General features: G+C 33.7%; 1 protein-coding gene and 1 long non-coding RNA gene across 11 annotated transcripts in view; both read right to left on the reverse strand.

Moving 5' to 3' along the window:
• Nucleotides 1–2,867, reverse strand: part of LOC120089507 (MLO-like protein 6) — a 5,804-nt gene extending 2,937 nt beyond the window's left edge. Inside the window, exons 1-6 of one of the 2 annotated variants that reach the window (XR_005485196.1) lie at nucleotides 2,468–2,867; nucleotides 2,292–2,349; nucleotides 1,950–2,203; nucleotides 1,500–1,616; nucleotides 1,180–1,240; nucleotides 1,005–1,093 (exon numbers count right to left, since the gene is read on the reverse strand). Coding sequence is in view for 1 of the 2 variants with exons in the window: in XM_039047002.1 (XP_038902930.1) it covers nucleotides 1,005–1,093; nucleotides 1,180–1,240; nucleotides 1,500–1,616; nucleotides 1,950–2,203; nucleotides 2,292–2,349; nucleotides 2,468–2,590 (702 nt within the window). In the remaining variant the exon portion in view is untranslated. The remainder of the gene's footprint in view (nucleotides 1–1,004; nucleotides 1,094–1,179; nucleotides 1,241–1,499; nucleotides 1,617–1,949; nucleotides 2,204–2,291; nucleotides 2,350–2,467) is intronic. The other variant, XM_039047002.1, reaches the window with a different exon arrangement.
• A 27,290-nt stretch (nucleotides 2,868–30,157) lies between these two features.
• Nucleotides 30,158–58,815, reverse strand: LOC120088880. 9 transcript variants are annotated; one of them, XR_005485065.1, is made up of 9 exons: nucleotides 58,028–58,815; nucleotides 44,066–44,342; nucleotides 43,193–43,529; nucleotides 42,947–43,062; nucleotides 42,537–42,624; nucleotides 42,200–42,394; nucleotides 41,067–41,127; nucleotides 40,908–40,984; nucleotides 40,292–40,593 (listed from the first exon to the last, which is right to left on the reverse strand). It is a non-coding gene; the product is annotated as an uncharacterized LOC120088880 (long non-coding RNA). The 9 variants fall into 9 exon arrangements; XR_005485060.1 differs by adding an exon at nucleotides 30,158–30,226 and having other exon boundaries at nucleotides 40,464–40,593; nucleotides 42,537–43,529; XR_005485061.1 differs by having other exon boundaries at nucleotides 40,285–40,342; nucleotides 40,464–40,593; nucleotides 42,537–43,529.
• Between the last annotated feature and the right edge of the window lie 13,274 nt (nucleotides 58,816–72,089).

The following is a 72,089-nucleotide window of genomic DNA, read 5'->3' on the forward strand; positions in this document are numbered from 1 at the left end:
GGTATTTTCTTCTAAAATATATTCTCCTAAATTTATTGGAATCTTAGAATGGAAAAATCATGAGACAATAATGATGAGTAGAAGCCATGCATACGCTATCGTTTAAAGAGATTGACCGGCAAGCAAAAAAAATTGGTAAATACCCACTTAAGTCAAATCTCTCAAAATCATCTCTATTTTCACATACATATATATTTTCTTAAACAAATAAAAGCTAAATAGATATAATTCAAAAAGAACATATACTATAGTTGTACTATAAAAAACTCTATCATAATAGGCTCATTTTGATTTCCTATATTTTAAAAATGTTCATTTTTTACTTTTTTTTTTTTGTTTTATTAGATCTTTATACTCTTAAAAAGTAACCATTTTGCCTTTCATTTGCATTTTTAAGATATTAAAATGATTCGCTTTTTGAAAATTTAAAAATTAAAATTAACCTAAGTTAAAAATAAAAAATTAAATGAATTAAAATTGAAAGTATAAAAATTAAAACAAATTAAAAGTAAAACCTTAAATCAACGGTATAAGAAAAAAGTCAAATGAATTAAACGGCCAATCGACATAATAAACACTGCGGACATAGAAATGTGAAAACGTAAAAATCTGTCGTCTAAAAGGCCACAGAGCACATAAAGCTAAAATAAATGATAAATATAATATAAATATCTCAAACACGTTCAACGATGCACGGTTTTCAGTAAAAAAAGAGAGTCAAAAAAAGCCAAATCTGATAAACGTCTTATCACTTAGGCAAAAAAAATTACGAGTACTTAATAATAATTCCCAAAAACTGTGGGTTCTAATTTCCAAAGATATTTCAAAAAAGGAACCACATGCATGTAGCCGCATTTAGTAATTTGGTGGGTGGTGGGCCCCTAATCTAATTTGAGCAAAGTCCAGAAACGTCATAAAGTCTTTCCGGTTAATTAATGCTTCAATTAATTAGTTAATTAATTAACCCCCATATACATAATGTAAATAAAGATGATTTAACTTACAATCCATATGAGAAAAGGGGATTTGGTCCAAAAGCTCAAATGCCTTCTCCCAAATGACGTGTCTCTCGCGAATCGAAATCGTTCTGGATCTGTTGTATTTGAACACAAGAAAAATATTTGATTACATCCTAGATTGTAACTAATTCGAAAATAATAATCATAATATTAAATTTACCATGAGAAAATTGGTACTCTACGGTTCTCGTCTCTTTTTCCCACGACTTCCAACTTCTCATCTATTTTTTCATATAAAAGATGAATTATTTGATGCATATAAAAAATTGATAAAATTATAAAAAAATATTTTCAAGTATAGCAAAATATTACGATATATTTATGATAGATTGTAATAAACATCTATTAGATAATAGATGTTAACTTATTATTGATAGACTGACATTTTGTTATATTTATAAATAAGTTAGTTTATTTTTTTTATTTGAAAACAACCCACAAAAAGGAATAAATTGAAAATTGAAATGAAATTATAAGTACCTTGGCATTGCCCAAAGCTAAAGTTAAGACGCAGTACAAAACATGGAAAACAGCCAACACGAAGATGAATATATGTAGTTGATGAATACCTCCTTCTGATACGAACGGAACTTTACCCTGAATTCACATTTAAATTTACTGTTGTTAAAATTATTCCAAAATTAAAGAAGAGATTAAGGGCTAGAGAAAGATTTTTTTTTTAAAAAAAATTATATTTATTTAAACTCTTTTGCTTAAAAAAAATATTTAAAATGTACTTTCCATGTATAAAAGCTATTTTAAGTACCATAAATAAAATTAATTAAGAAGTTTATCGCTCGTGGATGTAGATAATCTCATTCAATTCAAAATGATTCCGTTTTCATACCGTTTTACAAAGACTCTCCGACGTCGTTTTCATGATCAAATACTTCCCGTAAATCAGCATTAGTTTGAATTAATTATACATACCTTGGCAGCACATTTGTCGGTTCCACCGGCAGCGGCGAGGGAACGGCGGAAAGTGACATTGAGATGCGAGACGGCGAGAAGTTTCCGGCGATTATGGTCGGAATCGACAAGGTCATCTTGTTTTGTTAATTCCTCCTCTCTTTGAGGACTACATGGATGCCACGTGGCAGCGACGTCCGGTGGTATACAAACATTTGTGATTAGGCTTTGTCCCACCGTCAGTAGCAGCGATATGAATCCCAACAGCATCAACTCTGCCATTTCATTACAAAATCTCTATTTTACCCTTTTAAAATTGTTTTAATCTCCTAATAAACTGAAATTTAGAGAATAAATAAATACCTGATTTGATCTTCTCCAGAGCTTCGTAAAGAGCTCGTTTGTGCTTCTTCTTTAGCCACTGAAAATCCCAATAAAATCTAATTTTAAAAGAGTGGAAAAAAACAATAAAAGAAATAATGGGGTTTTTTCGTTTTTTTTTTTTTGTGATGAAACGATGCCGTTTGGGGTTTGGTTACCTTTCCGATGAGATGGAGAATGTGTTCGATGATAATAGAAATCAAAACCAAAACAAAGCACACGGCGGCGACGGCCCAGGTCGGCGTCTCTTCCAAGGACCTTCCGGCGCCACCTCCGGCCATGGGATTTTTTTTTCTCTCGAGAAAGTGAAGGAAAAAAAAAAAAAAAAAAAGGAGATTGTAAATAAATTGTAATAAAATGTTAAAGTTAAGAGAGAGTACGCATTTGAAGGGAAAAAAGGGAGCGGGATATAAAGGAAAAAATAAAATTGGGGGAGGTTGCAAGGGGAAGGCGATGACTTTGACTTTAGAACGCGTGAGAAACAATCAGAGAGAATGAACTATGAACTACGAAGATTCCTCCTTCATACCACACTTCTCATGATATGATTTGTTATTATTCGGAAAAATTAAAATTTTCGTCTTTATTTTCGTTTCATTTTTAGGTTTCAAAATATTGTATTTATATTTCAATTTTGACTTTCGTTTCAATTTAGATTAAGTTTCAAAATGTTACAATTTTTTTTTTATGTCTTAATTCGATTTTAATTTAAGTTTTGTTAAGATTTGATCTTTACATTTCAAGATTTCCACTTTTAACTTCATTTTTTTTAGTAATTTTAATAGTGATAAAAAAAAATAGTGAAACTTAATTCTTATAAATTAATTAATAGACATTAATACTAAAGACTAAAGAGAGAGTGTAGTGAAAAATCGAGATTAAAAATATAATTCTTAAAACATATGAACTAAATAAAACAAAACTCAAATTTGAAGGGTCAGATTGTCAAAATTTGAAATTTGTCCCAAAACGTAATCCATCAATAGTAAAGTAAAAAGTAGGCCACGGTATGTTTGTTATTGTTTACTTATATTTCGTTATTGCAATAAATTGTGGGGCCCACCTTCAAATATGTAATCAAACATGCAATCTAATTGAGGAATAGATGGTGCTCAATTTGATAGTGCTTAAAAATTACGTATGACCACTACCTTTACCGTTATCATTACAAATATTGTTATGATAACAATATGAGAATTATGAATCTGCCACATTTATTGTTATTTTTACCTTTATCGTTATCGTTAAAATCAAGCAATAATGGTAACGATAACAATAACAATACAATGTAATAAATTCATAATTCTAAGTAAGCGTAACCAACAGCAATTCAATTATACTTGACCTATTGCGATCCATCAATGATATCTTATTTTGATTATATCAATTTTTATTAAAGATTGGTAAACGTGGTTTAAATAAAAACCAAATTCAAAATTTAAGGAACTAAAATTATAAAATTTTAATTGAGAAACTATATCCAACAATTATAAGGAACAAAAATGTATGTTGCTCTGTTATTGTTATTATTATTATTGGATTTTTTTTTTCTTCTAATTATTTGTTTTTTGTTTGGTGGTCAGTTTTCAAATTTTGGAACCTTAATTAATCCTAGTCCGAGGTCGAACCAATCCTGTTACTCCATATCTGTACACATCAATTTCTTTTCCAAAATGACGTCTTACGGTTAATTTAATTCCATATTTAAAACCTCGCTCCCATTTTTCAATTAGTAGCTTTGGCCTCTATTTTCTTTGGCCTGCCAAATCGACCCTCTAATCCCAACTTGACAATTATTGAAATATAAATATCGGTACATCTTAACCTATACTCATTTCTATTCTATCTCATTTCATTATCTAACTACAATGAGATAATTAAATATATTTCAGGTAATATATTTATATAGATATTTTTAATTAATATTTTATAATTATTTTATTTTATTGTAAAACTATCAATATTCACTTTAGAGTTGTAATAGAAAACTTTTTATTCATCGTTTGAATAAATAACTTTTGTCCATTGTAGAGTTTCTCCCAATATGCCAAGCTGACCATTGTTCAATTGGCATACGAGCGTACTAAAAATCACGAGATTTGTGATTTGAATTCTTCTATCTCCAATTGTCAACATTTAGAAATGAACTTCTCTTGTTTGACCAAGAATTTGGTTTAATACCTTAACTCGTAACCTCTCACATAACAAATTATTTTATTTTTTTTATTTTACGTGTGTGATTAGAGTGAGATGTAGTGGATCTTCCAATGCACTTAAGTATTGCTCATAATTGAAGAAAAATACTTAAATATATATCGACAATCGAGAGCTATGTTATTAATTTGTATGTTTTTGTTGGATGAATACGTATCTTTCAACTTGCCACCATGTTATATTTTTGATGTATTGAGAGGTGGATGGATGAAAAAGAAAGAGGAAAAAGAAAGATATGTTTTGTTCTTATATGTATTTGAAGAAAAAAGAAATGATCATTCAAGTGTTTTTCTTTTTATTGGTCTAATTTTATTTTGAAAAAAAAAATGTATTTATCAATTTAATGAGTCTTTATTGTCTTTTATTGTTATTATTATTATAATTATAAGAAGAAGCAAATATAATACATCGTTCTAAGAAGAAAAAAAAAAGCTGCCATAAATCCTCTTCCAAGTTGTCTTTAATTAATTATAATCAAATTAGTCAAACATCTTCTACGATAGACATTTCTCTTACTTTCTCTAATATTTATTATCAAGATATTAGTTAACGATTTTCTTTATATATAAAAGATTCGAATCCCCACCATTTGTTTGAATTCTAATATTTCTTTTTGGCAATAAATATATAAGTTTTTATTAATATTTGTGTGTATTTGATCCACGAGATCTATATATGTACGCACACATACAGGCACACGTATACATATACACATGGGTTTAAAGAACCCATTAGCATGTTAAATCACCAATGGACCTAAAAGACCTCTTATGGACCACTTATTTTTATATCATGCTTAATCTCGAGTAAAAATAAATTTAATATCATATCATCTAACATTTTATCAATTTTTAATTTTTTTTTTTTAGTTTTGGAATTTGGCCCAGAATTCAATTATTTTACTTAGTAAAGATGTAAAAGAATCCTAAGAAACTTAGGAAAAATAGGCTTAATTTTCAAAAGCCAAAAACCAAAAAAACAATAGGACTAAACTTTTAAAAGTGTCTAATACATTTTGGAACTTTCAATCTCATGTTTAATAGGATCTTCAAAATTCAAAGTTTTTTAAAAAAATTAATTGATCTATTATTTTTTTTAGTACAATAAGAAGATTTAAACTACAAACCTTTTGATCGCTAACATATCCATATGTCAGCTGAACTATACTCACTTTAACTCTTTTAATTTTATGTCTGATAGAACTTTAAACTTTTAATTTTATGTCTGATAGGCTTATGAATTTTAAAAAATTAAAAATACTAAAAACATCAAAATTTGTAATTTTAAAACTTCATATATCAAATAAATACAACTTGGATGTTGAAATACTTAAAGTGTAATTTTAAGGGGGATTTTCAAAAATAAAAAAATAAGGAAAATTATTTACACAAAATAGTAATATTTTAATCTTCTATAATATAGGCTGATAGAAGTCTACGACTTTTCTCGTTGAAGAAGTATATATTGTACGTTCAGGTGAAAAATGTGATTTTGTAGTTTGAAAAAATGAAGCTTAAGAAAACCTAAGTATACGTAATTTAGAAGACTATATAAATTGACATCGTGTTTGTTATACCTTAAATTGAAGATAAAATTTACCTTGTCTGTTTTAGCTCCCAGCTCAGCTACTTTAACAGAATCTGTGAAGAAACAAAAAAACCATGAGTACTATATTTTCAACAAATCTTCAGTTACTTCAACCAACAAACTACTCATCGTTCTTGCAAAATCTTTCCACGTATTAAAAAAAAATTACTAAACACATATATATACTTCTTCTGTAAGAATGAGACTAAGATAGAACTCATCTGTGTATGTGTAATATTGTGTATTTTCCTCTTGAGATAACTTGATAATGTAAATCTTGGAAACTTGAACAATGGATGTAGGTTGATAAACCAAACCACTATAATTCTGTTTGTCTTCTCCTTTTTTTTTTTTTTTATCTCCTTAGCTGCTTTAAGATTCTTCAATATGCTCGCCTTCATCCACGAAGAACAAAACCCTAAGAACTGATTTCTCTCCTCTCGGTCGCATGCAAGAAACAAGAAGGAAATGAGTTCAGAGCTCTGTGAATGAAAATGTTTTGTTAAAAGTGACTTAATCGTGTGAAACTCTGCCTCTTACACATGGAGATAAAATCAACAGAAAATTAAAGGAATTTTTGTATTCTAAGATCTGGTATCAGAGCATGAGAAACAAGGAGGAAGATGACTACAACAAAGTTTGAAATAGAAAAGCATGGGGACTTTACTTTTTGGGCAAAAAGAATCACTTCCATTCTTGGATCACAAAAGGCCTTAAAGACTTTGGAAGATCCCAAGACACTCCTTGCAACTCTAAGTACAAAAGAAAAAGAGAATATGGAAGAGATTGCTTACGATACACTCATTCTTAATATTACTGACACTGTTCTAAGAAAGGTGATTGATGAAACCACTGCTTTTGACATTTGGAAGAAGCTCAAGGTGCTCTATGATAAAAAGGACATGCCAAATAAGATTTACGTAAGGGAAAAACTTTTCTCATTCAAAATGAATAAAAAAACTCTCAATGAACTAGGATGAGTTCAAGAAGCTTACCGATGCTCTCAACCAATCTAGAGAAAAGCTAGGAACAGAGAATGCGGCTGCCATTCTTATTAGTTCAATCCATGATGCCTACAAGAAGGTGAAGTCATCATTAAAGTATTGTAGAGAAAGCATCACTGTGAATTCGGTCATAACAGCCTTGAAAAGCAAAGAATTAGAATTGAAAGAAGAAAAAAAAGCTACAAATGGGGAAAAATCTCTTTTTCTAAAGGTAAGAATCACTTTAAAAGGAATCATAACAACAAAGGCCAAAAAATGAGTAGAGACAAACCAGTGCTAAAATGGTTTATATGCCACAAGGAAGGGCATTTTAAAAGAAATTATCCCGAGAGGGGTAAATCTTCGAGAAGAGATGAGAATAGAAGATATAGGCTATATGGTAAAGAAGACACCAAACGAAACATAGATTTCAGAATAGATGATTTTAGAAGAGGAAAGGGACATGGAAAAAGCAATGGACATGTTGGTGATGAAACTTTTGAATACACTGAGGTTTTAGCAGTAACCAACCAAAATGCCATGGAAAATGAATATGGGCGGAAGAATGGGTCCTAGACTCAGGGTGTACCTATCACATGACCTTTAAGAAAGATTGGTTTGTTGGAAAAAAAAAATCAGAAGAAGGAGACTCAGTTGGGTAATAATCAAGAATGTGAGATTGTTTGTGTAGGCTCAGTATTGTTGAAACTCCCAAACAACAGGGAGGTACTCCTTAAAGGAGTCAGACATGTCCCTAAACTAAAGAGAAATCTTATCTCTTTAGATATGTTTGATGACATAAGCTGTTCCATTCATGCTGAAAAGGGATGTTTGGAGATAATGAAACAAAACAGAGTTATTCTCACAGGGAAGAAGAAAGAAGGCTTGTATATTATCATAAAAGTGAATAAACCAAAGTATGCCTTGATCTCTGAGTTTGATAAAGAAAATGAGTAAGAATTATGGTATCGAAAACTCTCACATATCAGTGAGATAGGTCCCAATGAGCTGCAAAACCAAGGGTTGATTCAAGCCAGAGGAGTTAAAAGGCTTGGCTTCTATGAACATTGTGCTTATGGAAAGTCAGAACGACTAAAGTTCTCTAGAGGAGAACACTCATCATGAGCTATTCTTGACTATATACATGGAGATCTTTGGGGACCAGCAAGGATCCCATCTTGGGGAGGTTCTAGGTACTTCCTATCTTTGATAGATGACTTCTAAAAAGGTATGGACTTATCCTCTAAAATCTAAAGATCAAACATTTGAATACTTTAAAATTTGGAAAGTTAAAGTAGAGACTCAAATTGAGAAAATGATAAAATACTTTAGAACTGATAGTGGTCTAGAGTTTCTTAGTAATGAATTTAACTCCCTATATAATGAGTTTGGCATATCTAGACACAGAAAAGTGGCCTATACTCCCCCAACAAAATGGGATTGCAGAGAGAATGAATAGAACTTTGATGGAATGGGTGAGATGTATGATCCCAGAGGCAAAAATTTCAGAATTTTTTGGGCCGAAGCTCTAGCTATTGCCACCTACAAAGTGAATAGAAGTCCTTGTGTTTCCATTGACATGAAGACCCTGAAGAAAGGTGGGCTAGTGTATCTTTTCACCTCTCTTATCTAAAACATTTTGGGTGCACAACCTTTGTTCACACTAAAGAAAGCAAGACTAGGCCAAAGGCTCTCAAATGTATGTTCATTGGCTATCCTGATGGAGTGAAAGAGTACAAGCTATGAGACTTTAGGAATGACAGAAGTATGATCAGTGGAGATGTAATCTTCAAAGAAAATGAGCTCTACATGGATTCGGAAGGTTTGAAACATACCACTGATCGGAGATTGAATGAATCTTGTACAAGTCATCAAGTAGAAATTCTTTCAAGGTATAGTAACTCAGTTCCTAGTAACAGAAATCACTCACCAACTAGAAATATTCCTAGCTCTCACTATCAAGAAGAAGTTGAAGAATAGCCTGAGAATTTGACTGACTACAACCAAAATAAAGATAGAGAAAGAAGAATCATCAGACCTCCTACTAGATTTGCAAGTGCTAACTGTAACTAGCTCCTCTATAGACACTGATGAAGACCCAAACACTTATGAAGAAGCCTTAAACAGTAAAGATGGTAAATGATTGGTGGAAATCATGAATCATGAACTCAACTCACTTTACAAGAATAATACTTGGAAACTAGTTGAGAAACCTTCAGACAAAAGTATTATTCCATGTAAATGGGTTTTCAAGAGAAGGATCATAGGAGGTTTGCTTGATGAAATAAAGTTTAAGGCAAGATTAGTGGTTAAGGGATTCAAATAGAAGGAGTGAGTGGATTTCAATGAGATATTTGTTGGGAATGTCCTAGAACTCGCAGTTCATGTTAAACATTTTATTTATCAATAATAATAAGCTGTTGATTTTGCATTTTATTATTGAAAATCCAATAAACATATCCATGGCTATAGTTTGAATACTTCAACTTTATGTGGTGACATAAACAGGATCAATTTAACAGTATATATACTAAATGGTCTAATAAGTATATGGATGAAATTGGGTATCTCATCCTGGTAACACTATTGGATGCGGCCCACTTTGTAGTTATTACAAAGAGTTGTAGAGTGCTACAAATGATGTGATCCACAGATCATTCATGTTGAGACATGTGAGTGGGGCCATCCTATGTAATGAGTTTGCATATAGACTGGACCACGTAAATAGTCATTTTTCTTTATAACGACAACTGACTATTTCATTTATCAAATAACCTAGGTTAATTCGATCTTAATCCTGAGCTAGCTATGAGCTCTTATTTGTTCGGGATTATCCTTTGATCTGCATGGGTGAGAGTAGTCCAATAACACTGCTCAATAAGCCTCCCATTTTGGGGATAAGACCGGATGAATAGTTGGGAACATAGTCCTGCAAGATGAAACTCACTCCTATCCGATTTAGGGTTAGCAGATAGGTTGTTCTCTTAAGTACTGATTTCAGGTCTTGAACAATCGGGGCCCTACCTTCTCATGATAGAAAAAGGACTTGATTCATAGGTATTATGAATCAAAATTGTTCATTAGAGGGTCAGTAGGAACTTAAGGAACAAGATGTATTCACAGAGGTAAAAGGGTGATCTTGACCAGCTGTAATTATAAACAACCTATGAAGGATCGACTTACTGATTATGGTTATATCAATTGGACATAATATATCTATAGTGAGGGGAGTTCAACTATGGGCTATAGTGGAGTGATTCATTAGTTAACGAATGAGATTTAATTTGATATAATGAGTTTAGCCAATTAATCTCGGATTGTTGGAGCCCATGATTTGTAGGTCCGCGAAGTCCCCCTACTAGCTCGTAAATGGATAAGCTTTAGAGTAGCATGATAACTTAATTTGAAATGTTCAAATTAGAATGAAATGAAATAGGAGAATTTATATTTAAATATGATTTAAATATATGAAGGTGGATTGTGTAAAAATGAATTTAATATTTGATATTAAATTAATTAGAATTATTTAAATGATTATTTAATAATTTTATTAGAAAATTAATTTGTGAAATTAATTTTATAAAATTAATAATATTTTCAATTTTAAAATCAAATTGATTTATTGAAATCATTTGGGTTTTTGGAAAAATTAGAAAATTACAAGAATATGTACAAAATGAGAAAATGGTTTTTTCCATTACCATCTTCAACTAGCTCACTAAAAAACCATTCATTTCCTCATCAATTACTCCAAGCATGAGCTGCATCTCATGCAACCATCTTCTGTGCATGTTCACCTGTAATAAATAAAGAAGATTGGAGTGGAATTGAGGCATGCATTCAAAGAGATTTTAGAGAAAATTTTGTGTTGAAGAAAGAGTTCTTCAAACAAACTGGTACAGTAAGCTTCTCCCTTGTTTTTCATTGGTTCAAGTTGTTCTTGAGTTCCACAACTCATTCTAAAGCTCCTAGAGGATATTGGGGAAGATCTTGAAGTGGTTCACGGTGAGTTTTGGAGAAGATAACTGCTGAAACTCAAGATCTTGAAGAGTTCTACAAAGGTATGACTTCAAACCCTCTTATATTAGATGAGCATGCTTTAGTTTCTGCCAAAACTAATGAATTAGAATGCTTATTGATTCTTGTTATTTCTGCTGCATGTTAATATACTCTTATAATCTTCTCACTTGTAGTAAAATATACCTTCACAAGAATCCTATTAGCCATAGTGGCATGTGAAAACCTTGAGCTTGAACAACTGGATGTGACCACTATCTTCTTTCATGAAAGTTTAAAAGAAGAAATCTATATGGAGCAACCTAAAGGTTTTGAAGTAAAAAGGAAAAAGTAGCTAGTTTATAAACTAAATAGGTCCCTCTATGGCCTAAAACAATCATCAAGGTGCTGGTACAGGCGTTTTGATGACTTCATCAACAAAATAAGCTTCACTAGAAGTCTATATGACCCATGTATCTACTATAAAAGAAACTCTAAAGGTGATTATATCTGTCTACTTCTTTATATTGATGATATGCTTCTAATAGGGAAGGACATAACCAAGTTAAGGGAGATCAAAGCTCAACTAAGTATTCAATTCAATATGAAAGATCTAAGGGCAGCAAATAGGATTCTAGGGATTGAAATCCTTACAAACAGAGAAGGAAAAGAACTTTTCTTGACATAGAGGTCCTATACTAATAAGATACTACATAAGTTCAACATGGCCACTTCCAAAGCAGTCTCTACACCCTTAGCACAACATATTAAAATCTCAACAAAAGATTCACCTAGAGAACTCTCTAACAAACAAGCTATAAGCATTGTCCTCTACTCTAATACTACAGGAAGTTTAAAGTACTTAATGGTCTGCAACAGACCAAACCTAGCACATAACTCAAGCCTTGTTAGTCGCTACATAGGAAACCCTAATAAAAACTACTGGGAGGCTACTAAATAGGTATTTAGATACCTAATAGGCACTGAAAACAGGGACTAGCCTACAGAATCCCTAATGACTCTAAACCATTAATAAGAGGCTTCGTGGATACTGATTTTGCAAGGGATTCAGATAAAAGAAGACCCCTAACTGCTTTGCCTTTACCCTAGGGGAAATCCTAATCAGCTAGAAGTCAAATTTGCAATTAGTATTCACTCTATCAACTATTGGAGTTGAGTTCATAGTTGTTTTAGAAGCTATAAAAGAAGCAATATGGTTGAGAGGAATAGTCAGCGAGCTAGGGTACAAACAAAGAACAGTGGACTTATTTTATGACAACCAAAGAGCGATTCATCTCACAAAAAACCAGCAGTACCATGATAGAACTAAACATATTGATGTTAAGCTACATTTTGTCAGAGACATTGTCGAGAAAGAAACGGTAAGAATATTAAAGGTTGGAATAGAAGAAAATGCTGCAGATTTCCTTACAAAAGCACTACCCAGGCTTAAATTTGATATATGCCTAAATCTACTCAGAGTAATAGATTTAAACAAAAAAGAATAATACAGAATAGAAAACTCCAAGATAAATTTTACTTCAATAGGGAGATTTGTTATACCTTAAATTGAAGATAAAATTTACCTTGTCTTTTCAGCTCCCAGCTCAGCTACTTTAACAGAATATGTTAAAAGAAACAGAAAAACCATCATTACTACAGTGTGAACAAATCTTTAGCTACTTCAACTAACAAACTGCTCATCGTTCTTGCAAAATCTTTTCATGTATTACAAAAAATATATTACTAAACATATATATACTTCTTCCATAATAATGAGAGTAAGATAGAACTCATCTGTGTATGTGTAATATTCAGTATTTTCCCCTTGAGAGAACTTGATAATGAAAATCTTGGAAACCTGAACAGTGAATGTAGGTTGATAAACCGAACCACTATAATTCTGCTTGTCTTCTCCTTTTTCATCTCCTTAGCTGCTTTAAGATTCTTCAATATGCTCGCCTTTATCCACGAAGAACAAAACCCTAAGAACTGATTTCTCTCCTCTCGATCGCATGAAAGAAACAAGAAGGAAATGAGCTTAGAGCTCTGTGAATGAAAATATTTTGTTAAAAGTGACTTAATCGTGTAAGACTATGTCTTTTACATGTGGAGATAAAATTGACAGTAAATCAAAGGCATTTTTGTATTCTAAAATTGTTAGTTTGATTTTATATATTGTTATATTTTAACTTTCTTTTTACAACAGAAATAGATATTTAGACCTATGACTTCAAATTGAATATATCAATTATTCTTAAGATACATTTAAGTTAGTACAATGATTTTAACTTCATAAACAAAAAAAAAAAAAAATTAAATGTTGCTTTTCTCCTTAAATTAATTTTGATAATTACAAATAAAATGAATGGTTTCTTTTATCCATGAAACCCTTAAAAACTTTTTGAGACGTGGAAGGCTAAAAAATGATCATTATGTTGTTCAGTTATTCTTTATATTGTGTGGGGATAGAGAAGTTAAATCTCTAATTTCGAGGTTGATAATGTAAGTTCTATAGATATAAAAGAACTTGAGCTATGCTAGTTTTGCCATTATAAAAATGATTTATTGTGACATTTTTGTAAAGTAAAATAATCATTATGACATTTTTAACAATGTGAAAGTAATTTTTTTTAATTAAAAAAGGCGTGAATGTATGAATGCAATTACAAACCATAAAATAGAAATTAGTAACAACCATGTGGTTCTTAAAAAAAGAGCAATGATGGGCGCTGCTTGTAAACTCCTAGCTTTGTTTTACTAGTTAATTATGTTAAGTCCTCTTAATTATGTAGGCTCTTATAAGCATGTACTTATAATATTTGTATTGATTGAAATGTGTGGAAGGATTATTGCATTTGTATGTAAAGGTTAAAATGAGAAAAATATTCCAAGTGTTAGGAAGCAATGCTCTCGGGTACATAGAGGGCAGAAAAATATTCCAAGTTTGGAATGATGAACTCTCGGGTAGTATAGAGAAGAATTGACACTTAGAAGAAAATAGGGAGTTCTTTGCGACGAAGTGGTGGTAAGCTATGCGCCTAGACATGTTAAGTTATGCGACTAGAAGTTCAAGAAGGGGGCATTATGGCTAAGTATGGTCCATGAAGTATGGTGAAGGCCATAGAAAAAGTTAAGATAGCTCTCATGTGAGTAAGAGTTGGCCGAGGTTGGTAAAGAAGTATGCAACCAAATTCACATGAGGTTGGTGAAGGTCAATGTAGACAGTGTGGAGCGACCAAGTTGCCTAAGCAAGCACTCCAAGAGGATGGAAAGGTAGTGTGTTAGGAGGGTCGTGAAGTAAGTATTGATCGAAAGGATTAGTTGACGAACGAGGAAACCGTGGATTAATGCGATGATGGATATGAGTAGCGATCACCAGAAAAGGGCTTAAGTAATCGAAGCCTCATGCGATGAAGTTAAGCTGAAGAGTTTAGCTTAATCATTTAGTAAGTGGGTTAAATGGCAACCTTAGAAATGCTAATTGAGGATTAGCATGCTAGGTGGCATTTAATTAAGATAAGCTTACATACAAGCCCAAGTATAAATATGTCTTGCAAAGAAGGAAATCTATTTTGCCAAATTTTTCTTGCGCCTAAAAGGAAGTGTGGTTGCATCTGAAAGCTCAGAAGGAGTTTAAGAAGTTCTCATCAACCTCAAGAGATTAAGGGGATTTCCATCCTATTCAGGAAAATTTAATGCTCAAACACTAAGGTAAGAAGAGTTAAAATGTTTATGAGCAAATTCTTGAAGAAAATTTAGTTAAATAATGAATGGATTAAAAGTTATGAATGTGGAAGTTAAAATATGGAATGGTATTATGGATGAATAAATAGGCAGCTGCATCCGAGAAATAAGCAAGTAACTGACCAGGTAAAGAAGGTGACGAAGTGCATAGACAATTTGTAAAGATTTATGTGATCGTAGGTAAGGGACATTCATCCCATAGGCACAAAGGCGTGTCTTCATGAATTCCTGAGGACCCGATAGCAAGGGTTGCCTATCTAGAGCCAAGTAGAAGGTAAATTGGCTAAGTATAAGCGACGCGATGAGCTTGGTCATAATGCGATGAAATTACTAATATGTGTTAAAGTTAAGTTTATATGTTAAGCTCAAAAGGGAATTAATGATACTAACCGGGACCTTAGATAAGTAGCTTAAGACAATGAGTGACAAATTTTATAAATGATTTCTAATCGACAAATTTTGTGTATGATTTTCAACGAACAACTAGTCAAACATGTTGTGTTAGTACCATGATTTTTTCAACGTATGCTTTATTTATATGTTGATCGTATGATTCATGACTTCAATGAATGAGGTTTTAAATGTAAGACTAACATGCGATTTGATAAGTTTATGTTTATAGGATGAAGCATGATGATTTCAACAAAGGAATTTTATAAGCATGTTACTATTTACAAGGCACTGTGCAATGACATGTTATCATGAAACTTCAATCATGTTATCATAAGTATTCTGTTTTATGTTCATGAAATGTTTTTAGATATTTTGTGCCTTGTACAACTCTACTCCAATGTTGGTACCGAAGGTATGGTAAGGTTCCCAGATTTCAGTTATATTAGGAATCCTTGACACCAAAAGTATGGTAAGGTGGTCAGGTTCCAATTCAGCTCTACATGCACTTACAATCTATATTATTGACATTTATGAGATTGAGCAAAATGGCTCTCCCTTATGTTTAGGTAGAGGAGTAGAGGTGCTTTACAGGAAACTATGATGAGTTTTAATTCATGGACTTTATATGCCATGATTTCATGTTTTAAGTTTATATTTTCAAACCTTGAAAATGAGAATGCAAATGTTTTATGATAAGCTTGTCTATGTTATTATGTAAGAAAACACTTTTTTTTCCAGTAGTCACTCACTGAGCATTTGAAGCTCATACTTTCAAATGTTTTCCTCTACAGGTAATGGTCGACATCCCAAAACCTAGCAGATCTGCCAGTCAGTCATTACTCAGATCTTTCAAGCATTTTGAATTTTAGGTGGTTTACTATGTTATGTCTAGACCCTGGTTTTTGTTTATACATGTCATGAGGGAAAGGCAGAACTTGTGTCAAATTGTTGTTGTGTTAAACTTAAGTTTCCAAAATCTATTAATATATGTTGGTTTGGTAGTTGTCTAGCAGTATATATATGTGTTTGTGCAGTGGTTTGAGGACGAGATTATGGTAAGATGTAGAGATTATAAACTGCTAATCAGGTTTAACAGGTGCTAAGGAGACAAGTTCACAGGAATAGGTTGGACAGTAGTTATCATAAGAGTGTTGACGACTAATGTCTTCACATCCCTTCTCAGAATTAGAGAATTAGAGGATCTGCCTTTAGGTTACAAACCTCAAGTCACTAGTCAGAGGGAGAAGATGGTTTGTAAACTACATAAGTCCATATATGGACAATAACAAGCCTCAAGGCAGTGATTTTCTAAGTTCTCTGCTTTCGTTGTTTCATTGGATTTTAAGCAATCCATGTATGCTTATTCTTTATTTGTAAAAAGCAAAAATGGTACTTTCATGGCTCTACTCATCTATGTGGACGATATCATTATCACAAGGGCTACATCAAAGCTCTTAGAGTTGTTCTTAATGAAAAGTTTTAACTTAAAGACTTGAGTTCAAAAAAGTTTTGCCTTGAGTTAGCAAGGTCTTCATCATAATTGTTTTTATCCCAGCGGCATTATGCTTTATAGTTTGTTGAAGATACTGTTCTTCTTGGTGCCAAATCAATAGTTGTACCCATGGATCCTCTTGTGAATATGACTACTTCCAACCAGGATACTCTTCATGATGTGTAAGCTTATAGAAGATTGATTGGTCGTCTATTATACTTAACCATTTCAAGACCGGATATTACATTTGCAATCCACAAATTGAACCAATTCATGGCATAACCTTCTCAAAGCCGTTTAAATGCAGCAAATTATTTGCTCCAGTACATAAAAGGTTCTCCTGGCAAAGGCATTTTCTTATCCAAAGTACAAGATTCTATATAAGAACCTTCGCAGACGCTGATTGAGGCTCTTGTGTTGATATTCACCGGTCTATAACTGATTTTTGTGTTTTCTTGGGAATTTCTTAGTATCTTGGAAGTCAAAGACACATCAAATAGTTTCTAGATCATCTGCAAAGGCTAAATACCTTGCTCTTGCTACAGCTCCCTGTCAAATTCTTTAGCTTCGAAGTCTTCTCAATGAATTACAAGTTCCTGTTTCTTCTCCAACTTTCTCTTCTGTGACAATCAAGTAGCCATGTATATTGCTACTCATCTAGTATTTCATGAAAGGACCAAACACATTGAGTTGGATTACTATGTTGTCAAAGATAGAGTAAAGGATGGTTCTATAAAATTTTTGTCAGTTCGTTCGTCAACTCAATTCTATATGTGTTCACTAAACCTCTTCCAACAGCTTCATTTTCTCTCTTATAGCAAGATCGGTGCACAATAAATATATTTTTTCCATCTCGAGGGAGAATATTAGAAGGGTTGTAAAAGAGTTCTACATTACTTTGAATTGTTAGAGTTTGTTATTTTATTCTCTTCTCTCACACATGTATATATAACATTGAGATATGCACCAATAAAATTTTGAGAGAGTAATTTATATCAATTTTCCCTTTAATATCTAGTAAGGTGAAAAACTTTTAAAAAAACTGTAAAAGAAAATAAAAGACCAAACATAATTTTCAGAAATATAAATCGAAGTTACTAAAATTAAAGTGCCTACTTGTTTTATAGTCGTCCAACGTCATGGATTAAACAGATTGTTAGACAGTACATAACAAAAAAATAAAAAAGAAATCATACGTGACATCAATGTTTTTATAAGTTTAGTTTTTTTAAAAAATAGAATTTAAATTTCTTAATTAAAATTTGCAAATAAATATTGCCAGTTTACAGGATAAAATAATAATAATAATAATAATAATGAAAGAAGGATGATATGAGGAGCATAGAAAGTTTGGAATGAGAATGAATCCTATATTTAAAAAAAAAAGAAAGTTAAATAAATAAATTAAGGAAAAAAATATATTTTTTGTCCCTAGATTTTGGGTCTAGTTTCTATTTAGTTCATAGATTTAAAATATCACACACTTAGTCAAGTTTTGAGTTTGATTTTAATTTAGTCACTAGGTTTCAAAATGCTATAGTTTTACTCTTGATATTTGAATTTTGCTTCAATTTTGTCCCTATGTCTCGAGGTTTACACTTTTAATCTCAAATTTTCACTAAATACCCACTTTCCACCTTTTGGAGTTATTTTATGTTAATAAATTAAAAATCATTAAAAGAATTATAATTAATTAAGTTTTACTATTTTTATCACTTTTAAAATTAAATTTAAAATTCACTTCTAATTATTTTTAGTTAATTAATAGAAATTGATGTCAATGGTTGAAAGTAAGTATTTAATGAAAAATTGAGATTAAGAATGTAAAATCTTGAAATTCATGGGCCAAATTGAAACAAAACGCAAATCTCAAGGATAAAATTATAACATATTCAAATTTAGGGATTAAATTGAAACAAATCTCAAAATTTAAAGACTAAAATGTGTAATATTTTAAAATCTAGGGAGTAAATAGAAATTAGTGTCAAAACCTATAAACCAAAAAAGGATTATTCTCATTAATTAAATAGGATAAGCCATATCGAACATTTTTTTTATTTGATTCATTTAGAAATGAACTAAATAAATGTACATTGGGAACGACATGCATGCATTATTATTTGATATTGGTGAGTTATAATATAATGGACTCACATTATACTCTTATTGTTGTTTTTGTTATTATTATTATTTCAATGACATGAAGGTAGGAACTAGACTTTTGGTAATGAAGGATATATGTCATAGACGGTTTGGTTTAACTTTTTAAATGTTTAATTTATTTTTAAAATTAAATTATTTTGGAAAAAATTAAGTTTTTATTTGATAATCATTTTGTTTTTTGTTTTGTTTTTCAAAATTAAGCTTATTTCCTCCTCGCTTTCTTATAATAATTTGCATCTTTTTTAAATACAATTGTTGATTTCTTAGTTAAATTCTAAAAACAAAAACAAGTTTTTAAAAGCATACTTTTTTAGTTCCCGTTTGGTAACCATTTAGTTTTTGTTTTTGAAAATTAAGCCTATGGACATTACTTCTACACCTCTACATTTCTTCATTTGTTATCTACTTTTCACCAATGATTTAAAAAACCAAACTAAATTTTGAGAACTAAAAAAAATAGCTTTCAAAAAGTTGTTTTTATTTTTGGAGTTTGGTTAAGAATTCAACTATTGTATTTAAAAAAGATGTAAATCATTGTAAGAAATGTGGATAAAAAATACTTAATTTTCAAAAACAAAAATAAAAGACCAAATGGTTACCAAATGAGACATTATTTCAAAATTTGACTTGGTATTTTAAACCCTTGTAAAAAAATATATAAGAAATGAAGAAATTTGGAAGTGAAAATAATGTCTATATGCTTAATTTTGAAAAATAAAAACCAAATGGTTACGCCTAAATGTTTGACAACCACTTGAAATAGTTTTGAAACACTTTCTATTTTAAATAGTTTCCATAAAAAATGCTTAAATAAAAATTACTTTTTTAAATACTTTTTCTCTAGTTAATCCAAACATACCCAAAATGTTACTATAGCTTTTAACATAATTGTTGGCAGCCATGTTTTTTTTTAAAAAATCAAGTTATAAAAAGAAGTAAAATAGTATTTAATAAATTTCAGCTTAAACTTGATAAAAGTAGATTGGAGTGTTTGGTAAATAAATATAAAAACATCTTATTTTAGATATAATAACTAAAATAGGCTTATAATCATTTAAAAAAATTTCTTTGTAATTTAAAATTTTTAAATAATTCTTAGTATGACAAATTTCGTTCATTATAGGTTATTTTTTAATATTAAGGAAACTAACTTTATTTTAAAAAAAATATCAATAGTAAGATACTGTTTTTAAGGTAAGCTTGAAATTAACATGTTTTCAAAGTGATTCTAATAAATTTAATTTAAATCTGCACAAAAAAATGGTTAAGATTTTTTATTTTTTATTTTTTTTTTATTTTTTTGCTTTTTACACGTAATGTCAAACCCTAAATATGTTAAAAACTATTATATACCATTATTCATAATTTTTGTAATTTTTGCTCATCAAGTGATTCTGATTTTGTTCTTTTATATATATATATAGTTTTTCATCTCATCGTGAGCAAGACCCTAATTGGTTAAAACATTCCTGCTTCATTTAAAATGTCAAATTTAGACTCCAATTTTTTCTTTTCAAATATAATAATCCATCCTCTATGAGTTCGATATTTTTCTTTACCTTTGAAGTGTAGAACACATTTATATACATAAAAGTAGATGACATATAATAAATTGATTACAATATTTCTCTTCAACCTTCTAACTCACAGTTTAATAAAATTAGTAGAGGAATTCTAATGGAGTGAACTTAATTATTTAACAATAATGTTAAGAAATTTAATCATGAATTGGAGTATAATTAATTCCATAAATTTGTGGAGACTTGGTCTAAATAAAATTCAGTCACTCATGCGGGGGATGATTCTTATAGCAAGTGGTTTGTCAACATCCATATAACAATGACATATCACCTATTCATTCCTATGTATGCATTTCGTGACAATGATATTCACACCACATTAATCACATTCTTTTATTTTATATATATGTATGGATTTAGTTTGAGGTTTTCTTTTTATAATTTGTTTTTAATATTCATTAATGGTTTTTTTTTTTTTTTTTTTTTTTCGGAAGGATTGTTTCAGCTACCATTCTTTTGGTTCTTTTCCGTTTTATCTAAAATAGGGGAATGATTAGGTACAGTCTAGGTTGCATCTATCCCAATACTCTCCATTTCTTCTACTCACACAAAAATTCAAAAAATAATAATAATAATAATGCCACATGACATAATATCATTGGATGTTGGCTAGTTTGCACTTAAGTTTTTTCCTCTAAAATATTAGCCTTCAATGCCTTTAATAAGTACAAAAGTTTAGCATCTTGAAATCTACTTTTACTACATTTTTTCTAGACCAACCATTATAATGCATTTTTTAAATAATATGTGTAGATATAAATAAAGCTAGTTGAACCATTAAACTATTGTAAGACCTAAAACACTTAAATTCTATTTAATAGTATTTCAACTTCAAAGGAAAAATTGTAACATTTTGAAATTTAATTAAATTTAAATAAACCTCAAAACTTAAAATCTAAAACAGTAAATTTTTTCATTAGTTTTTAAAAAAATATTTATCCAAAATTTCACCTAAAAAGAAAAATCACGCTTAATCCTCGAAAAATTCTTATAAATAAAAAAATCTAAAAAATATTTAACAAAAAGTTCAAAAAAATACTTCATATTTTTTAACTTTTTGCTATACACCTAAACGGCAGGCTAAAACAATAAGATGACTTTTTTTTCTTTCAGATATTATTTATATATTAATTTTCTTTTGAGGAAAAAAAATAACTTTAAGATATTATGTTTTAAATTTCAAAGTAGATAGAGAATTAAAATTAATTTTTATTGAGATTAGAAAATAATTTTCTGACTCTAGAGTCCTTATTCTTCATGTTCGGTCAAAAGTCACCGGCGAATCCCGTTTACACACGTCAGCAGTTGAGATTACATCTTCACACGTGTTGACACGTAATTGAGCGTAGACCGCCGACCCTGTTGTTTCTTTTAGACAGCAATTCTGGACCGTTATTTGTATTTTATTTTTCCTAATATTAAAAACTCTATAAATCACAGCCGTATCACGAAAAGGCAACGGGTGCTTATCAAATGTAATGCTTATTTTTTAAAAAGAAATTTAAATAAATACAAAAACAATATTTTAAAACTTTTTAATTAATATACATTGAACGATTAAATTTAAATTGACTTCAGAATATAATAATAGGAGATATGCAGATCTATATAATTCCCAGTCCCCACCTGTTGAAAGGATCTAACAAATCATCTTCAATTTTTAAGATTCTCAATTAAGTCCCCAAAAAATGTGTTAAGTTTGTTTTTCTAAAAAAAATATGTTCTCATTAAATTAATTTTCAATTAACATGTTTAGTCATGTATGCGGATTTAAGTATAGACCAACTTGTTAAGCATTTATTTTCAATCACAAGATTAGAGATCACATTATTGTTGAATTGATTAAAAAATAAAAAAAATATATATTCGAACATGTAAAGATTGTTACTCGAACAAGTGAGTTGGAGAGGAGAAAATAGATTTTGTTGTTGAGTAAAAATTATTTATGACTTCGAGGTCAATAGTTGAAGTTTTATACTAGTTTAACTATGTTCATTTTAGTCATGAAAATTAAATTTAGTGTGTATGAATTAGTTGGATCCAAAAGATCAGGGAGTATTATGTATATTTTGTCTAATTTAAAATTACATCTATAACCTTTTAAACAATAATCCAATCTTCATGCATTTGTTTTCATCCACGTTTATAACTTATCATTAGATAAAAAGATGGTTAAAGTGAGCATAATTAAGCGATAATTGACATTTAGTATCTCCTAGATGTCGACAAGGTTCAAATCTCAGTATTCTATTTTTTGTACTAAAAAAATAGATAATAACGATGATGATACAATATTTGATTTTTTCTTTTAAAAAAAACTTATTTTCTTTATTTTTAAATTTGGTTGGGTCGTAATTAAGCCTAAGAGGATATCTAATTCATTAAATTAAAGTCTACTTGAACATAGCTGATCATTTTGATCCAGACATTAATAACCTCTCAGTGTTTAAACGGTTACTTTTTTAGTACAACAAATATTAAGAGTATGAATTTAAGCTCAGGACTTAAAAAAAAAAGACTACATATACTATAAAAACTATGCTCAAATTTGCAGCAATTTGTGGAGTTTGTACAATTTGCCATGACTTACCATTTGCAACTAGTTTGAGAATTAGAATTTGGTTCCCTTGTTGCTATAAGGGCTTTCCAGGATCAACGCTCTTATAGAAACGAAATTGGGAAATGGATCAATGAAGCTCAAGCGTCCATGCCCTTGTTCTACCCCTTATAGTTCATTATCTAGCTTCTTTTGTTTTGTGTTAAAACACATGCTTTTTTAGATCGATAATCTTACTTCTTGACTATTGTCTTTAGTTGAGAGTGATCTCTGTACTTCTATTAATAAACTTCCCCAATAATGAAAAAAACAAAAAAAAACTATGCTCAAGTTAGTCAAATAGCCACTTGTTTTATTTGAATTATAGCAATCTAGAAAAATCATTAGATTAACCTATGGTAATTTTGATATAGATTGGTTGATGTATTGCCCTGATAAATGTTGACATCTTAGTTAAAAGGAAACTTGTTCTAAAAAGATGACATATAAAAGATGAAATAAACTTTCTTTACTGTTGTGGGTGGATTTTGGAATCAAGGGTAAAATGGACAATGAACAGCAAATGAAGAGGAGTCAAACAATACCAAAAGAAAATTAGGCCCGATCGGCCTCAACATTGCAGCCAGCCCCATCAACGACGGCCTAAGGCCGGTTTGGCTCAACATAGGCTCAGCCGAGAAGGGATGAATTCCTAAAAGCATTGGGTAAGAATGTGGGTTGGTCGACCGCGATCCAAAAAGATTTCTTAAACAGATAGCCCAGTCAGAAGCTCTAATCGGATAAGGAATAAGGAGAAGGCCAAAACCTGCAAATAAGACAATGTGGAGCACAAACGAAGTAAGTTCTTCAACTAAAATAAAATATTATCTTATCCTTCCAACCTTCTAACTTCAGCATCAGAGTGATTGTGGCTTACACTACACCGATGTCTAGTATTCTACTTGCTTGCAGGCAAGCTCTCTTTCCTAAAAAAAAATACAAATTTACCATTATTGTCCCGTGGAGATCAGGTACATTCACTTGGTCAAAAATTGGCATCAACAGTTGGCGTTATTTACGGGGAAGAATACTCAAGAGTATGCTAGGAAGATCTTCTTAGAATGAGTCAAAGGTTCAAGAACATAAATTTGGACAGAGATGAATCTGACCAGGAATACCACCATCGACAAGTTCAGAGGAAAAAGGTTCCTTGACGTCGACCTCAACCCGAGGAGCAAACCGTGAAAGATAAAGAATATGGCATCGATTAAGGTCGTCACCCATTAGAAATCCTAAGTGAAGAATTTCCTCGACCTCGACCAAATGAGAGTTGACCTGAGAAGATATTTAAAGTCGGAGGACATGAGGTGGGCGAATTAGATCCCCATGACCCCAAACCAGAAAAATTTAAGATTTTGAAGCTACTTGCTGAAGTAGTGCACAAGGAAGATAGCACAGAGAGCAAAGTGGATCCAAAACATGTTTATTCGACTAAGGCCGATTGAAGGAATTCCAAGATGGGTAGACCCGGATTAGAAGAAAATCTCAAATCCTTAGAAGAAAATTTCAAATCCTTAAAAGAAAGAAGGAACGATCAAACCCCCAACCAAAAGGAAAAGGTCGAGGCCGTCCCAAGAAATTTTAAGATGGGTGACCCAAATCAAAAGATAATCTCAAATCCTCGAAAGAAAGAAGGAACGATCAAATCCCTAACCAAAAAGAAGAGGTTGAGGTTGACGCTGAGACCAACCAAGGAAGCCAACCAGTAGAATTGGAGTCAATCTCACTCACCACAGAGGATGATAAGGTAAATATTGGAACTAGGATGGGAGTAGAGCAAAAGGAGAGCTTGGCAGATTTTAAAGGAAGAATGCTGACATATTTACTTGGTCACATGAGGATATACTCGTATTTGATCCCAGCATAATAGTCTATCGCCTTAATGTGAATAAAAATTTCAAACTAGTAAAACAAAAACGACGAATGTTTAATCAAGAGTGAAACGAGATCATAGCAATTCAAGTAAATGATTTATTGAAAGCCAAATTCATCAGAGAGGTTTATTACCCTCAATGGTTGTCTAATGTAGTTTTGATACAAAAAAAAAAAAAAAAGCGAACCATAAGTAGCGAATGTGTATAGACTTCACTTTTCTTAATAAAGCTTGTCCAAAAGATAGTTTTCCTTTTCCCATGATAGATTAGTTAGTAGATGCAACAACTAGCCACGAGATATTGAGTTTCGTAGATGCATATTCAGGGCAACCAGATTAAGAGAAAACTTCCTTCATTATAAGCAAAGGTACATACTCTTACACGGTCATGTTATTCATGCTTAAGAATGCAGGAGCTACATATCAAAGATTGGTACATAATATGTTTGCGCCGCTTATTGGGAAAAACATGAAGATATACGTAGATGATATGTTGGTAAAGAATGTTAAAGCTAAACAACATGAGGCTGACCTTGAAGAAGCATTCCAGATCCTTCGCCAGTATAATGTGAAGTTAAACCCTACCAAATGTACTTTTGGGATAACATCGAATACGTTTTTGGGCTTTATGTTTCATTGGAGAGGGATAATCCTCGAATGTCTGCTCTAACCAACTTCAAAGTCTTAACAGCAAGATAACAACCCTAAATAGATTTGTCAACAGAGAAACCGACAGATGTCTACCCTTTTTTAAGGTTTTGAAGAAGGGATCCCAGTTTGAATGCATAGAAGAATGTAACAAAGCCTTTTTCGGGGTTGAAGGCATACTTAAATGAAGTTACACTTCTTGCAAAGCCTATTCCAGGGGACGAAGTACTTTTTTATTTAGTAGTATTCGATACAACAGTGAGCTCAGTTTTGGTCAAAGAGGAGAATGGGAATCAATGCCCAATTTATTATATAAGCAAAGTAATGGTGGGGGATGCCAGATATCCATAGAAAAAAGCTTGTGCTAGTGTTAATCGTCTCAACAAGAAGACAATGCACCTACTTTCAAGCACATAGTATTATGGTTTTAACTAACTTCCCCTTAAAGCAAGTATTACAAAAGCCTAAGATGTCAAGATGATTAATGAAATGGGTAATAGAACTAAGCGAACATGATATTCACTACAAACCAAGGACTTTAATAAAAGGCCAAGCAGCAACAACCTTCTTGGCAGAGTTGACTCTGGCTAATGCCGAGGCCGACCAGGTGAGAGCAAGGGCTGAGGTTTATTCATTAAATTCGATAAGTTTTGACCCTCAATGGACCCTTCGAGTCAATGGATCATCCAATATGAAAAGGTATAGTGCAGGAATTTTATTGGTATCCCCTGATGGTGACGGTATGAGTATGCCCTTAGATTGAATTTTCGAGCAACAAATACCAAGGCAGAATATGAAGCACTCATTGCAGGATTGAAAGTTTCCAAAAAGATAGGTATTTCTAACCTTCTAATTTTGAGTGATTCACAATTGGTGGTAAAGCAAGTGACAATAGAATACCATGCTAAGAAAAAAGGATGACAACTAATTTAACCAAAGTTAGAGAATTACTTACTTCATTCCCAAAATATAAGATCAGGCAAGTTCCAAGATCAGAAAACACAAACGTAAATTCACTAGCTCGATTAGCAGCAACATATGAGAAGAAATTTAGCAAACTAGTACTAATAGAAATCTTGTTTGAGCCCAGTATACATAAGGAAGATGTTATGGATATTGAAGAGCCAGAATTCTCCAAGTCCAAGGCTATTGAAGCCGAGTCAAAGGCCGACCCTACCGGGGCTAAGACCGAGGTAATGGATGTTAGAGAGCCCAATTGTCCCATGTCCGAGACTGCACAAGCCAAATCCCAGGCCCAATCCTACTTGGGTTGAGGTCGAGGCTAAGGATGTTGAGCAGTCAGATTTTTCCAAGTCCGAGGCCGAACCTACTAGGGTCAAGGCCGAAGACGATCCTTCTAGAGACGAGCTTGAGGTTAGGGCTGAAGAAAGAGATGATGATAAAACTACGAGAAGTTTAACTTGGATGGATTCGATAATTAAATATTTGAAAAACGAAGAGCTACCTTCAGAAAAAGTAGAGTCCAAGTGATTGCAAAGGCAAACATCATATTACGTTTTAAGGGAAAAAAAGCTTTATAAACGAGGTTATTCATTGCCCATGCTAAACTGCCTTACACCTAGTGAGGCAGAATATGTGACGAGAGAAATACATGAAGGGATATGTGGTAATCATTCTAGAGCAAGGTCTCTATGTCACATAATTGTTAGGCAGGGAATATTATTGGCCAATAATTCTTCGAGATGCGTGAGACTGTGTGAGAACATGTGACCAATGTCAACAATACACACCAATCCTAAGGCAACCACCTGAACCTTTAACCAATATTATAAGTTCTTGGCCTTTTGCACAATGGGGAATAGACCTTATTGTACCACTCTCTCAAGGTAGAGGGCAAACAAAGTTTGTCGTGGTAGCGGTAGATTATTTTACAAAGTGGGCTGAGGCTAAAGCACTTGCAACTACAACATAAAAGAATGTTATAAACTTTATTTGGAGAAATCTTATGTGTCAATTTGAGATCCCCAACACAATTATAATGGACAATGGAAAATAATTCGATAATTCGACGTTTACAAGATTTTTCTTAGATCTCAATATCACACATCGATGTTCCTCCTCAGCTCATTCCCAAGCAAATGGACAGGTAGAATTAGTAAATAAAATCATTAAAAAAATTAAAGACAAAACTTGAAGGATTGAAATGATTGTGAGCAGAAGAACTACAAGTATATTGTAGGCATATCAAACAATGACAAGAACTTCTACAGATGAAACCCCCTTTTCTCTTTCTTTTGGGGTTGAAGCAGTAGTCTCGGTAGAAATAGGAATACCATCACCAAAAGTAGAGTAGTTTGTTCCTCAAGGAAATGAAACTTCAATGAGGTTAAGCTTAGACCTATTGAATGAGCACCGCGAGACAGCACGTTTACGTGTAGCAAAGGACAAGAATAGGATCACTAGATACTATCAAAAGGATTGGAATTCCCACAGCGGAAGCGTACAAATGCCTTTATGTCTTAGAATTTAATTTGGAACTCTTTAAAATAAAGAATAAACATCATAAACCTAAGCATGCTTTTCTACAGAAATTACAGAGAGAAAAGGAGAAAAGGAACTAATCCTTGTAGAACATTTCTTCACAAATTCCTTCCCGGTGGTCACGATCTTTTCTTCTCTTTTCGAAAACCTTAAGCGCGAATGCAGCAACATCTTGGATACCACCACTAGAAGTCTTCCTTGCTATCCTCAAGGAAAGAACCAAAGGCAGAGTCTGTGGGCATACCTATGATTTTTGGTAAAGGAGGAAAAGAGAGATCTTGAGAGACATTACAGAGGGAGAGATCAATATTCTAAGACTCTCTCCAACAAAAAAATTTCACATACTATATTCAAAAACCCTCTGAAGGAGGAGTTATCCAATACCTCCTCCACCAATATGATGGTAATTTAATTTAAATAAAAATTTAATTTTAATATAATTAAATTAAAGAACTTTATATTAACATAACACTTTATATGATGGGGCCTTTTTAAATATAAAAAAATATTTAAAAATATTTACATTTTATAGGAAAAAGTTCCAAAAGTACAAAGCACTTTTGAAACTTTTTGCTATAAAATGTAAATATTTTTTAGATTTTTTATTTATAAAAATTTTCCTAGTATTATATCATATATTATATAAATGCCACATGTTTGAATCATATTCAAACTATACTTTTTTACATAACCTACAGTTTTAATATGAATTAAATTCACATTAGTTTTAACATATAGTTTTTTTATATGAATCTCATTCATATAATTAATATTTGAATCATATTCAAATAACATATTTATTATCAAAATATAGTTTAATATGAACCACATTCATATTAATTTCAACATATATTTTTTATATGAATCTCATTCATATAATAAATATTTGAATGATATTCAAATATTTATCTCTCTCATTAAACTTTTTATAATATAATGTATCCACATAAATTATATTAATTGTATCTCATACAATTAATTTTCTTTAATTAATTTGAACAATCCAAATTAATCCAAAATTAATTGATTCTCATTAATCCTTATTGAACTAACAAGGAGACCTTATGACCCTATAAACTCAAAGCTCCAATGATACGAGATTAGTTAGTTAAACTCTTTAATTAAATTAATTCTCATTCATTAACTACTGATCACTCCACTAAAGACCGACAACTACTTATCCTAATAACGAGAATGAGTGAATTCCATATTGTATAGTTGAGTTCCCAGCTCCCTACTCAAACGAATCTCTAAAATGGTAGATATATTGAATCGACAAATCTGGTCACTCTCACCCATGCAAATTAAAGGACCACTCTCATAGGTAGGAGTTCATAACTCACTCAGGATTAAGGTCAAGTCACTTATGGTCATCCTAGTGAAATATAAGTCTCTTTAAGTAACGATGCTATAAAGAGAGACTAATCATTTCGTGGTCCGGTCTTATACGAACTCTTTGCATATGATACACTCACTCACATGTCTCCACATGAATGATTAGAATCAGATCATTTGTAACGTTTTACAACATATGTAATAATTAAAAAGTGGTCGTTTCCGTAGTGTCACCAGGATAAGACACCCAACCTTATTTATTTACTACAGACCATATAGGATATTTCTTAATTATGATCCACCTATATGTCGCCACATACATGTTTAAGCTATATAAAATAATCTAGAATCTTAGTTTATTGGATTGAGTTAATGCACATATAAAATAACATTGATTTTATGAATAACAATTTGTTTATACAAGTTTACGAACTACGAGAATAAATAGATGATTTAGGACACCAATCCCAACAACTACAACACCACATGAAAACATGAAGCTTTAAGGAAGGAGATCTAGTATCAGATATGGGGATGAAAGCCCTAACGCAACGGATATCATAGAACCTAAACTCGATATTAATTTAGGATTTCTGAAATTCCCATACACTGGGCAATTTAGAATGCAATCAAAATAAACAAAATTTAGCTTACTGTAAAATTAGAACCTAGGTTACGCATGCATAAAGGGAATATAGAGAAAAGGATTTTACCTTTGTAGAATCAAACCCAAAATCAATTCTCCAATTGATTTCACGAACAACGCTACCACAAACGTTACGTCCTTTTCCTCCAAATTCTTTGAGAGCTTTGTTTTGTGGGAACCAAATTAAATTGAGAAAGGAGAAAGAGAATTTAGGAGAGAAGCTAAAGGTTATAGAACTATTTTGTGTATCACTGAGATTAATAACTATAAACGTTTTGCAGGGGTTTTATCAAAAGAAGATAGAGAGAATGAAACGTGGGGTTCATCCCACGTTTCTATTAGCTTCCTACGTGGGAGTTAACTGCTAATTAATAAATTAGTTTAATTAATTAATGTAATAAATTAATAACTAATTAAATATGATTTAATTAATGATTTCATATAAATCATATTTAACCTATAGTTTTAATTCAATTAATTTAATCAAATCAAATCAAATCAAATCAAATAATCATTTAATCCTCCAATTAAATAACTAGCAAATTAGATATCCAATATGTAATTTAGCCTACATTTGAATCATAGTCAATTGTATTTCTCTCATAACCTATAGTTTTTAATGTGTATCAAATACATATTAATTTTAACCTATAGTTTTAATATGAATCTAATTCACATTAAACTAATATTTTAACTCCTTCAAATATTTAATTCTCCCATAAATTAATTTTGAATCATATCCAAAATTAAATTTATATTATAAAGTTTAATAAAATATAAACTTTATATTATAATGTATCATTACACATTATATTATTTTTCTAAGTGAATGTTAGGGTTGATGCCCAAAATTTCGTGGATCTTATAGTTGGTAATTGTATTGTATAAACAATTTATTTATTTAATAAAACGTATTAACCTACAAAACCAATAAACAAACATCCAAGGTTATCTTTTATAGCTTAAACATATATGTGGAGATATACAGGTGGATCGTGTTTAAGTGATAACCTGAACGGTCTGTAGTAGATGGATAAGGCTAGGTACCTTATCCTAGTGACATTACAAATACAGATCGGTTTGTAGATATTATAATTGTTGTAAAGTTCTACAAATGATCTGATCCTGATCATTCATGTAGTGACATGTGAGCGGGGGTATTCTATACAAAAGGGTTTGTATAAGACCGGACCACGAAATGAATAGTCTCATTATATAACACCGTTAATAGTAGAGACTTACATTTCACTAGGATGACCGTAGGTGACATGACTTGAATCCTTAATGAGTTGTGAACTCCAACCTATGAAGGCAATCCTTTGATTTGCATGAGTGAGAGTGGAGAGTTCGCCGACTCAATATACCTACCATTTTAGGGATTCGTCTGATTGAGGAGTTGGGAACTCGGGTACATAAGACGAAATTCACTCCTTCCTTAAGGTCAGGGTAAGTAGATAAATTGTTCCTTTAAGGGCTGATTCTGGGGTTTGAACAATGTAGTGTACACCCTCTCTTGGCTCGAAAGAGGTTGGACTATGACTTGTTATTCAGTAGAGGGATCAGTGGTACTTAAGAAGTTAGATGTAATTACAAGGGCAAAACGGTAATTTTGGTCTAGCTGTACTTATGAGCAATTTGTGAAGAGTCATTACACCGTTGATTGATTATATCCAATGGACACAGAAATATATCTGTAGTGCGAAGAGTGCAGTTGTCAATCTTTAGTGGAATGACCAACAATTAATGGAAGTTTAGTAATTTAATTAAAAGAGTTTAATTAATTATTCAAGTACCGATAAAGCTTTAAACTATAGGTCCATAAGGTCCACTCGGTAGCTTAACTGGGATTATTGAGAATCAAATTCATTTTGGATTAATTTGAACTGTTCAAATTTATTGATGGAATTAATTATATATGATATAATTAATATAATGTATTTGATATATTATAATATAAAGTTTATTTTGAGAGGAAATAACTATTTGAATTTGATTAAAATATTAATTATATGGATTAGATTCATATAATTAAACTTAATATAAATTTGGTTTAAATTTAATACCATAATATATTGAGAGAATTACAAACTATAGATTATATGTATTTGATATAATATAAACTATAGGTTATGTGTTAATTTGATATAACATATCGTTATATAATATATAATAAATTCGTTAATATATTATTATTACTTAAATTAAAATATTTTTTAATATGAATTTAAATTAAGGGAGAGAGTTATTAAAATAACTTTCCTCCCCTATTTTCTCTAAAAAAATTCGTGGGATGTGGGTGGTTGCTGATAAGATTCATCTTCTTCCCAGCCAAAAGATACAGAATATTGATGTATGCAATTAATCGAACGACTCCCAAAATGAATTGATTGAAAATTCTTTTTTTCTCCCAAAAAAATCACTCTCTCCCTCTCCTAAAAATTGATACAAGGCCCGTTACTCCTGTATTTTCTCAAAGCCAAAGGAGAATACCTTGGTAATCTTGTGGTGGTGCCCATCGAATTTCTTGGTGCTGTTGGTTTTGTTGAGAATGTGATTTAAAAGGAGAGAACGTGTTTTTGGAGAGGTTTCGTGAAGATTTTGGTCTTCAGAGGTTAGTTTCCAAATCTTAATTCATTTTATATTACGAAATTAAAGCATGCTGTAAATATTTTTTCCATTTAGAATGCATAATGTTATTCTCTGTAATTTCTTATTCTGTGAAAAACTAAACTTGGGGCCAATCCCCACTTCCACATTGGACCTTACGGTCCTTCAATTTGAACATTTCAAATTCAATTCAAGATATAGTTATTTTAATTCCCTTTATGAGCTAGGAAGGGGCCCTCATGGACCTACAAATAAAAAACTCCAACGGTATGAGATTAATTAGCTAAACTCATTAACCAAATTAATCAATATTCGTTAACTGTAGGTACACTTCACTAAAGACCCATAACTACACTCTTCTCACTGTAGATATATTTCTATATCCATGAATATAGACCAATAATAGCAAGTTAGTCCTTCACAAGTGTTCATAACACCAGCTGGGTCAAATTACTGTTTTACTCCTAGTTTACCTCTGTATCCTTAGGTACTGATAACGGGCAGAAATGCACATTATTACAGCGCAAAGTCATAAAACAATGCAGGATTACGATAGTAAAAATATACAATATTGCGTCCAGAAGCATTAAGTTCACAACATTGCAATCGCATGCATCCATTGCATTAAAATAGCTAACTTATGTATTTTTGTGTAGAAAATGCGTTGACGCAAGGCGGAAATGCGATCCGAAGAAATCATCGTCCGAGCGGATTAAGAGATTGCGGCCACAAGGCTATGTGATCATTTGCGCTCGCGAATATCTACTCAAGAAGGTGCCCGCATAGAGTCGGCACATCAAGGTGGACGTATCTGGGTGAAAGCTTAATAAATCACAATGTGACAGAAAGATGATGATGGTCGATTCTGAATTAAGTTGACAAGCCGTTAATGACCTACTGTAGCAAGTACACTCAACTTTTCGGTGACAATTATTCAGTGCATCAGACAGAGAATTAATGCCATCCCATCAGTGCAATCATAAGGGAGAAGAAGCTTTTCACCCTGAAACTCTATAAATACCGCAGGCCACCTTCAGTGAAGGAGTTCGTTCAGTTAGTTAGTTCGCCCAGTTTTAGAGTTCGATAGTTAGCCTTGTTCTTAGTTTTCTTATACTCAGAAGGTGGAAGTGAGATAAGGGAATAGACACCGGAAGATCATCCTGGTTAGCTCGAGAGAGAACCTAGAGAGCATGGAAAAATAGAGAGAGGGCCGACTCTTGCGAGAGCAAGAATATCTTTTAAGCAAAGTAGAGAAGAACAGTGTAAAAGCCTTGCGAAGAAAGAAATTACTACTGGGCCCTTTATTCTTATTCCGCATTGTCATTCTGTACTTCGATTATATATAGAATGGAACTTGCTTTTCTACATCTGTTCACTTTCTGTAAAATACACATGAGTAGCTAAAATTGTCGAATGGGTTGAGAAGTACTTAGCTAACATGACCTAGGATCTTTATTGCATGCGATCATTTTGTCTTATGTTGCGCCCATTACCCTTTAGAGCTACTCGAGAGAGAGTCTAAAGAAAGAACCTAAGATTTGAGAGAGCTAGGTTAGAATCTAGACTCGAGAGAGCAAGATTAGATCTATATAAGCAAGAGATAGGGACTTAGAGATAAGCTCTGTTTGCCAACATGCATCGCATGCACCCTAGAGATAGGTTATGGTAGTATGCGGTCGCCTTGTATATGTGTATGTCATTCGTCATCGCATAGACAAGAGTAGAGGCTTAGATGTAAGTCCTATAGACATCATCGCATCTATCGCATGCGTTGTAAAACTAAAAGCCGTAGCATTTGCCTTGAGAGATGATTTGCGGTTGTATGTGTGTAGCATGATCGCATAATAATGAACGAAATCCTAGGAAGTGTTAGCTAAACCCCTTCTCAACCCGTTCCCTCACATATTCATCGCAACTTTTGTATTATTAACTCTTTTCTCAACTCTGTCACATACATTTTATACTGCAAACAACAAACCAACCAACCCCTTGATTTATTTGTTACTGCAAAGTGATCATCGTATAGTGTTTTCCTTAGTCCTTGGGTTCGACCCTAGGCTTACCAGGCAACTCAGTAGGAATTATACTTGGATCTTGCTGAGAAAACTTGCATGCTCAATGCATTTTCCACCACTGCATTATTAATCATTATTTCATCGCATAACACCACGCATCAGGTACCAATTCTCCTTTAATGAACAACCTGTTTATGATCCAACCATTAAATAGAAACCCTCTCGAGTCAATGAGAGGGTAGGGCTCTTTGTTCAAGTCTTAGAGATACCATTTAAGGGAACACTCATCTATTTATCCTAAAGTCGGGAAGGAGTGAAATCCATCTTGTATTATTATGTTCCTAGCTCCCCACTCGATGTTATCCCTAAACTGGTAAGGTTATTGAGTAGGCGAACTGGCCACTCTCACACATACAAATAAAAGGAAAATCCTTCGTGAACAAGAGTTCATAATAGACTCAGGATTTAAACTAAGTTGCCTAGGTCATCCTATTAAAATAAAAACTTGACTAGTCAATGGTATTATTGATAGGGTTGATGCCCTAAATCTCATAGGGTCTTATAGTTTGTAATTGTAATGTACAAATATTTTGTTTATGTAATAAAATATGTGATGTTTTATTTCAAAATAAGTTGCATTAATCACAAACCAATAAACTAACATCCAGGGTTATCTTGTAGCTTAAACATGTATGTAGAGACATACGGGTGGATCATGTTTAAGTGATAACCTAAATGGTCTGTAGTAGATGGATAAGGCTGAATACCTTATCCTTATGACACTACGAGTATGACCCACTTTGTAGATGTTACAATTGTTGTAAAGTGCTACAAATGATCTAATCCTGATCATTCATGTGGAGACATGTGAGCGGCGATATTCTATATAAAGGAGTTTGTATAAGACCGGACCACCAAATATTTAATTTCATTATATAACGTCGTTCCTAATAGAGACTTACATTTCACCAGGATGACCATAGGTAACATGACCTGAATCCTGAGTGAGTTGTAAACTCCTACCTATGAAGGCGGTTCTTTGATTTATATGGATGAGAGTGGCCAGATCGCCGACTCAACAAGCCTACCATTTTGGGGATTCGTCTGATTGAGGAGTTGGGAACGTAGCTACACAAGAAGGAATTCACTTTTTCCCCAATGTCGGGGCAAGTAGATAAATTTCTCCCTTAAGAACTGATTCTGGAGCATGAACAATGTGGCGCCACACTTTCACCTGGCCCGAGAGGGGTTTAGTCCTAGTTGGACTATGATCTATTGTTCATTGGATGGATCAGTGGTACTTAAGGAGTTGGATGTAGCTATAGGGACAAAACGATAATTTTGACCCAACTGTAGTTACGAGCAATTTGTGAAGCATCGTTATACTGTTGTGTGAAGAGTGGAATTGTCAGTCTTTAGTGGAGTGCCCTACAGTTTATGGATGGCGAATAGTTTAATTAATTATTCACGTATCGTTGGAGCTTACAGTTACAGGTCCATGAGGTCCCTTCGGTAGCTCAATAGGAATAAATGAGAAGGGCAATCAGTCACATGAGCTTAAGGTAGTTCTAACCGCATGACGGCCGCATGCTCCCACCAATTGCCGGAAGTTCCAAAGGTTAGGGCAAGCCCCTTGACCTAAGCAGTCGAGAGAAATCTCTTGCATAAGAGACTTCTTACGGTGACATCACTCCAATCTCTCCAGGGATGTCTTCTAATCTATCTTTACCTTGCTTTCTTAGATTAGTTTATTTTTATTGTTATTTTGGATATGCGGTTGCTTCCTTGGTTGTGGTGCATTTACTTCTTATAGGTGTGACAATAATTCTCCTCGGTGCGCAGTTACAACGGAAGAATTCCCTCTATCCTTCAACGCATGGCTTCGATTGTATGAATTCCAAAGCATGGTCGCATGCGTTATTCTACTTAAGGTTATTTTCTTGTTACCTTTTATGCATTATCCTTTTGAAATTCTCCATGTCCGATTACGTTCCTTTGCGATGCATCTATGATGGTATGTATAATTCACCGTATCCGCTAACTAAGTATCGCAAGGCTCACCTTACTTTTAATAGCTTCTTCAAAATTTGAAAGTCTTAAGTTTTATTACGTGCAAAACTTTGCTCAAAATTTGTTACCCCATTCTTGTTGAGTTTGTTTTTAGCTTTGCGGTGAGAACGTTTCCATCCTCTAAGTTTGGGGGTGGCAGTGATCCTAGAGAATTGCATTCATTATAGTGGCAGCGATCCTGGAGAATTGCGTTCATTCTATCAAAAAAAAAAAAGAATTTTGAGAATAACAACTCCACTGTCAACACAATGGGGAAACCCATGTTGATAAGAGTTAAGTTGTGAAAGGCACTTACCCGAAGTTGGATGTCCGTATGACACACGTGGGGGCAAGCCAAAACGAAAGTAAGTCGCTAGGATCAACGCATATGTGCAACTCCTCTATCGGGCGCAAGCCAAATTAAGCAAGACAAGAGTTAAGTTGAATATAGAACGCAACGAAGTTGGATGACCGCATGACACACGTAGGGGCAAGCGAAAACGAAGAGCGTAACCAGGTTCAATGCCGACTTTTTAATAAGAAATCACAAAACTTTGAACTGTTTTGAATGAACGCATTCTCAAAAGCTGAACGAAAAGTTGTAGAGAATGAATAAAAAATTTTTGGGCAAAGGCTTGCCGGATTTAAACTTAGAAAATATCTTTTTGAAAAAGTAGCCGAAGTGGAGGAGAGCGTTGCGGCCGTGGTTAGAGGAATGAGTAAATTATACTCTGAGAGGCTGGTCATCGCAAAAGAAAGCCAGAAGGTGAGTTAAGAATTTCTTGAGTATAACGCATGCTTTGAGGACAAGCATGATTCTAAGTTTGGGGGCACGTCATCTTAGGCCTTTTATTTAGAATTATGAGGATTGTTAAGTAAAATATGCGGCAAATATGTTAAGAATTCATGAGAAAATAAGTTTGCATCCATCGACATCGAGAATCTCAGCTAACCCACGATTATGCGTTATTATGCGTTCAATTGTCTATCTTTGTAGCTAACGCAAGAAGAGAGCGCATACGCGAGACCGGGCAATTGCAAAGACGACCGCACATAGAAAATTTCTCCAGCACAAAGGCGAACGCATACATTCGACGCATGGATGTTGCGGTCATCAACCGTATGCGTCCATCCTGAAAGGTTGCGGTCGTCAAGCGAATGCGGTTATCGTTGAGAAGTTGCGGCCATCGAGCGAATACAGTCATCGTAAGGAGATTGTGACTATAGATAATGACCATAATAGAGGGATGAACGCAAGTTTGGTGGAATGCAACATGAGCGCATACCTCAGGAGAATCAAAAGATGATGTTGACATTTCACCTACCACGCCGTTAGCAGCAGAGATTTAGAAAAGGGACCATCGCGCCGCGAGTGTCAGATTCAGAGCAGGTCCATTAATGCTGTTGGCGATCAAGCTCTATAAATAGAAGCTGGTGAGCAGAATTTCATTTTATCCAAGTTTTTACCTTCGGGTGGATCCTTGTGATCCAGACGAAAGCGTGAGAAGAAAGCTTGAGAGTTCTTCATCTTCTTCATCCATTTCGAGTGACGACCGGAGCCATAGCCAGAGTCAGATCTCGAGAGAGTCTGCTCCACCGCCCATCCATGGCACCACCAGCAGCCTTGACACACATCTCCTGGAAGTAAGACATTGCTTCCAGCTCGTCCTTTCATTTTCTCTTCTTTCCTTATATTGTATTGTATTATATTTTGGCTTAAGGAATTAATACATTTTCTTATCAATGCATTTCTATATTTCCTTCGATTCCATCTCCATCTTCCTTTACTCAACATCCTTAATATTCATTGCATCACTTAGTGAGATTGCTAGAGTATCACATACTTAATCATACGACATAGGAATATGAAGTATATAGCAAACCACCGGAAGGTGTGCGTTGCGTAAGTGTTGTGAGAAAACCTTATTTGCTTAGTATGAAGCTGTAGCAATACCTGTCTATAGGTGGACGCAATGTTTGTCTATGAGTAAAATCAGTAACAACCAACTGCCTGGGAGGGTAAGTGGTTGGTCGCATTAAGCAATGTAAGCAAGTGTTCACTAAAGATAGGAATAATCTTACGTCAACTAGGCTTTTGCGGTTACCTTGTCTTATGTATGTGTCAAACACACCTTTAGAGATACTTGAGAGAGAGTCTAAAGAAAGAACCTAAGACTTGAGAGAGATAGGTTAGAATCGAGGCTCAGGAGAGCTAGATTAAGATCGCATAAGCAAGAATGGAGACTTAGGAATAAGTTCTGTTTGCTATTACAAATCACGTGCATTTGCGGTGTGCGTCTATGCCATGATCGCATTAGCTTGCATAGTTTGGGGTTGCCCTTGCGGTCAAGCTTAGGGTTTCGATGAAGAATTTCTCTAATTTTATCTATTTTTCCATGCATTTTATTAGGCATCAACAGTTGCCTTGTCTTTACCTCTCAATCATATTCTCACTGCTTAATCTGTTAATTAGGAGTAGGAGTAGTTTGTAGCTTAAAACCCTCATCATTCTTTTATTTATCCACCGCAAACACATCACCGCATACATTTAGCAACAAGTCCCTGAGTTTGACCTCGGATCACCCGAGAAACTTGTGTTCGTGTTATACTTGGCGTGAGCACAAGAAAACTTGCGATAGGAATGCATGGACATTGCATATAAGAGCAATGCATATTTTCATTCCAACGCATGACCACCGATGCATGAGAATCAACGCATGACCGAAGACATGCATCGCATAATTGCGTCCCACATAATTTTAGTCATCAAGTTTTTGGCGGCTAATTTTTCGTCATCAAGTTTTTGGTGCTGTTGTCGGGGACTTCAACAATACATTGTGCTAACAGTAATTTTCTAATTTTCATTGCAACTTTCAATCTCTAGCGAATTACGACCCAGAGATTGAAAAAACGTTCCAACAAAGATTGAGAGATAGCCGCCAACAACAACAACAAGAGAAAGATAATATGGCGAAACAACCAGGCAATGGAGCACCAAATGAAAATAATATCATGGCGAATCCCATCCTATTGGCGAACGACCACAATAGGCCCATTCGGGACACTAGAAGAAATTCGAGCTTTAATATCGATTTTAAACCGACTTTAAAGGGCTTCAATAACACCAATAATACAGCCTTCAATGTCGGTTGCAACCGACATTAAAGGTCTTTAGTGATTAAAGCCTGTTGGTTTCAACCGACATTAAAGATCTTTAATGTCAGTTGCAACCGACATTAAAGCCTGATTTTTTTTTTAATTCTTAATTGACATTGAGGCCCTAATCTGTCCGTTTTATCAATTATTGTCCGTTTTTTAAAGTTCCCTTGCCAAATCCATTTTTCGTTAAAAAAGTATAAATGACACATCATCATCGAACGCTATGGTTATGGCATATTATTTATGTATGGACTGTAAATCTATTATATTTAATCCACAAATTCTACTATAGAATTATAATTTAAAAGCCGTACAATAATTCAGGCTTTGAAAACAAAAATTACAAGTAATACAAAGATTATGATTTTAGAAACATTATGAGTTTACTATCCCTCTCCACTTGGTAAGTATGGATCTTTGTCTGGTTATAGGCATCTTTGTCAGACCACTATTGTTCAAAGGATCATAAACAATAAAGGTTTGGGCATAAGCGTAACACATGCAACGGAAGATTGTATCCATTCAAATATATATATAGATATAAATGGATAAAATGTTTGAGACCTTACCCTTAGAAACTCTGCAACTTTTGTCAGCTAACTGTTGCTGCTCGAATGTACTTTGGTTTCCATGCCAAGAGAAAACAGAAGAGCCGAATTATAGGACAAAACACTCAGTAGAGTTTGGTGAGGTTGCAACCTAGATAATCATAAGTTGAGACGTTACCATAAGACTAGCAATGGTTGAAATTAGTACAGGCTTTCAAGTGTTATCATCATTGCCATCCGTGATAGAGGGGCAACAAGTACCATAGTTAAAACGAAGTACTTTATTTTTGTGTGTACTTGTGTGTTTGTGAAAGGAGGAAGTGGTCCTTGTGTAGCTAGGGTCCTCAAAAAGACTCATTACTTCTGGTACACACAAAGAGTTACTAGTTCATCTACTTGATCTTTTCCTGACTACAAATAAAGCTGAAAGGCAGCAAACAACCCACAAGGTGTCAATCAAAATACCTGTGGTATGTTGTTAAACCGCAAAATATGGACTGAAAGAGTGGAACTTGGAAACACATCACCTTCAATTGCTATACCTGTGCAATTAAAGAATGTGAATCAAATTGAATATTTCAAAACTGTCCTAGACTAAGATCAGTGAAAAGCTTGAAAGTTTACCATCGTAAATTCCATCTATAACAAGGGCAATAGTATTGTACATCTCATTAGACATTCCACCCTGTGATATTATAAAACAAATCACATTTGTATCATCTCTCAGTAAACCACACAACCACTTACTCTAGAGGGTGGCAATAAGTGTTATCACATTATTTCTCTCTCTCTTGTAATTTTCATCAATCAAATTTAAAGTTTCAGTTTCAGTTTTAAGATGGAAATGCCTATATGTACTTTCCAGTTTCCAGATTCTGATACACTATACCAGTAGATTACCAAATCATTCATAAAAAATATACAACTAATAAAGCCTCACCTCTTGTGCTCTAGTTTTAACAATCATAAAGAAAAATGAACAAAAAGTAGCAAGAATATCCAACATTTTCATCCTATTTCTCCGCATCAAAATATATAAGTAACGTCAGGAGCTTGTTCCTCACGTTTATTACTAAGCACAAGAAGTGTAATATCTTTGCCAAGCTACTCTCTTCTGTCTATTTTATTGACTTTTTTTAAAATAGATTTTTTTCTTTTACAGAAATCAATAATTTAGGTTGGAGAACTTGTTTTACTCCTCTTTTTAGGCTTGAGGATTCACGATTCCTCATCCCCAAAGCCTATAGATTTTTATTTCTTTGAGTCCTCTGTCAATGATATCTCTCTTCGTTCGAGAATTCTTTCAATGACATCTCTCGTTTCTTATAAAAGAAAAACACAAACGCATATACACAACAAAAATGGAAAATTTAAACCATAGCAAGTTAATAATAGAAGTGAAATCTCACAAGCCAATTTTCTAATAGAAGCATGCTTGGGGGAAACCCCTTAGAAAAATCATCATCAGATGGAATCAAGTTTCACAATCACAACAACCATCGAATCATACGTTTCTAAAAAAATATATGGTAAACAAACCCAATACATCTAGAAGCTATGATAGGTTTACTTATCCAGTTTTAATGAGGGCTATATTTAGACCCATTCAATCTTATGTAGCACATTAAACTCTTTAAGGTTCAAGATCAATCTGAATGTAATGGATATACTGTAACCATATACCTTTCATGCTTTGTTTGTAACAGAAAAGTAATTATATTATCAACAATTCTGAAATAGGTGCATAAGGGTAGAACCTGATAGCAATCTCTCCTTGTTCAGAAACCAGAGTTGCCAGCTGGTTGAAGATATTGCTCAATTCATGAATGGTGGATTCAACATTTTGAAGAGCTTCAGCTCTGCTCTGCAAGTATGTATCTTGTAATGGAACCATCTGTTGCTGTTACTGCTGCTGTTGCAACAACGGTTGACCATCCCCATCCATTTGCTTCCTGTAAATTTACAAGTAACATAATTTTCATTTCACCATATGATAATAATTTAATTAACTTTGCAATGGCTGAAATTAGTACAAGCTTTCAGCATAAACATGAAACATGACCCAATGACAATGTTATAACATTATTTCTTTACCTGTGTGCCATCTTTTGATCTTGTAATTTTCATGAACCTTTCAGCGAGTTGGACATTGTATTCGTCAACCGTGTAGCCATCTTTTGATCTTCTTGATGTTTGAAATAATAGAAAATGATTTAACAGCAATAAACACATATGTTTATATACAAATGCACTTAAATATGTCATGATATGAAAATGTAAGGAATGAGAAAACATCTCTACACTTGTTTACAAGCAATTATTCTTTTACAAGAATCAAAAGTACTTTCATTAGATCAAGTAAACCATCTTCCATTATTCCCTTTCTTAAAGAATCAACACTAGTTATTCAACTGAATTGGCAAGTGTACTACCACATTCCAAGTTTAAGTATGTAACTGACAATAGTTAGATTTTCTCAAAATAAACCCTAAATGCTAACTAACCTCGATGCTATCCTTTCCAAACCAAGAGCACAAGAAATAATCTTCTTTCCTCTCACTAGAGTGATAGGTGTAAAGAATGATGTGGCAGTCTTCACTATAAAATTTACCAATATCCTCTGCAAGCAATGGAGTTTTGGCATTGCCATTGATTTTTCATATTTAGAGAATGAAAACCATCAGGACCCTGATTAAACAATCAAAACTAATCTAACCATTTCAAACAACCAAAACTGGTATCATTTAAACCTCGATTTTCCCGCCTCCCTCCAGCAATGGTGGAACTTCCTCATTCACTGGTGCACTTTTTGTTAATCCCTTGAGATCAAGACCTTGTTACTTCAATAGAGTTGTTTACAAAAAGAGTACCATTTTGAATAATAATTAAAGCAAGCAGAATAAAAAACTCATTTTATCAATTAGATGTGGTAACTACCAGCTACTTTCCTCTTCCTTCCTCAGCAACTGTAGTCACTGATCCAACTGGCCAGGACTCGAAGTTGGACTTAAAAGAATGTGTTTCATAGCCTTGTATAACCCGAGTCACACGAGTTTCCTTTGGCCTATTCTGGCTGGCAACAAATTCCTGAATATAAAGTATTGTTTGATAAATCTTGTCCATAAACCACATAAAGTAACAACATGCCTCCAACATAATCATATGCACAACCAAACATTCTCAACAAGTCAACAAAGTCATATGCACCATATCACTTAATAACTCATTCACACGTAAGCTACTACACTACTACATGACATCACACATTAAAAATTTGTAGAAATGGAAGAACAACAAATATATGTTAATTCTGAAGTCAGTAAATGAAATCTCAAATCATAAAAACCCATAAAAATGCATATTCTTTAGTTTAAATATGGATAATCAAAAACTAATACTCTAACCTGAAAATGGGAACTTCAGAAAACAGCAAAAATTGAAGAACAAATGCTCTAAAAGCCAACACAACAAACAAAAGTTCATTCTGAGGTCAATTAACAAAATCCCATGAAATTATATATTCAAATGCATAAATGAAAAACAAAATCCCATGAATTTTTATATTCAAATGCAAAAATGGAAGAACAAAAAGCTCCAAAAACCCATAAAAACTTGTATTCTACCTCTTAGCATTCAAAATTACTCCCAAAAACTACTTGAAACGATCCAAACAATGCACGCATATTATGCCTCTGAACTTCCCCTTCCGGCATGAATCGATCAAGAAACTTCTCATCTGCAAGAACCCTCTCCTCACTGTCATCAAGCTCAAAAGCACTACTACGAAATTCCGGCAACTCCATCTCTTCCTTTCTTCCGATCACTCCTTCAATCTGCTCGCCTCCTCCGAACTATTGATTATTAGAGTGCAAATGATGTCTATCTATAATTCCCTTCATGCTTCAAAAAGTCAAACACAAATGGTAATATAATCAATGGAGGAAATGACTAAACAATAAGAAATTAATGATAATGAATTCATGATTCCACTCCAATTCATGATTCCACTCCATTAAGAAATTAGAGAGATCAAAGAGTCAAGCATAAACATCGTTATCATAACCACAATAGTTAGAATTGAGTGACTGAAAAGTTAAGTCATCACTATAACCATAAACCTCATTGTTGATGAGAAAGCGAGGCTCGAGGCATGATTTATAGTTTTCATTTATCCTTTTCTGTTTGTTATGACAAAATTTATGAGGCACTACTTTACAAGAATATCCTCTTGTATCCATTATCGAATTGGTTAATATCCTTATTTGTTCTCATCTTTTTCCGTAAGACTGTTGTAAGCAAATTACATGTGTTTTCTTCGGTTAGCTCTTTATTTCTGTCTTTGTTCTCGAAATTTTTAGTAACATATTGTCCTTTATAAATGGAATTAAAGTAGGTTCAGGAAACGTAGAACTGAGAAAATGTGGGAAGCCGATTACAATTTTTGTTTCTGGAAAAAATAAAATATAAGAAAGAGAGAAACCTTAAGCTGAAATACTCAAACAACTTTCCAGTGACAGAGAAGATAATGAGGGCAACATCGGTATCACATAAATGGAAAGCTCTTTAGCTTTCTTGAAAAGTCCCCTCCGATGCTTGGAGAAACTGATATGCCTCGCGGTGGCATTATTAATCTTCCTGATCTAGATTTTCTCCTTCGCCATTTCAATCTCTATAACTAGCTATAGCCTTTCTTATGATAGGGAAACATTGAGAAAATTGAGAGAGAAACATGAAAAAAGTTCAGATAAAATAGTTCCAGTTAGAGAAATTTCTAGTTTCGTGAAAAGAAACAGTAAAAGGTCGAACTAACCAGTGAACAATTGAAGGAATTGAGCCAGAAATAGAAAATCTGAAATAGGCCTCACAGGAACGGGGAGGGAAAAGGGAGTGAGACCAAGGGAGATAAGAAGGCAAGATGGGCTAGGGCTTGGAAGAATATAGGTTTTCTGGGAAGGGGAAGTGTTTTTTGGAAGTGAGATTCCGATGAGGGGAAGTGGGAGGGGAGGTTTTGGAGTGAGAAACAACTACCTAATAAAATAATGTTTCAACTTAAAATCTGAATAAAAAAAGAAAAAGGAAAAGGGAGTTTTATAGTTAGACGGAATAACCTGGATGCCGTTAGGCAAGTTCTTCACTATAATGGACGGTTCGGTGACCTCAAACTTCCTCGCTCCGCCGACTAAACACAGCACCATTTTCGAATTCTGTAACTTGATCTTCATCTTCTTCCTCACTGGTCCTCTAGGAGGCTGAGTCGGAGAAAGACCAAATGAAGAAGAATCTTGAGTGGGAGTATTGGATTGGCGAGGCCGTTGAAACGCAGTGCCGACGATGAAGGATCGAAGCAGCGCGAAAGTGGAAAACGGAATCTCAGAGACGGTGGTGGCGACAATTGGTTAGGGTTTATGAGGATGCAAGGAAGTAGTTAGGGTTTATAAGCGGAAAATGGAAAAAATCGGGGGGGAGGGGGGAGGGAGGATGGGGAGTTGGTTTTGTTTTTTGTTTTTTTTTTTAAGTGGATCTTTAATGTCAGTTTAGGTATACCTACAATGTCAGTTTAAAATCCACATTAAAGATCCACTTTTTTTTTTAAAAAAAACCGACATTATACATCTGATTTCACTTTTTCCAACCGACATTAAAGTCTAAAATTCTTGTAATGGGACTATGCATCGCCAAACCTCTATGATTTCTCCCCAGGAATCATGAGGCCCGTTCTTGATGGATCGAGATTCAAAATGAAACCGGGGATGCTGTAGATGATCTAAACTGCTAGAGAGTTTGGTGGTAGGCGAGGCGAGTATCCACACACCCACCTCTAGAGTTTCATTGAGATCTGCAACACGTTTGTGTTCCCTAACATCTCTACTGAGGAGGTTTGTCTAACTTTGTTTCCATTTTCGTTGTATGGCCAGGCACGAAAATGGGCTTATTCTCTCGAACCAGGGGAGATTACATTATGGGAGCAAGTAGTATAGAAGTTTATGAAGAAGTACTTCCCTCCGACAGAGAACGCTGGAAGAAGGAAGTTGATCACAAATTTTGAACAGGATATGGACGAATCACTCAGCGATGCTTGAGCGAGGTTTAAGAGGTTGGTAAGAGATTGCCCGCATAACGACTTACCAAACTGCTTATAGATGGAGATTCTCTATCACGGATTAAACCCTGCTTCGCAGACGGCTGTCAATACGGCAGCAACTGGAGGTTTGCTAAATAAAACTTATGATGGGGCCAAGAATATCCTTGATCACATTTCTAAAAACCATGAAGACTGAAGAGAAAGCGACAAAGATTGAGAATCAAGGACAGTGACACGAATAACGGGGCCATCGCATCCCTTCAGAGTCAAATGACTGTGATGATGAACTTGATACAGGGAATCGTAATCAATAGCCCAACAATGCATAGTGGGCAAATGAACGCAATCAACTAGAGGACTGCAAGTTGTGCTACTTGCGGTGAAGGACATTAAATGGAGGAATGCCTGAGAAACCCACAGTCAGTCTATTTTTTGAAGAATAATCCATTTTCTAACACGTACAACTCTGGGTGGAGAAACCACCCCAACTTCGCGTGGAAAAATCAACAACAAAATTTTCAATCAGTGGCGCAAAAAGAAGGGACACTCGGATTTTTCCCGTGAACCAACGGTCAAATGCATAATCAAGCCAGTAGTTCTCAGACGCCGCAATCTTCCTCTTTGGACAGTTTGTTGTAGCAATATATTGAAAAGAACGAAACAATGCTTCAAAACCAAGCGACGTCTATCCGCAACCTGGAAATTTAGATAGGCCAGATTGCGGGTGAACTCAAGAATAGACCGCAAGGTGCCCTGTAGAGTTCAACGGAACTCCCACGCAACCCAGGGGGTATGAAAAAAGAGCAATGTTAATTGGTGACGTTGTGGAGTGGAAAGACTGTGGTAGGGGAGAAGAAGAAGCCTAGCCGAACTGCTCCAATTGTGCTGGAACCAGAGATTGCGTTGAGTCGAGGAGAAACAGAAGAAAAGGAGGCGATGGAACTAGAGATTGCGTCCACCTTGGAGCCAAAAGAACAGGGGACCGTAAAAATACAGCTGCTACCACTCCCTCAGAGACTCAAAAAGCAGAAAAATGATGAGGTACATTATCAACGTTTCATGAATATGTTAAAACAGTTGCATATTAACATTCTGTTCACTGAAGCAATTGAGGAGATGCGCATATGCGAACTTTCTAAAGGATATGATGACAAAGAAGAGAGGCACTGTTAAGTTCGCAACGGTGGCTTTGATGCAGAGTTCAAAATCTATCATCCCACCGAAAATCCGTGACCCTGGGAGTTTCATTATACCTTGCTCTATTGGAGGGTTATACATCGGTCAAGCGCTATGCGATCTCGAAGCCAGCATTAACTTGATGCCCCTATCAATTTTCAAGCAGCTGAATGTGGGGCAGCTTGCGCCCACAACGGTGACTCTCCATTTAGTAGATAGATCTCTTATGCATCTAGAGGGGAAGGTGAAGAATGTTCTAGTTACAGTGACAAATTTATATTACCAGCAGACTTCATCATCCTAGACTATGAAGCAGACAAAGATATGCCCATCATCCTGGGGCGACCATTTGTATGTACCGGTCGTGCCCAGATTGATGTGTACAAAAGAGAGATCACGCTGAGCATGAATGAACAGAAGCTTAGGTTTGACATTATCCGAGGTATGAAATATCCTGATGAAGAAGACCTCAATGAATCTGACGATGAACAAAGTTTGAATGACGAAAAGAAGCCTGACAATGAAAATGAAGATGCGGATGCGATCGCAACCATTGTAGCATGCAATGCGATCATAGAAAAAACAACCAAAGAAGATGAGATGATCGCATCCCAAGAAGATAAGCCGACAGTGAATGAAGAGAGAAACAACAAAACCATCCTTGGAACAACCACCAATAATAGAGCTGAAGACCTTTCCTTACCACCCGAAGTATGCGTTTTTGGGGTAGAATGAAAAGCTACCTGTAATAATTTCCTTTGCACTTAATGAAGACCAAGAAAGTGCACTGCTGAGCATTCTGAGAAAGTATGTAAAAGCTTGGCTGGACGGTCACAGACATTAGAGTAATTAGTCCTGCCTACTGCATGCATAGAATTCGTCTCAGAAAGAATCACAAAGGATCGATCAAACATCAGCGCAGACTCAACCGTGCGATGAAGGAGGTTGTAAAGAAGGAGATAATCAAATGGTTAGATGCAGGCATCATCTATCCAATAACCGATAGCACGTGGGTCAGCCCGTGCAATGCGTGCCGAAGAAAGGAGGGATGACGGTAGTCCCTAATGTAAATAACGAACTAATACCGCAAAGAACCACCACGGGATGGTGGATTTGCATGGACTATCGTAAATTAAATGTGGCAACAAAGAAGGATCATTTCCCTTTACCTTTTATCGACCAAATGCTATATCGCCTAGCTAGAAATGACTTCTACTGCTTCTTGGATGGGTATGCTAGTTATAACTAGATCATGATTGCTTCTGAAGATCAAGAAAAAGCCACATTCACCTACCTGTATGGAACATTTGCGTTTCGACGCATGTCGTTCGGCCTCTGCAATGCCGGAGTACTTCCAAATGTGTATGATGGCCATCTTTTCTGAATATCTCAAAGACTCTGTAGAAATATTCATGGACGAATTCTCTGTATATGAGCAAACATACGAAGTCTGTCTTAACAACCTGGAGAAGATATTGAAAAGATGTAAAGAGATGAACCTCGTGCTTAATTGGGAGAAATGCCACTTCATGGTGAAGGAAGGCATAATGCTTTGGCACAAGATCTCCAAGGATGGGTTGGAGCTGAACAAGGCAAAAATTGAGGCGATTGAAAAGCTCCCACCTCCAACAAGTGTAAAGGCTGTCAGGAGATTACACGACCACTGAGTGCTTTGTTGGAGGCAGATAGAAAATTTAACTTCGACGACCAATGCCTTAATGCATTCATGATTTTGAAGAACGCATTGACAACTGCACCTGTATTGATCATACCAGACTGGACAGATCCCTTTGAATTAATGTGCGACACAAGCGGTTATGCGATGGGAGCAGTGCTAGCGCAGAAGAGAAAAACAAATCTACATCCCATTGCATATGCGAGTAAAACCTTGAATCCTACTCAAACAAAATACACCACCACAGAAAAAGAATTGTTTGCGGTGATATTTGCGTTGGAGAAATTCAGAGCCTATTTTCTGGGAACTAAAGTACTCATTCATACTGACCACTCGGCGATACAATATTTGATGACCAAAAAAGATGCAAAGCCGAGATTGATTAAATGGGTTCTCCTCCTTCAGGAAATCGATATGGAAATCATTGATCGGAAGGGGACGGAAAACCAAGTTGCGGACCATTTATCCAGATTAGAAAATCTAGAAGTTGACCACAATCAGTCAGAGGTGAGTGCAATGTTCCCAGACGAGTAGCTATTTTAGACTGAAGAATTGCCATGGTACGCAGACGTGGTAAACTATCTGGTTTGCGAGCAATTTCCAGAAGATTATATTGACCACTAAAAGAGGCGACTCAGACATACCAGATGCTGCTCACCAATGCTGCTCACCAATGCATACCAAATCTGTATAAAGGGGGTCAGATCGGATTTTGCGATTGTGCATACCAGATGCTGCTCACCAATGCATATTATCACAATGTCACAACTTGCCTTATGGAGGGCACTTTGGAGGCCAGCGCACAACAACGAAAGTATTACAAAATGGGTATTATTGGCCAACACTATTCAAGGATGCAAGAGACTACGCGATGAAGTGTGACCGATGCCAACGCAGGGTAATATTTCATGGAAGCATGCGATGCCCATGAACATCATTTTAGAACTGGAATTGTTCGACTTCTGGAGCATTGACTTCATGGGACCATCACCATCGAATGGACACAAATATATTCTATTAGTCTTCGACTACGTTTCCAAGTGGGTAGAAGCGGTAGCATGCGCCGCAAGCAATGCGGCAATAGTCTCCAAATTCCTAAAGAAAAATATCTTCAGTTGTTTTGGCACTCCACGTTCCATAATAAGTGATGAAGGCTCACACTTTGTCAATATTACTGTCAAAGATTTGCTGCTCAAATATAATATCCTCCATAAAGTGGCCACCGCCTACCATCCACAGACAAATGGCCAAGTTGAAGTGTCCAACCGGGAGATCAAGTTGATATTAGAGAAGGTGGTGAAGCCTTCACGAAAAGATTGGGCAACAAAGTTGAACGATGCCTTGTGGGCATACAGGGCTGCCTTTAAGACACCTCTAGGCATGTCTTCGTATGCATTGGTATTTAGAAAGGCATGTCATTTACCACTCGAGCTGAAACATAAAGCACTGTGGGCGGTGAAAAAGCTAAACTTTGACTTAAAGGCCGCAGGGGAAACAAGGAAACTTCAATTGGTCGAGATGGAGGAATGGAGAACTCACGCATACGAGAACGCACAGATCTACAAAGAGCGCGCAAAGCATTGACACGACAAACAATTATGCCAGAAGAATCTCCAGGTCGGGCAAAAGGTCTTACTATTTAATTCGCACTACGACTCTTTCCTGGAAATTAAAGTCACATTGGTCCGGACCCTTCATAGTCAGAGAGGTATTCCTGCATGATGCGGTCGAGTTATCCAATGAAGACGGGACCAACATATTCAAAGTTAATGGGCAACGAGTGAAAATATATCGCGGAGAAGACTGGCATCGCAAGGTTTCTTTCGTGCACCGGAGAAACTCTGACTGACAAAGAAGTGGGTGGTCCCTGCGTAATCATGCGATTCATCAGGTACGCAAGTTTTGTGAAGTATCCATTGAAATTCTCAATTCATGAACTTATCTCTATCTCCTTTTAGTATTATCAGTTCTCTTTCTGTTGCTTATTTAAAAAAAACGTGTTGATAACTTTGTTTTTGTATTTGACCCTCTTAATGTTTTCTTTGCAAACGATCGAGGTGAACGATTGCAAAGGCGCTACACGAAAGATGTAACTAGCTTATTCTGTCACTGCAATCGAAGAAAGCAGTTCACCACAAAGAAGGATGCGTTCACAAATAATGCGGGCGGCAGAGCAAATTTGGGGGTTGTATCTTTCCTTGACTTCGTTATTTCTAAATTTTGCTCTCTTGCATTGCATTTTAACTTTGAAAATCTTATCATCGCATCTTCTTTAGTCGGCGCAATCATTTAACATTGATTAATTTAGTAAGTCACCGCATTATTTCTCCTTACTAATTATGATTTCAATGATGAAACACATGCTTCTATTTTTTTTGTATACACTAGAGTCAACTTAATTTTAGGATAGTCAACTCATAAAATATTTCTAGAAGTTAGTGGTCTGCAAGCTTTCTTTCAAACTGACTTTTTACGAAACTCTCTAAGAGCATCGCATGACTTCTTTCAATCTTTCAGCAATAAGGACATTGCTGCATTTTAAATTTGGGAGTGCGGTATTCATTTTCAACCTTGCTATTTTTAGGTTATCTAAAAAAAATCATCATAATGTTGCGATCAGATCCTACTCGTAGTTGGATGTCCGCATGACACCCGTGGGGGGCAAGCTAAAACGAAGGTAGGAATTGTGATCAACGCATAAATAAATGATCGCAACTCTGCTGCCAAAAAGGTATGAGTTTAGACTAAAAAAGAGCGCCTTATTCGTAGTTAGATGTCCGCATGACACATGTAGGGGCAAACCAAAACGAAGGCTATGCACTTGGATCAGTGCAAGGTCATAGAAAAAAATATATGTCTAAAATACGCAAGGATAAAAATCATTTGAAAATACCCCAGTGAAAAAGTTTTTTTATGAAATAAATCATGCGACGCCCTAGAATCTGGTAAAGTCTTTTTGAAGGTTAAGCTTGTGGTCCCTAAATTTTAGAAATATTTTAAGAGGCCTGGATAAAAATTAAGGAGATTTTGGTGCAATTGATTTGAATAAGGCATCCTTGAGAAATCTAGGAAAGAGAAGGCGGTCGACTTCTTAAAGAAAATTTTTAGCTTATGCTTAAGGACAAGCATTGTTTTAAATTTGGGGGTGTGATAACAGGCTGTAATGCACGTTATTACAGCACAAAGTCATAAAACAATGCAGGATTGTGATGGTAAAAATATACAATATTGCATCCAAAAGCATTAATTTCACAACATTACGATCGCATGCGTCCATTGCATTAAAACAGTTAACTTATGTATTTTTGTGTAGAAAATGCGTGATACAAGGTGGAAATGCGATCCGAAGAAATCATCGTCAGAGCACATTAAGAGATTGTGGCCACAAGCTAATGTGATCATTTGCATTTGTGAATATCTACTCAAGAAGGTATCCGCATAGAGCTGGCATATCAAGGTGTGCGCATCTGGGTGAAAGCTTAATAAATCATAATGGGACAGAAAGCTGATGACAGTCGATTTCGAATTAAGTTGACAACCCGTTAACAACCTACTGTAGCAAGTTACACTCAAACTTTTCGGTGTACAATTATTCGGCGCATCAGACAGAGAATTAATGGCATCCCATCAGTGCAATCATAAGGGAGAAGAGCTTTTCACCCTGAAGCTCTATAAATACCCAGGTCACCTTCAGTGAAGGAGTTCATTTAGTTAGTTAGTTCGCCCAGTCTTAGAGTTTTGATAGTTAGCCTTGTTCTTAGTTTTCTTATACTCAGAAGGCGGAAGAGAGAAAGGGAAAAGATGCCGAAAGTATCGTCCTGGTTACTTCGAGAGAGAGAACCTAGAGAGCATGGAAAAACAGAGAGAGGGCCGACTCTTGCGAGAGCAAGAATATTCTTTGAGTAGAGAGTAGAAGAACAGTGTAAAAGCCTTGGGAAGCAAGAAATGCTACCAGGCCCTTTATTCTTACTCCGCATTGTCATTCTGTACTTCGATTATATATATATATATATAATGGAACTTGTTTTTCTACATTTGTTCACTCTTTGTAAAATACGCATGAGTAGCTAAAATTGTCGAATGGGTTGAGAAGTACTTAGCTAACATGACTTAGGATCTTCATTACATGCGATCATCTTGTCTTATGTACGCCCATGACCCTTTAGAGTTACTCGAGAGAGAGTCTAAAGAAAGAACCTAAGACATGAGAGAGCTAGATTAGAATCTAGACTCGAGTAATATTAGATCTGCATAAGTAAGAGATATGGACTTAGAGATAAGCTCTGTTTGCCAATATGCATCGCATGCACCCTAGAGATAGGTTATGGTAGTATCCATTGCCTTGTATATGTGTGTGTCATTTGTCATCGCATAGACAAGAATAGAGGCTTAGATGTAAGTCCTATAAATATCATTGCATATATCGCATGCGTTCTAAAACTAGAAGCCGTAGCATTTGCATTGAGAGATGATTTGTTGTTGTATGTGTGTAGCATGATCGCATAATAATGAACGCAATCCTAGGAAGTGTTAGCTAAACCCCTTCTTAACCCGTTTCCCCGCATATTCATTGCAACTTTCGTATTATTAACTCTTTTCTCAACTCTACCACATACATTTTATACTGTAAACAACAACCAACCAACCCCTTGATTTATTTGTTACTGCAAAGTGATCTAAAAGATTACCATCGCATAGTGTTTTCTTTAATCCCTGAGTTCGACCCTGGGCTTACCAGGCAACTTAATAGGATTTATACTTGGATCTTGCTGAGAAAACTTGCATGCTCAACGTATTTTCCACCACCGCATTCTTAACCATTATTTCATCGCATAACACCATGCATCAGTTACCAATTATCCTCTAATGAACAACCTGTTTATGATCCAACCATTAAATAGAAACCCCTCTCGAGTCAATGAAAGGGTAGGGCTCTTTGTTCAAGTCTTAGAGATACCACTTAAGGGAACACTTATTTACTTATCCTAAAGTCGGGAAGGAGTGAAATCCATCTTGTATTATTATGTTCCTAGCTCCCCTCTCGGTGTTACCCCTAAAATGGTAAGGTTATTGAGTAGGCGAATTGGCCACTCTCACCCATACAAATCAAAGGACAATCCTTCGTGAACAAGAGTTCATAATACACTCAGGATTCAAACTAAGTTGCCTAGGTCATTCTATTAAAATAAAAACTTGACTAGTCAATGGTATTACTGATAGAGTTGATGCCCTAAATCTCATAGGGTCTTATAGTTTGTAATTGTAATGTACAAATATTTTGTTTATGTAATAAAATATGTGATGTTTTATTTCAAAATAAGTTGCATTAATCACAAACCAATAAACTAACATCCAGGGTTATCTTGTAGCTTAAACATGTATGTAGAGACATACGGGTGGATCATGTTTAAGTGATAACCTAAATGGTCTGTAGTAGATGGATAAGGCTGAATAGCACCAAATATTTAATTTCATGTGCTACAAATGATCTAATCCTGATCATTCATGTGGAGACATGTGAGCGGCGATATTCTATATAAAGGAGTTTGTATAAGACCGAACCACCAAATATTTAATTTCATTATATAACGTCGTTCCTAATAGAGACTTACATTTCACCAGGATGACCATAGGTAACATGACCTGAATCCTGAGTGAGTTGTAAACTCCTACCTATGAAGGCGGTCCTTTAATTTATATGGGTGAGAGTGGCCAGATCGCCGACTCAACAAGCCTACCATTTTGGGGATTTGTCCGATTGAGGAGTTGGGAACACAACTACACAAGAAGGAATTCACTTTTTCCCCAATGTCAGGGCAAGTAGATAAATTTCTTCTTTAAGGGCTAATGTCCAGGGCTTGAACAATGTGGCGCCACACCCTCACCTGACCCGAGAGGGATTTAGTCATAGTTGGACTATGATCTATTATTCATTAAAGGGATCAATGGTACTTAAGAAGTTAGATGTAGCTATAGGGACAAAACGGTAATTTTGACCCCAACTTGTACTTATGAGCAATTTGTGAATCATCGTTTGTACTTTGTGCGAAGAGTGCAATTGTCGGTCTTTAGTGTAGTGTCAGACAGTTGATGGATGGTGAATAGTTTAATTAATTATTGACGTACCGTTGGAGCTTCAAGTTACAGGTCCATGAGGTCCCCTCGGTAGCTCAATAGTTATAAATGAGAATTAGTTTCTTAATTAATTTTAATTGTTCAATTAATTGAGAAAATTAATTATAGATGATATAATTAAGTTAAATTAATTATATATGATATAATTGTTATAATGTGTTTGATATATTATAATATAAAGTTTATTTGAGAGGAAATAAATTTTGAATATGATTCAAATATTAATTATGTGAATTGGGTTCATATTATTAAATTTAATATAAATTTGATTTATATTAAATGTCATCTGTCAGAGAGAAGAAACTATAGGTATATTGTATATAATACAATTTTAAAAACTATAGGTTATATATTATATATTGATATAACATATAATTATGTATATATATAATAAATTAGTTATTATTAATTATTATTATTATTATTATTATATATAATATTTCAATTTATTAAAATTAAATTATTTTATTTTATTTTAAATTAAATTAAAGGGAGGGAATTTTCCCTCCCTTTAATTTTCTCCACATCAAGTTGGTGCGTGATTATCAAAGTGAAGGGATTCATCTTCTACTTGGATTATTCACAGTAGCACAGTGTGTATTTTTTCTTCATCCTTCCTTCTCCTCCTCTTTCATTATTCAATCTCCCTTCCCTCACCTAATTCACCATAGCACCACAAACTCCTGGATTCCCACCTGAGAATACCGAGGTCATCTTGTGGTCGTGCCCTTTCCGGTTTTGAGATTTTGTTTGAAGAATGTATTCAAAGGTAAGAGTTTTCTAAACCCTATTTGTTTTGGTTGTAATTAGCATGCTATATTTTTATATGTAAATGCATAATTCTTTCTTCCTCTGTAAAATTGTAATTCTGTAAAAATTGGGGTTTGGGAAGATCCGTTTCCGCTCAAGGATTCCTTCACAAGGATTCCTACAGTTGCATCTAGTGGTTACTATTTCACGGTATGGTCTTATGCAAACTCATTGCATAAGATACCCCTACTCACATGTCACCTACAGGAACGTGTTGGATTATTGTGTTTGTATCAAATACAAAGTGGGTCGTATCCATAGTGTTACCAGGATAAGGTACCCAACTGTATCTCTATAAGTATACTATAGACCCTTTAGGCTGTACCTTGAACATTGATCCTTGTATGTCTTCACATACAGTTCAAGACTCATCAGACAACCTAGGATGTTGGTTTATTGGATTTAGGGTTATTAAGACAAAATATAATACAACACAATCAATAACACTTATTGAAATAATATCAATAATGCTTTATTGATGCGGTCAATTATATATATTTACTATCTACGAGTTTTAAGGTATAAACTCTAACATTAATGGTGATAATTTGTTCGGTTTTCTCGGTTTTGAGGACACCAAAATCCAAACCGAACATATTTGTTTTATAAAATACAGAACTAAACCGATGTCTAGTAAAGGACAAAACTAATGGTTTGGATTTTGATTGGATTAGTTCTATGTTGTGATTTTCAAATTTTGGACCCAATTGGTCATTTCCTTATTTTTCTTTCTTTTTTTTTTTTCAATTTTATTTCGATTTTTATTGGTCATTTTTGTTTATCTCAAATTAAAATTTAGCCTATTTGTTTTTTTTTTTAAGATTGAAATTAGGTATTTTTGTTCCTTTATTTTAATATAATAATAATTGGATCTTTTCTAAATAGTGAATTTACAATTATACTCTAATATGTAAAGTATTAAGAGTGAAAGTAATAATACAATCCATTGTTCATCCAATGAAATAAAATACCAATAGTACATTGTCAATCAAAATTTAAGTGTATATATATTATCGGTTCGATTCGATTTTGATTAGTTTTTCAATTAAGAAACCAAACCAGTCCAATAACTTTTGGTTTTCTTCGTAGATAAATCAATATGTCCAATTTTACACTAAAAACCCAAATCAAACCAATGGTTCAGTTTGGATTGGATCGGTTTGTCAGTTGTTTTGGTTTTTTGTTGCACTCCTATCTAGTATTAAGAAAAGTGATGCAAAACACTCGAGACTCAAATGTGGGAGCACTTGGACCAACATGGGAAGGATTGTATCAATTAATTAAAGTAGTTAGACTCAATACATACACAAGGGTAGATCAGGACTGAAAGACTCTCCCACCCCATGGAACGTCGAGCACCTGAAAATTTATTATCGTTAAAGATGTTTAAAGGAGTAAATAAAACAACTATCGATCAAATTGTTGTAGGTCAAGATTGAGCCTCAGAAAATTCCTAATTTGATGTCTTGAGCAAGAAAAAAAAAATGGTCGTCCTTGGCCTTGGAAGATTGAAGAGTGGCAAGCGAAAACTACATGATTAGCATAGACGAACCAAGTGACACTTAAGAGTGAAACTATAGGGAAAGTTGGCATAATAAAGAACCTTGATCAAATAGCAACAACTAGAAGAAGTAAATAACGAAGGAATAGTCACATCAATAATGTGATAGGAAAAATGAGAGAAGCAACAAAGCAAGAAAAACTCACCAAATGAAGAAGCCCAAGAAAGCAATAACTCATGGTCAGCCTCGGCCCAAGGGCCGACCGAAGGAAGCACAAAAATGAACATCACAGGGGGCTTCGAGAAGAACGGGTCAAATAATCCAAACTAAGTGGAAAGGAAGTGACAGACAGCAAGCTATGATAGATGACAAACTACACCCTAGATTGAGGCAAGACAATAAGCCGGGAAAAAAGATAGATAACAAGCTATGACCAGAGAAAAAAAATGTATGGAAGCCAGGATCTAACTGGACAATATTCAAGGCTGACTCCTAGTCCAGGAGAAATCCAGGACTAGTGGAGCAACAACCTGTTGTCGGGGCCTATCCAAGGAGTGGGTCTGACACGATTTGATGCATAGCTTCGTCATGAGATGGAGAAGCACGTTGGAAAAACGGTTGGACCTCAAAAGAGTTGGGTAAGGATGAAACCCTTATAGGCTCAGTCGAGAAGGGATGAAACCCGTTGGGTAAGGACGTGGGATGGTCGACCTCAGCCTAAAAGGATTTCCCAAATCGATAGCTTAGTCAGAAGCTCTAATTGGATAAGGAATAGGGAGAAGGTCAAAACTTATAAATAAGATAGAGCATAGCAGAAACAAAGTAAGTTTTCCAACAAAAATAAAATATTCTCTTCTCCTTCTGACTTAAGCATCAAAGTGGTTGTGGCTTACACCAAACCGTTGTCCAATTTTCTATTTGCTTGCAGAGATCTCTCTTCCTAAAAATACAAATTTACCATTGTTGTCCTATGGTACATTCACTTTAAAAAAATGACATCAACATTTACCAACCAAATTATTTATATACATTCACATGACACTTTTCAATGATGAAGCTGAAAACATGGAGGAGATGGAATGAATTTCAAGATATTTTATCCTTTTCCCATTTGCTTTAGGAATATATATATATATATTTAAAAGGGACAATACAAATAACGTGATAATTGAGATCAGATGTGTGTCCGTGTAGTTTAGTTTATTTTAGCCATGTTTAAAACATGTATAATTGTTAATTATTAATTACAGAAAACTAATTAAATTAGAGCGAAATTAATAAATGCGTACGAGATATGTGGACAACAAAATCCAATCCAACATCTCCTTCACATGCTTTTGTTTTTGTTTGTTTGTTTGTTTTTTTTTTTTTTGTTTTTAAATTTTCATCCACATGCTTTTATACTAAAACAGCGTGACCTCACAATCATGATAAAAAATAAAATAAAATAAAACACCATTCATCTTCGTATTTTGTAATTGATTTAATTTTAGTCCATGCATGTAATTTTGAATTTCCAAATTTAATCTATTTGCTTTCAATAAATTATTTAAATTTAAGATTTTTTAAAAGCATTAAATTTAATCCCCACTTCTAGATTATTGTTGATTTTTTTTTTAAAAAAATACTATCAATTAGCTTTTTCACCATAAATTATTTTTATTGTTATTTTACTGAGATACTAAATTTAAGATTTATTAAAAATATAGAGTCTGAAATTGGAAAATTTTCCTATAGAGTTTTAATCTTTATCGTGAAAATATGGTCAATAAATTAATGAGATTTATTACATAGGTAGACCGATAAAGAAAACAAGAACTAACAAAATCCAACTTTTTTTTTAATTGTACAGATGTCACATTTTGGAGAGAAGTTAATGACCTAGTAATGAATTTGTTTGATTAGGATCGACTTTGGCCTGAGCGCCTCCCTTAGGCCATATCTTTGGGCCTAAAATATTGTTTTGGAGTCGCATGCCCTACTACGCCTTTGGCACAAGTTGACCTCGGCTTCGGATCGAGACTGAGGTTTGGGCAAGGCACAAGCCAACCCATTCTCCTAAACTCATTTCAATCTTTAGTTGCCACTTTCAACTCATATCACACTGCTCCTTGATTTTATCGTTTCTAAAGGTCAATTGTACTATTTAGTCCAAAATCATCCATAACCTTTACAATAGGAGAATTAAATTGCTACAAGTTTAAAAGTAGATGGACTCAATTGTTACACCTTTAAAAAAATAGGAACTAAACTATTGCATACTAAACTATTTCAATTTTAAAAGTATAGTAATTAATTTTTTACAGACCAAAGTTTAGTGACTATATTGTTGCATTCATAAAATTAGTTCAGAGAGAACAATTATTATTTTTATAGTCATTTTATACTATCCAAAGTAAGCTTGACTCTGGTATTAGCATGATCTCTATCCCTTGTTATTTTATATTATAAAAAAAATACTTATTTTATAAAATTTTAAAAAAATTGACTTCAAACTAATAATGAATTAACTAAATCAAAATTTCATTGAAAGTAAATATATTAAATATAGAAATTTAAATCACAAAAACTAAAAGTGAATTAGTTCAAATTAGAGACTAAAAACAATATTTTTATCTTAATTCAATAGAGTTTGAATTAAACATGTCGTTTTGTTCTTATCTTTCTTTTTTTGAACAAGTAATTTATAAGTTACCTAGCGTCGTATTGGACAGGATAGCGTATCCGACCCACAACTAATTATTTAATTTAATTTACGGTCAACATAAGAAAACCATCTTTTATTATTACATTTCTTTCAAATTCTCGTGATTGTACTAAGAAATGAAAAAAAAAATATTATTTTCTAAATCACATTTTTATTTAAGTAAACAATGTTCCAAGATAATTTAATATCCTATCATCTTTAATTTATTAAAACAAAGAACTGTCCTTATTTATCTAAAAAAAAAAAAAGCAATAGAAATGTTTTTTTTTTCTCTAGATTGATTTTTTAAATAAAAATATAATTTTCTTATATTCATAAATATCCGAATCAGGTTACACGCATCTCAACTAATTTTACGGGACAAAAAAAAAAAATAAGAACATAAAATTATGAAAGGATATTTTTAAATATAATTCTTGCATAAACAATATATTAGTTTCACTTAAAATCTCGTATTTATTCTATTTAGATTTCTTAGATAACAACCAACATCTAACCTACTACGTGTGGCTTCAAATGCTTGTTCATATAAATTTCTATTTATTAATTAAATAAATTACAAAATATTTGCTTTATTGTCAAATTCTTATTCAAAGAACAAGTCTATAACTAAAATTAATGGTCTAAAAGTGCAAGGACATCCAAAATATATTAAAAATGAATAGTTCAATCATTTGATTATAATCAAAATACAGACAATAACACATATATTTATTCAAAATATTTTAAAATGAAACAAGATTATCTGAGACAAATCTAAGGAATGAGGGGAACAATTTCCTCCCTTCTACTTATTATATATATACACATGGGTCTGATTTTTCTCTTCAATTTTTATGATTGAAGCCAATGTGAATATGGTTAAGTGGAGATTAAGGTACTTAATTATTATTATAACTACCATTTAGAGTTAAGGTTAGGTTTACCTAGGGGAAACATACAAAATCAATGATTATATGAAAAGTGAGCCTCATTTGATTAAGTTTGGTATTATTTACTTGTATTTCATTTCCATATTGACATCTAAGGCCTATTTCCAAATCTATAATAGAAAAAATGCAAACTGATTGACGAGCGAAGAATACTCAATCCAATTCTGTCTACCATTATTGTTATTGTTATTGTTATAATATGAGAATTATCAATTTGTTTAAACAGTTACAGTAACCATAAATGTGATATATTCATAATTTTAAGTAAACATGATCAAAAGTAACCAAATTACGTTTATAACTGTGGCACATTATGATTAATTGATCAATGAGATTCAATTATGATTATACCAATTTTTATTACAAGTTGATAAATATGATCTAAATGTTCAATTTTACATAAAAGATTGGGGAGATTGAAAGATTAAATCTTAAAAGAAGTCGAAACCTAAAATGTATATTGGACCGACCTTAATATACTAGACCATAGACATCTTAATTGTTATTGGTTTTTTCCTTTTTAAAAAACGAGAAAAGAAATAATAAAAATTGAAAAATGATGATGATGATAATCACGAAGAAGTGAAATTCAATTTAGAAAGTCGTACTGACATAGGACAGGTTTTGTCTGTTTTTTAATTTGATAATGTATCAAATTAAAAATACAAAAAACTGTTGATGGTTAATTATTGAAAGTATGAATTATAAATTGGAAAAAAAAAAAAAGAAAAAAGAGAGAGGCTAAGTTATATTTAAAAGATGGAAAAAAATGTACAATTTTCTATTTTAATTAATATTTCATTCTCCTTTCTAGAAGCAATTGACATAAGCAAATAAGTTAATCATCATTATAGTATGATTAACAATTAAAAAAAAACCATCAATTTTTATTGTGCTTAGAATTTTAGTACAGAAGTGAAGCACGACCAAGTCTCCTCACCGAAAAATGTGTCTAATTTGATCCTATTATTAGTTTATTAAAATTTATTTTAAAAAAATCATTATTAATGTACTTGACTTCTTCAATTTTAGTCTTTCAATCCAATTTTATCCATATATTTTCAGTAAATCATAATTTGATCCCTATTATTAGTTTATTGTGGATTTTTAGAAAACCTTTTATTGTTTATTAACAATTATAAATTTTAGAGACATATTCACATATTTTATTATTATTATTACTATTTAATCAATTTTGAAAAGAAGTATAACTTTGAAGGACTCTATCTAAGATTTATTTAAAAATATTTGGATTTTAGACATTTGAAATTACATGCATTAAAATTGAACAAATTTTAAAATATAAAATTTAAGATAATATTTTAATATTAATTTTTTTTTATAGGATCTCATTAGTAAATTAGTGATCATATTAAGTTACAATGGTAGTGACCTTCAAAAAAAAATTCTACATTAGAAACAAAGACCAAATATTCTAGTCACCGATTTCAATCATTTTGTTAATTAAACTAATAATCTTTCTGTTTTCCTCATTAATCTAAGAGATTGGGGAGTTTTGGTTATTTTAACTCATCATTACTATGTGATTACTAACCTTGATGGTTAAGACATATAATTCCAAGTTAGAAGTTTAAATTTTTTTTATCTCATATGTTGTTGGACTAAAATAAGTAAATAAATAAATAAATTTTTCATCGTTTAAGTTTATAATACTATGTCAAAAAGCCAAAATATAAATTAGTGTGTGAAATCATTTATGACAATGCTGGCCTAATCCGATGCTTCATTTATTTATTTTGCACATGACACATTTTTGTTGGATGATGGTTGAGTTGCCCTAACTTTTTTCTTTAATTATTTATCACAAACTATTAATTTGACAATTTCATAGGCAATAAATTTAGTGATGGAAAGCTTTCACAAAAACTCTCACGAATGAAATGGTAGAAAATATAACTTCATCATGGTTCTAAAGTATCTTCTTTGTCATTCAAATTCATAATCTAAAGGAAAAAATTTAGATGTAATTTTTACTGCATCCAATGAAAAATTGACATGTATCCATTTTTAAAAAGAAAATAATTATGGTTAGATATAAAATTGAAAATTCAAAAACCTATTAGCTACGGTCCCGTTTGATAGTTTTTTTGTTTTTTGTTTGTTTTTTTTTTGAAAAACAAGTCTATCGATACTTCTTCTACTTCCAAATTTCTTCTTTTGTTATCTATTTTCACCAATGGTTTAAAAAACCTAAGCCAAATTTGGAAAATTAATAAAAGTAGCTTTTAAAAAGTTGTTTTTGTTTTTGGAATTTGGCTAAAAATTCAACCATTATACTTAAGGAAGATGCAAATCCTTATAAGAAATGTGGATGATATAAATTTAATTTTCAAAAACAAAAACAAAAAACTAAATGATTACTGAACGAAACCTACGTAATTGAAATTAGTTTAGAGATTATTACACTTCATATAGTTTAAAAACCTATTAGCTACATATAAACCTAAAAATTCAAATACCTATTTGATATAGACTTATAAGTTAGAGACTAAACTTGTAATTTAATCAAAACACAAATAATTTTAAAGATCTAGTTTGTGTTTTTAGAATCTGAAAAAAAGAAAAATCAAATGTTGTTTCTAGGAGAGTAAATGGGTTGAGTTGGGTTAGGTTGAGGAGATTTTTTTGGACAAACCCAAAAGTTCGGGTTGGTCGGGTTGGCTACTCAAATAATCCGAATAGGGTCTCCAACCCAACCCTTAAAATTTGGGTTGGGTTGTCGGGTTATTTATTTTTCTCTTTTCTTTTTTTATTACTTTTTTTAATTAACTTAAAATACCTAAATTTGTGTACAACACATATTAATAACTAAAATTTCATAAAAATCAAATGTTAAATATCAAAATCCAAGATATCTATCACAAACTTTAAACAAACATCATAAAAATATATATAAGTTATAATATATATATATTTTTAATAATATTAGAAATTCGAGTTGAGTTAGGTCAACCTGAATTTTTAAAAGTGTAGCCCAGACCAAACCCAACTAGAAAAACATAAAAAAATCTAATCCAATCCGACCCAAAATTAGAACTAACTCAACCAAATCTTTATAATTTGGATTGAAAATTTTGAGTTATTGGATCATTTGAACACTCTAATATTTTCAAGAAACATAAAACATAAAACACAAAACGAAATGGTGAAATAGCAAATTTAAAATCTAAAAATAAGATTAAATTGTCAAAATGACTTATACTTTTCGACTATATAAATTATAAGTCATACAAATATAGACTTGACAGACTCGTAAACAAAAGGTACAAAACCGATCAAATTAAACCATATTGGATAATTGGGAAATCATTGCAAGCATTTGAAGAAAAAAGAGAGTAAAAAGACATTGACTATTCAATTTCCATGAAACATCATAATGGCTATTCAGATTGAAAATCAACAACGAATTAATTGTGGATGACATATTTGTTACTGATGTTAGTTGGCTACTTTTTTTTTATCTAAATTTTCTAGTTTGCATCATATTATTACGGTTGTTAAAAACATCATGTTTGCCTAAGCCATGTTTTGTTGGAGAATATTTGTTCCTTGTCTATTGCAGATTCTCGAAAAATACAGTGTTTCTGGCCTTTGAGCGTTTCTTTGCCCTTTCAAAATTGTTTCCTTGCTAAGGATATAAATATTTTGGTAATTTGTTGTGCTTTTAGGGACCGTTTGGAATGATTTTTTCTCAATCTCAGGAATTAAGGATGTCTGAAAATTATATGTCTGAAAATAAAATTACTGGAAATCAAAGATGACTATATTTGGTTGTGCATGGAAAACAATATATGGAAATAGTATGTGGGAATTAAAAAAAAAAATTGAGATTGTGAAAACAAGTCCAAACGATCGTTTACAAAATACTATACGATCACTATTATATACATGATCGCTGAGCTTCGCTACACAATCGTTGAGTAACAAAATGTTATACGATCGCCTACCCAATGCTATACAACCGCCTACCAAATGCTATACGATTGCTTACAGAATGCTACATGATCGCTGAGCTCGGCTACACAATCGCTGAGTAACAAAATGCTATACGATCGCCTACCAAATGCTATACGATCACTTACTAAATGCTACACGATCGCTTAGCTCTGCTACACAATCGTTGAGTAACAAATTGCTATACGATTGCCTACTCAATGTTATACGGTCGCTTACCAAATGCTACACGATCGCTGAGTAACAAAATGTTATACGATCGCCTACCCAATGCTATACGATCGCTTATAAAATGCTACATGATCGTTGAGTAACAAAATGCTATACGATCGCTTATAAAATGCTACATGATCGCTGAGTAACAAAATGCTATACGATTTCACGGCTGGAAGGAAGGAAAATTGTGGTAGGAAGTGGTAGAAGAAATGAAAACCCACACTTCTCAATGGGTATGCAATTCCTTCATTTGTATGGGTAAAAGATATCTAGGAATTGCCTTTTTCAAGATAAGTAAACAAATCCCACCAAACAAACATGGGCTTTGTAAATCCATTCCCATTCCCATCCTCTTTTCCCTCCAACCAAACGACCCCTTAGGGTTTACCATATACCCCTTCTAAAGTTCTATCGTCAAGGTTTAAAGAAAGAGAGTTGTGCCGAAAAGACGAGTGTGTCCCTCATTGTGAGATTGTGGCTATTATCGTGTACAACATTGTCTGTTCTGGTCTCTATTCTGGTAAAAAAATAATGAGTTATTGTATTAGTTTTGTACTTTGAGGAGCCTAAGTTCTAGCTTTGAGAGGGATTTTTGGTCTTATGGAGGAGTCTAAGCTATCTTGTTTTGACGTATGTTTCAAACAATCAGATGAAATGAGTAATAAAGTAACACGAGAGGAAGTCTTAAGTTCAAGGAGAGCCTAAACTCTTCATTAGGAGCGAGTTGTTTGAAAGTCTCTATAGAAGTTGTCTATCAAATAACTATTTCATTATAATCGTTTGACTCTTACTAATAAAGTTCTTTTCATCGAGCACATTGTCCCTATACATAAATATGATTATATCAAACTAAATAACTAATCTCTATGTGTTTATCTTTATATCATTCTAACAATTTAGTTTATTATTTTATATATTATATTGTCTATAAGATTGTATCTAACTTGTATAGTCACATATTAGATTCACTTATGTTTGATGGATATTAATAAAATGTCCATATCTATAAATAATTTTCGAAATTATTAAAAAAAATAAAATTAACAAATAAGTATTTCATAGAAACAAGTTTATATTTCTTATTATTTAGTTTAGGTCCTTGTTGATACTTTTGATTATATTTCATCATTTAATGTACACAAAAATTATTGAGAAGTTATGGAGACAAAATATCTGCATATTAAAGTCAAATGTGTGTGTCTTTAGTCAAGTGTTGTAATAAAGACTCAAAAGAAAAGAGACAAAATTACAATCACAAAAATAGAGATATAGAGTCAATAATATATATAATGTTGGTTATATTTGCATAAAGACCTTATCATGGCCAGTCTTTGCATATATATTTGTCTTTCCCTTTTCCAAAGGTTGTTGGGTTTTAAAACACCATTTACTTTACATAGGTCCTCCAATTAACTGTGTTTGATGGAAACTTGTTTGGAAAAATTAAGAACAAAGGGGAAATAATAACAAAATTATGAACTAATCTTACTTTGAGCTATAAACACCAAAACCTAATTTATATGTCACCTTATTGAGAAAAAGAGAAATATCCTCAAAACTGAAACTACAAACTTTTAATAAAAATTACCACATATCAGTAAAAATATAAGTCACGATCAACCTTGAATTTAAAATACTATGATTTTACCCTTAAGATTGGGTTCTGTTTCGATTTGGTCTATCCGAAAGTATTTAATAAAAAAATTGAAGTTTAAAGTGTAGATCTTTAAATCTAAGAACTAAATTGAAACAATATTCAAACCTCAAATATAATATAACATTTTGAAACTTAAAAGCTGAATTGATATCAAATTCAAAACGTCAAAGAGTAAAACTAAAAGTGAAATTGTTAGAGTATGTTTTGATATATGTTTAAGGAGATTATGGATATGATTAAAAATGGTATTTTATAAAACTATAAATGAGTAGAATTTGTTTAAGATTGACATTTTGGTAAAAGATGCTCTTGACCTGTTAAAAGCAGTATTAATTTTTTTAATAATAAAAAAAATTAGTTTTAAGAATTTTCAAAAACTTAAAAGAAAAACTTGTTTAATTAGTATTTTGTTTGAGAATTTTTTCCCCTTTAAAAGGGTGTGTGACGACTCAAACCACATGATTTAAATAATGGATAGTCAATCAAACAAATGATTTTTGGTCCACCTATTACCCTTAAACTTTATTTTATTTTCTTTAAAAAAATCCCTATCATTTTCTATATTTAAAGTAAGACGAAAATGTAATGTGATAGTGACCAAAAAAAAATATAGTAAATATGACAAATGTGACAACATTCAATTATGTGCTTGAAGTTTTAAGTAGATTTTAATTACTCTCTCTTGTTTCATTTGTTTCTTTTTGATCCTTAACTTTTGAATTGGTTTCAAAATAACCATTTATTAGCTTCATAATTGTAAATGATGAAAATATAATACAAAAAATTTGAAGTGTTATTGTTGAATACTCTGAATTCGAGTTGAAAACAAACTTACGTGTTAGAGTTGTAGTTGAAATAACGAGAAAGTCATGCATTGGCATTATGAAAAATGTCGTGCACCGGAAAAGTAATAATTTCCTTGAAAATTAAAAAGACTGAACTTTAATTTTGGTTAATATTCATTTTTTGGTTTGTGAAGTTTCATAAGAGGCCTTGCTGAAATCTACCATCTTTGTTATATTTACCATAATTATTCCAATATAAAAATGTTCTTTAAAAATAACTTTTGATCTTTGAAATTTTCATGGAAGCAACAATTTAGGGAGCTTTTGGGGGTGCAGGGTAAATTATTATAGTATGTGGGTTATAATAAAATATGTTATTATAGCCTATGTTTGGGATGTAGACTATTATAGTCTGATTTATAATTGTAACATCCCGCACATTTTTTTTGTAATAATGTACTTTCAGTAACTTTATTATTTGGAATTTCAGTAATTGTTATTAGTTAGAGGGCATTTTTAGAATTTTGGACTTCAAATGTAAGTGCGGAAATTTAATTGTTGGCGTGAAATTATTTAATTTGGAAATTAATTGCAGGAATTAATTTTCTTTTGACAAGGAAAGAAATTTAATAGTGTAAAGTGGAATAAGGAAAGGAATAAAATATAATTATACTTATTTCCTTTTTAGTTTATTATTATTATTATTTTAAAAAAACCCACATTCCCTTTCTTCCTCACGCATCCGTGCAACCCTCCCCCTCCCTCGAAATTTTCTTCCCTTCCCCAGCTGACAACAGCCCCAAATCCTCTTTGTCGAGTCCCCTTTTCGCTCGCCGCCGTAGGGTGTTTAGGCCGACCAGATCTCGCCGCCAACCTAGCCAGTAGTTCGTCGTCCACGTCAGAAGCTGCCACCACCGTTTTGCCCTTTCACTGACGCTGAAAGTCGCCGCTGTAGGCCTAGCCAGCAGCTCACTCGCCCAGCCAACCTTCCGCGCCGTTGTTTCGCCGCTGACCGCCGAGCTGCGTCTCCGTCATCCAGCCTAGGTTCACTTTACCTCACTGTCAGATCCGCATGGTCACATCGGATCCGCTGCCTAGCCGTCAGACTTCTTCTGTCACCGCCACCGTTGCTTGTGCCAGAATCTCGGAGTCTTTGGGTAAGATAATATTTTTAGAATTTTCTTTAGGGATTTTTAGAATACTCGGTTGATTTTGGCTAAAATTGTGAAATGACCATCATGTTTGGGCCATAGATTTGAGTGTTGGAAGAGTTTCAAGGTTGAAAGCGGTTTGTGCGGCATTGCAAAAGTTGTTTCGGGTTGGTCAATCAAACTTTTGGTTGTGGATTTGATCTTTTGGACCAAGCCACAACTTTGGGTAAGTTAAATTGGGGTTCGTTGGATTAAATGTGGTATGTTTTGGTTTTTGCTCCAAAGATTGAATTCTAGTGTTTGTGTTTTGTGCTAGGGGAATTAATTCAAGAGTTACTTTGTTGAAGATTAATTGCTTGGGTGTTAATTTTTTTTTAACTTTTGAGGTAAGTAATCTTAATATTGGAACTGCCCACGGGCCAGACATTAGATGTATGCTACATGATAAATGTATGTTATGGCAGAATGTTAGCGTGATAGACTGATAGTATAATATGATCAAAGTATGTTCTGGTACGAGATCTGAATTATTTATTTTGCACATAGACACCTGAATGCTAATATGAAATGGTATGTGTTTCTATATGGTTGTATTTGATCTGATGATGTTGAGGTGTACATGTATGTTGTAGAACCATGATGTTGAGGTATATGTGTATGTTGTAGAGCCATGATGTTGAGGTTTATATGTATGTCGTAGATTTGTACGATAATGATTATGATGTTAAGATTGTGCAAATGTCCTTGATGATTAGTTAGATTCCCATTAGATTTTGTGTTTCCTTCGGGATTCACCAGTTTGTATTTCCTTTGGGATTCACCAGTTTGTGTTTCCTTCAGGATTCACCAGTTTGTGCTTCCTTCGGGATTCACCAGTTTGTGTCTCCTTCGGGATTCACTAGAGGTAGTGGGCATACTTAACTACAGTAGGATAGGACTCGGTCTCCTTCTTGTTTCATGTATATATGTGTCCCATGAGGACTAGAGCAGTGTATATGTTTCACCAGAGGTGGGTATCTAGAGGACATAGATGCCTAGCCTGACCCCAGTAGTGGGGTTACTTACTGAGTATTTTATACTCATTCTATCTCATGTTGTTGTTTCAGGTAAGGATAGAGATGCACCAGCGATGGACAAGCGGAATTCGTGATCGAGCCACTGAGACTAGTTTTTACGCTTCCACATCATGAAATTTAGAGTTCTTTTCATGTTTCTCTTAATTTTTAGTTTTGATGTTTAAAACTTACTTTTAAGAATCGTTTTTCAGACTTAATTACTATCCTTTATGATTTCTGGGTACCCTACTATTGTTTTAATATTTGAATTTAATGAAAGTCTTTTGAACTTATCTTATTTAATTAGCATTTATTTCGCCATAACAAAGTGTCGTTTTGAGTTCCATGCTTGCATGTATTTAGTAACGGTTCTCCAATATGTCTGCATTTAACAAGGAAGTCCAGCCATTTTGGAAAGAGGTTTTTTTTCTTATGAAATGCTTTCGAAAAGGTCTTAAAATGGAGGCCTTGCTTGAGTCCTAGAGGGTCGGGTTGTTATAGTTGGTATCAGAACCCATGTTTTGGGTTCTGTAGACTGACTTACTACGTAAGTCTAGATAGTCCCTGTGGCCCAGTAACAGATCCCTCGTCATCGCCAGGTACGTTCTACTAATGAAAGTTTCAATGCATATATGAGAACAGTGATGTAGTGTTTTAAATGCATGTTGTCTGAGAAAGACCCAGAAATAGCTAGTTAATGTATGGATTTATGACAGGACATGGCACCTAAACCTAGAACAAGAAAGACAGTTAGAGAGGAAATGCAAGCAGAGAGAGCTGAGAGTAGCCAGACTGTTCTAGCGGCTCCAAATCCGCTTGTGACCCAAATTGATGAAAAGGCGATGGAAGCTAGAATTAGTGAAGCTGTTGTATCCTCTCTAATGGGAAAGCTGCAGGAACTGATTCGTAGCACGATGGCAGGACAGACTGCCTAGACCTAGGCTCAGGAGGAACTGGTGCCATCTGAGCAGTTACAACAGACCCGACCACAGGATAGAGACATGCATGACCTGTCTCTTTAGGCTAAACATCTGAGGGATTTCCAAAAGTATGACCCTCGCCCCTTTGATGGATCGTTGGGGGACTCCAACAAAGTAGAGATGTGGTTGTCATCTATTGAGACAATATTCCATTTTATGAGGTGTCCGAAAGAGCACAAGCTTCAATGCATAGTCTTCATGTTGACTGGTAACGTGGAAATCTGGTGGTGTTCAGCAGAAAAGATGATTGATACTAGGGGTGAACTTGCAACTTGGGAGCAGTTCAAGGAGCGCTTTTATGAGAAGTAATTTTCGGCCAACACCCGATACAACAAACAGGCAGAATTCTTGAACTTGAGGTAGGGAGTTATGTCGGTAGAGGAGTATGAGCAGGAGTTTGATAAGCTGTCTTGCTTTGCTCCTGAACTAGTAGCCACCGAGGCAGCAAGGGCAGAGAGATTCATCCAGGGCCTGAGGAGCGGACTGTGACGAATGGTGCATGCCTTGGATCTCAAGACGTATGCTGCGGCACTACGGATCGCCATGAGGATTGATGCTGACTCCCAGATGAGAGAGGAATACAGAAGGTCACTCGGGATTGGGACCTCCGCAGGTCAGAAAAGGAAGGCTGAACATAGGGCTCCTAAGCATCAGCAGAAGAGCTAGAACACAGTGAATGCTCCACGGCAGTGGGGATAGTAGGGTTCCCAGGTTGTGACTAGCAGGGAGGATAGGCCGATATGTACCACTTGTGGTAAGCGACACTAGGGACGTTGTCTAGCCGGCTCTGGGATCTGTTTTCAATGTGG

This window comes from Benincasa hispida, chromosome 10 (assembly GCF_009727055.1).
Source record: "Benincasa hispida cultivar B227 chromosome 10, ASM972705v1, whole genome shotgun sequence".
In the NCBI taxonomy this organism is placed as follows: domain Eukaryota; kingdom Viridiplantae; phylum Streptophyta; class Magnoliopsida; order Cucurbitales; family Cucurbitaceae; genus Benincasa; species Benincasa hispida.